A 72,089-nucleotide genomic window follows, 5' to 3' on the forward strand; every position below is an offset into this window, starting at 1 on the left:
TGCAAATATTTCTATTCAAAGCCCTGATGTATTTCCCGTCAGAGCCAACTATAATATGAGCTATAATTAAGAGACGGGTGCTTCTAAAGGCACCGGGCCAGAAGGCTGTTAGCATCCGGAAATTTTATTGACTCGGGTCAATAGCCATTGACCCGAGTTCTCTATAAGCACCGGTTTTAACGTGGGTGACATTCACCTTCATTTGCTTCTTCCGTCTTCTTCTTCCAAAATAAAAAGAATACCGATTCATTTTTTTTTTCAAAACAAAAATCATGGTTGCTCATCTAGATAGTGTAAGTAAAAAATCTTTCATTTTTTTCTTATTTACTTTCTATTCCTGTTAGTAAATATACAAAATTCAAAAGAATGTTTCCACTCTCTTCTTCCTTCTTCACCAAATTTCATCCACAAAATAAATTCATTTTCTCTCATATTCCTTCTCATGTTCATCTTCATCCCTTCTATATCCCCTCAGTAAATGTGAAAGAAAGATTGAAAGATTCAATACCAAAACCTTCTTCTTCCCAAAAACAAAACCCAAAATCCAATTCAGTAAATTCATCACCATTAAAGAGAATAAAAATTTCAGGAAATCCCAAGAGATCTATATTATCTACTAGATAAGATTCTTCATTTTCGCTTCCAACCACCATCATCAACACATTTGATCACTTCTTAAATAACTTCATTGATCCACCAATCGCTCTTCTGTTGATCACCCCCACTTATTATTATCATTAATTAATCACCCCCAAAATAGAAAATAAAAAGTACACGAGAAAGTAAATAAGGGTTTTTAGAGAGAGAAAGATGAAGAATAAGGGTTTTTAGAGAGAGAAGGATGAAGAATAAGGGTTTTTAGAGAGAGAAAGACGAAGAAAACCTTGCAAGAAGTAGCAGAGGAGCTGGTCATGGTCGAGTTCACGAGAAAGAAAATGAGGATTGGAATGTTTTTTAAGCCCCGGATCAACTGATCCGTTTGGCCCTCTTAGATCTCGGATCAGATGATCCGTTTGGTCCTCTTAGGTCCCAGATCAGCTGATCCGTTTGGTCCTCTTAGGTCCCGGATCAGCTGATCCGTTTGGTCCTCTTAGGTCCCAGACTAGCTGATCCGTTTGGCCCTCTTAAGGCTCGCACTGGTTCAGTCCGTCCGATAGATTTTGTTTTGTTTTGTAATAAACGGATGGGGATGATAGGGTTAAGTTGGCTTTGACTGGTGTCTACATAGTTGTACGATGCTAATAGAGAAAAGAACAGTTGGGCCTGGTGCTAATAGAGATGGATACTAACAGGCTTTTGGCCCATAGCCTTTAGAAGCACCCATAAGAGACTTGTTTAGTAGTTGCATAACGTATCTACAAACTCTTCCACGAAAAAGAAATGTACCTACCAACAAGGTTGTGAGATGTTCATTGGCTAGAAAAACCCTTCTAACCAACTACCTACTTTGGGAAAATGGATTAGGACCTAATAACCAACTACCACTATAGCTTAATCCAAATATACTTTTCAATGTGTTAATTTAAAGAAAAGAATTCGCCTAGCGTGCTAACCTCATTACTTTCGAGTACAATCGTCATGATAGACAAACCACCGGCCTCTTCGGCTGTCGTTGTTAGAAAGATATTATTGCGATATAATGTAAGAAGTTAGCGATATCCTTCTTTTGGGGAAAAAGTCCAAAAGCATTGTGCCGGTAGTTATGGAAGTTAAATTTCAACTGCAGAAGAAAAATAGATAACATTAACTAATCTAGGTCACCATCAACCGACGAAGATTATTACAGGTGTAAAAAAAACCAACAGGGGCAAGCAACCTTGTCTAATTGACTGATTCGAATTTTGCTGACCCACCAGTAACTTGTTTGAAAAGAAATGGTACTAATATTTTACCTACTTCTCAACTCCGCCAAGAGCGAAGTAATACTAAATTACAATTCGAGAACGTTTCAAAGTCCGATATAAAATTTCTCTTTTCTTTTTCAATTTTCTAATTCAACTTCATCCGAATTTACCTCATCTTTCACTTTCATCACATCATCAAAATCACCGTCCTCCTTGTTTCCTATTTGAGACTTTGAGGAGAGTTCTTCCTTCAACCTTTTGATCTCGTAATCTTTCTCTTCTAATTTGTCCTGTAAAATTAATACCTGAAACAATATTTAACATTTACAATATCTAATTAGCTTGTTAATAACATAAATACGATCTCTAAATGCTCTATAACAAACAAGGTTAACAACACACACCAACTCCGTATTTGGATTAACCAAGCCCAAGAATAAGGGGTGCTTCTTCTTATGGTTCGAATCTGATCATCTGACTCAAATGGACCCAAAATTGGCCCAAATCAGACACTCAGACAAGTTAGACATCGCGACTTAGACAAAAACAAACATTCTAGGATCTGAATCGAGTCGACTCAAACCTCAACTCAGACCTCAAGTCAGAAACCAGGTCTGACTTGGGGAAAACAAGCACCACCTCAGATTAGTGGGCATAGGATGCTCGCCATTTACTAAATAAAAATAACGGAAAATCCGGTAATGGGCCGTATGACTCGTGACAATCACTGATACCTAGAAGAGTCCATGCAGCTAATCACAAAGGCAGTCACAAGGTTTTGTAGAAACTGAAACAAAGCCTTTTCTTGATGTGATAATCCGTTTTTTCGTTTACTAAAACTAAAACAAGTGACTGTAGTAGGTAGTTACCATTTCATTTGATTTTTCTACATCATCAGTCAGCCCCTGCATCTGCTTATATAATCCTGCATGACCCGAAAAAAAGAACATCAAAATACATGATGAAACTATATGTTAAAATTTGTTTTCGGTATTCATTTGCCACGCCAAATACTCAGATATTGTGAGTCAGACACTGGTTATTCTAGTTGGATGCTCGGTCAGTTCAGTAGGTGGAATAATTTGAGGTTTGTATCTACATGTGGTGGGTAATTCAACAAATTTGTGTTAGAACCAAAAATGCAACTCCAAGATACGTCTTCCGCGTACGACGTTACAACGGTGATTCAAGAGTAAAAAATCAAAAACCTAGGTGACGAAGATAAATATTTCTACAACTGTGTATTAGGTCTCGCGAACATTGACAAGATATAAGATAAAGAAGCAGTGAATGTGGAAATTCGAAAACGGAAAGGAGAGCATGAGTAGAGATGACTAATCATCTCAACCTCTTCAGCAGGCGAAGTGTTAAGCGTTATATGTTTTTTGTCGTTGCTTAAATACTCATCGTGCTTGTCTTGAATATGGAAACAACATCAACCCAAATCAGCAATCCAGACAAAAAAACATTCTGCATTCTGACTCAGGTCAATTCTGAATTTCACATCTGACTTGGAGAAAAACAAACACTAGCTAACATGAGTCACATTGTAAGCGCATTTTTAAGAAACTGCAATTATCTCTACGTGGGGAGGATGAATCTACTAGTAAGGCAGATGAGCTACGGCACTATTCACTTTCCTTTTTACTAGATATTAGCATTAAAAAGAATTCCACAAAATCGCATAAAGCTTTATCCACTGTACTAAATCTGAAAGTCCAACTGCTATGAGTCTCACCTTCATATTGATTTCTCAGTTCTAAATTTTGAGATTTGTGCAAAGCAAGCTTCATCGATATCTCATGAATCTGCAAATTAAGGAATAAAGGCATTAGCAGCAATCATGATTCCAAACATTATGCTTCAAATGATATGCATTTGAGAAAAAATACACCCCGAAGCTTCAATAATGAAGTAACTTAAATGCATAAAAAAGAAATTTTTTTGTTGAGATTGCAGATAACTCAAACATGTGATACCTCTGTTCATAAATATGAAGTTCAATCATAAATAATAGTGATGGAATACGGATGAAAGAAGCCGTGCAATTCTGGTTTCTAGGGCAGCAAAGGAAAATATAAGCGCATAGAACAGGACACGTATTTTCCATTACCTTTCCTTCTGCAGCTAGCGCTGCAACCTCTTCATTTTCCGTCTGTAAAGTCCTGCATTTGGCCATTATTAACCTTCCCATCTTGCTTGATGGGGTAAAAGTGATGGCAGAGATGTTCTCCTCCAACTCTTTCACTTTCTTCTCCTTCTCTTCGACCAGATTCTGGTAATAGTTATAAAACCAAGTATTAGCGCCCGTTTACATTTGTAATGAAGAAGAAAACATCATAAAAAATCTGAAGGGTCAACATTTGGCTCCAACTCAGAAAATTTATAATCAAACTAATCCCCAAGAAATGTTTCAGGCAAGGTACAATTCTTATTCTAGCAAACATCGGGCAACTCTCTACTGCAAAGATCATGGATGAAAGATCTTGAAGATCAGTCAATCCCAATATCCAAGAAAACAGTGTAAATTCCTAGCTAGTGGCCCAACCCCTTGCCACAATGTTCTCTAGAGATCAAACTAGAATATCAACTAATTTCTTGCCCTGACCCACAGAGTTAGAGATGTATTTTGGAGAGCTTCCTAGCCCTGTTCGGTCTCTTGGTTTCTGATAATAAACCTGAATTACATCACAATGGCTCTCAAACAACCTACAGTAGTTGAATGACAAGTGAAAGACTGGTATACCTTTAACCGCGTAAACTCCTCGTGTATAGCCGGATCAAGTAATAACCTCCTTGCCTGTTCATAAGATCAGTTTAGCCACCTTCTCAGATAAACATTGCGGCAACTAGCACAAATGTCGATTAAATAAGATTATTGGAAAACGAAGATATGAACAACTACTAGCAGAGTAGACTAAATATGGTCTCCAGTAACACCATAAAAGTAGGTCATATTTATACTAGCCAGCAGGAACAAAAAAGATGCTCAATGACAAGTAATAACAATGTAAAAGGAGGGCCGAGGCGCCGAGCAACGTAAAAACAGCACAAAATCAAATTATGTAGAGCATAAGTGGAACAAAGACAGGGTTTTTTTCTTATTCAACCAGTGGGCTTTAGAAAAGAAAGCTTAAGTGACAACAGCGGGGTAGTCTTATGTTTTTATCGGTGACTGTCAGGTGTGACTTCCGCAGACAAAGTTACACCAGTATATATCATATCAAAAATCTTCTCCGATTAAAGAAGTTCAAACATAGAAACATACTATGTTTATGAAACTAATTAAGTAAGGACACTTTGAACAACAACACATATGATACCCCTATCCAGTAGACCCAATGTCTAAGTACCTGCATTGATGGTGGCTTCAGTTGCATTTTGAGATCCCGAACAGCAGACTAGAAATGTATAATATTTAGTGTTAGAAACTAAAACGCATAAAAATTCAATAATGTAGCCATCCAATACCAGAGATTCAGAAATCAATCTAACCTTCAGTTCTGCTATCTCCTGTTCTCGTTTTGCAAATGTTACAATAAAGGCAGCTTCCTTTTTCTTTGCTTTCTCAAGCTGATAACAGGTGATAATAAACCTTAGAATGTATAAAGTTATCTTGGCAGAAAAAGTGAAACACAAGAAACCAACCTGTTCTTTCAAAGATTCCTCGGACGATTTCAAGGTTTGAAGATAACTAACCACTAACCCTGGTTCTGCGAAAATAGGAAGAGTATATAATTGTGATGGGCATGACCATGAAAACGTATAAAGGAAATGGATAGTGACACCATACATAACGAGAAAACCCTTTCAAATTATCGACCATTTTGATCCTCTTTTCAATTGGGCTGAGTTCTCAAGGTGTAATTTTTTTTTAAAAACAACAGAAGTTTAAGTGCTAACCTGGAGATGACCCAGCTGGTATAGCAGCATCATTCTGAAATGCAGAATGCCATTTCTGTATCTCTGATTTTGCTGCTTCAAGCTCCGTCTGAAAGGAGAATCAGCTTTTATAATTTTTTAGTGAGTGCTGCTAACAACTTGGTTAGGCGATCTCTCTTTGCAAGAATGTAATGGATCAAAAGAGTAAAAGACAACCTCAACTTAAAGATAATTAGAGGGGAAATAACAGAACAAAAAAAAAAAGGAAACATAACGAAGCACGACAAGTAATCTAGATAGTAGATATATACCTGGCCAGATGCAAGGGCATCCTTACAATTCTGAAGACTGCAAGAGTAAGATAACAATAAACAAGTGGCCCTAGTCGTTTAGGAGAAAATTCAAGACAAATAGACATAAGAAAGTTCAAATACTTGAACTTCAAGATGAAAGCTTAATGATACCTCTCACGAAGAGACAAAATCATTCCTGTAGCCGCTCCAGGTGCAGTTTCTTCTGCTTTGGTGTTTCCCTGCATCAAGCAAAATATACACATGATTAATCCATCGCGTTTCAGCACAAGAAGTCTCAAGTTGTATCTTACAGAAAAAAAAACACATTGTTAAAGAAGCATAAAATAAGAATTCACATATGCAGACACAGGAAATCTAGCCACAAAGTGCGTTGACAAGTTTTAAGGCACTATAGCAAAACAAATGAAACACTAATGTTTTAAGGACTAAACGAGTTGTAGAATTGTAGATTATGACAGAACACCAGGTTCCTGGAGACCTATTTCTGAACAGCTACACTGAATTCCTCAACTGTCTAGGAATGTCCCGAATCATGAAACCATGAGGAACCACTGACTGAATAGTGAATAGATCACGGTGAAGATTATTCCAATGAAACTGAACTATACCAAGAACCTCAAACTCTTAATTTGATTAAATTCAAAATATAAGATGACGAGCTGCATCTATTTTGACTCTTCGAGCTTCGAATCTCCATGCCTACATACTATGACACTATGTTACATCTATGGCTGCCTGGGTACTAATATCCTATAGGCACAGGCTAAGAAACAAATACTTCCATGCCTTAGTTATTAGTTCCTCTATGTTTTCGAAAGGGTAGGTCCTTTATTACAATTGGATTTATGGCCCTGACATGATTATGTGGAGTAAATAGTATGTACACACGATAATAAAAGATATAGTACATACAAAACGAAATCCTATAAGGGGCTCGCGACATAGTAATGAAGGGGCAACTACGTCGTGTTATTATCGCTACATTTTGGTTAGCACAAAAGGAACCCCCCCCCCCCTTTAACCCGGACTTGATTACTGCATAGGGCGCCAATTTCGCTAGTTGCTTGTGAACCAGTTTAATTTCACTAGTTGCTTGTGATCCAGTTGAGTTTCACTACTTCTGTCCTATGAACCAGTTACATATCCTGTTGTAGCACCATATCCCATGAAGATGCAGGGGTCCAACAATAGTACTTGATCAGTTGATCCAAGTGCCCGGCAGGAGTACTCAATACAAGTGTCCTGATATCCGACATAAGAAAAAGTACTAAAAGGAAGTGTACATGTAATTGGCCTGAAGTTCACCACCCATGGTTCAAAACCTCTGTCCACTATTCTAAGTCTTTTAAGCTCCATTTTCTAATCCAAAGCATGGATCAGAGGATTACTTACGTAGACAAAGTATAAATTTCTCATGTCAAGTTACAAATTTAGACCCAAGAACCAGGAAAATATATACCAACCTAAGGTATAACTGATTAATGTTGCCAACAAGTTGTCCAACTTCAACATTGCCCAAAACTCGGTTTTTCAATCAAACACTAGTCAATTATCTCAAGAATCCACACTGGATCCCTGTAGTAGTGACTCTAACAAGTAACAATTTTACATACATCCTTCATTACTTTACTCGTACATTTTAGGACAGATCGACAAACCACATAAGATTGGAATTTTTTTTAATGGCTCTATCAAACTGTTTGATATTTTTATCTAAAAAAGAATTGTACTAACTAACAGAATTGGAATAAATATCCTACAAATCTAACGACCCAAGCAGTGTTGTAAGATCGTAAATCTTCATTCCTAACGTTGAATATAAGCTTTTAATAGTTTTCCTTTTATTTTTCTTAAAACTTGCTTTATTCGAATAAAGGATGAAAGTGACCAGCCCGAGAAACCTTTCCATTGTACAAAACGTTATATCTTACGATTCACTTTGAACCCCCATTCACGATTTAAAGTACGATTCAACTTATGAATCTTACAATTCAGACTCAAAACCCATTTTAATTAAAATTTGGATTGAAACTAGTACAATCCAATTTGTAAATAGTACGATTTTAACATCATTGAACCCCAAGCACGGTCATCTTTTAAAAAATTCAAACCTGGGTCATCTAGAAACCGACGTGCCAATGCTCGTTGATGTATAAATACAACAAACACAATGTCCAAAACAGGAACTACAAACACAAAATAGAACTAATTGACAGTACTCAGTGAATCCAAATCCTAATTTGTGTGTAACAATAACGAAAAGCTCCTATAACTCCATCATTAATGGAAGAAAAAAAATCCAATGAATTTCTGAACCCATGAAACTCAAAATGAACTACAAAGCATAAATCAAAGCAAACTACAAATCCAAAGGAACTTCAGTTTTACAATCAAAATCTTTCTAACTATCAAAATATACATAATGTGACTTTTAATCATAACCCATGAAAAATACCTTCTTAGAACCAAAGAAATCATCTTCATCATCATCCATGTCCCTAAAACTTCTCTTGTTACCTTAAATAATGAAACCAGATGAACCAAAATTAGAATTATGCAATACTAAAGATGCAAACTTTCACTCATTATAGATCAATACCTGCCCTTCTGTTACTTGTTCCAGGATAATCACCACCAAAATCATCTTCCTACAAAAAAAAACGACCAACAAACCCTAATTTGACAAAAAATGGAAACTACAGAGAGAGAGAGATGTTGAAAATATGAAGTAAGGGGGAAAGTAAAATCAGAGAATCTTACATCGTCGATATGAGAAGCCATGAAAATGCAGAAAGAAGAGTTCTGGCGGTTTTGTGCTTAAATTTGAGGAAGATGGAGAAAAAATATTAGCGCCAAATAGAAACGAAGAGGTAAATAAAGATTGTATATAGAAAAAATTCAGCTGTTGGATTTAACGTAAGACTGAATAACAACCATGGGCTTAGGCAAACCCTTTTGTTGGCCCAACGGGCTTATATTAATTTACAATGGGCCTTGTTAGTTCCGATCCCTATAAGGAAAGGATTCGTTTATAACTATCGGAAATGTTAATAGGTTATATACGATTATCGTTTTTACCGTTTACCCGATACATTTAATTCACACTCAGACCTATTTTTAACCTAACAAATTCACTTCTCCAATATATTTCTGTCAGTAAGATGAAACTGATGCTATACCCAAACTGTCGGATTGACATGTACAACGAAACCTAGGTATAGTGTTTCTTTCTCTATGTTGACTATTGGTACTAGTAGAGCAGGATTGACATGTGATACGGAACCTATGGGTATAACCTTTCGCTCAATACTAGAGTCGAAAGTCGAAGCGTCTGAGGTTGCATCGACAGGGGATACACAACGTCACGACGGAAATAAATTGTTTTATTTCTAAACTTCGCCTTGTTGTTAGTGACGAGTCGGAGGTGCATAGACAATGTTACAGACACAACTTTTATTATTCACACATGGTTCTTCACACACCTCACGCAGTTTTCGTCATTCACACTCTTGGGCGCCTATAGAGAAACATATGATCTTGCCGGAAATTTCATTCATCGTCGGACGTCACCGAAAATTGTGATTCTACTTCTTAATGTGTCGGCCTACCAATACCCCACCGATAGCATCTTTCGGGTGGTAAAATTTCCTAAGACGGGCACTTATTTTAAGTGTTATGGGCATACAGGATTTTATACTTGGCCCATCGACCCATGGGTAATTGCACACGTTCTGAATTCAGACTTTTACAAGCTCATGCAATGATGCACATTACTACTATACAAAAAAAGATAGAAAAGAAACCATCTCCTCATCTTCATCTTTTTTACCACCACAGTCACCACCAACTCTCTTCGCTCTCTCTCATCTCTTTCTACCTCATTTCTTCTATCTCTCCTTACCTTCATTGAGGGAATGAGGGCTCTAAACCCCTCAATGAGGTTTCATGCGACACTCAATCTAGGGTTGGCATGAGTCATTCGTTGTCGACAATGAATAGATATGAGAGAGAGAGAGAGAGAGAGATTGAGGCGATTGTCGAAGATTGTGGTGGTGAAGATGAGAAAATTGGTCGGCGGCACTTTAGCCACCACTTGAGGTTCAACATCTTTTTATTTTAGTTTACTCCACTTTTTAGTGGGTTCGTTAACCAATTGATTTAGTCGAAGCCAAAAGACCAAGTCAGGTACGGTGTGTGTAGGCGTGGAAAAAACTGTGTGCCTCTGACTACTTTTATTTAATTTTCAAGGAAGGTCTAGACACACCCTCAATTTGACCTAGGGAAAGAAAAAGAGAAAAAGAAAGATCTGGAGGAGAGAGATGGCGGTGGTGAGAGAAGGAGGTGGTGGTGGGCGGAGAGAAAGAAGATTTGCAGCAGTTCGTCGACTACCCATTTCCAACATGAAAAACAGAAGTGGTGAAGTATTGGCAATTTGTGACTATAAAATTTTCCACCCAAAAAAATTGAAAGTTGGGAAAATTTTATATATAAATAAATGTAGTTTTTCTGAGTCATGTTGATTTGTTTTGACGGGATATCTAGGGTAATTTTCCATGGCCCAATTAGAGTTGTTTCCATGATCGTGTTTGAAAGAGGGCGACCCATATTAGGGTCGTGGATGGGAGTGCGGCCGTGCGTCCGCACAGACCCCCAACCACAAAAGGCTCATTTTTATTGAAGTCGGAGTTTTGCACATTTAAGAGTTAAAAGATATCTAGCGTATCATTATAAGTCAATCAGCTCAGTTAGTAGGGTCGTGGGTGTCCAGGCGATAGACGTTATTTCAAGTGACGTGGTGTTCGTTTTTTTTCCCTGGTTTTATGAGGTTGAGCTTGAGGGTACAATTAGACCTATCTATATTTCTCCCTTGCACTTTTTTTTAGCTATTTTGTTAGTTTATGTGCATTCTTTCTCATCTTTTGAAGCGTTTTAGGAAATAAAAATCTAAGATGTTTGCAAAATTCCGAAAATATGCATATATATATGAAAATTAGGATACGTAAGATATAGTATAAAAAATCGCTTAATTTCTAATCTATATGTTGTACAAAGAAATTATTTTCTTTTTATCTTGTTAGCTAGCCAAACTCAATAAAAGTCTTCTTTCTCCCCTGATCATGTTTGATAAGTTGGAAACTGAATATTCAATATGCCCAAGCCTTTCCCCTCCCCCCGCCTATTACTTAAAGTGAATGGGGGCAGTAGTTCCCCACGGCTGACAAATAGGAGTTTAGGCCGTAAAAGAAAGGCACCGGCCCCCCACTGGGATTTTGCTTTCCTTATCTACGTGTGCACTGCGTCAGCACTGACGAAAAAGAGGTCGGCTTTACTGAAGAAGAAAGGGCAGGCGGGGTGCTTGTGGGCCCCCTCTGCAGCAAGAATTTTATATTAAGATCCAAACATTCTCATACTCAAGTATAACATTTTTAGCCCATGTAGGCGATTTATTTAAGCATCTTTTGTAGTACGAAAGGCTCAGAATCGGAATTTTGTACCCCCCCCCCCCCCCCAAATTGTGAACCACGGTCCTGATCCATATTTCAAATTTCCAACCATGCACAACAGTTTCATGATAAATTATTACTTATTTTTTATTTATTTATATGATCAATCAGGATTTTATTTTAAATGCAAAGTATAATATAACAAATCTTTAAGATACGTAACAATATATATGTACACACACATATCCATAATCCAATTCATCTTTGAATCAATTGTAGTTTTTTTTTTTGGAATAGTCTCCAATTTAGAAATCACAGCCTCTTCTTCATCATTTGGGAAGTATTGAGATTGAACCATAAGAAACATGAAGGTAATCAGTTTCTCTCTCTGAAGAAGACAATAGCACCTTGATCCATAAATATATGGAGGTAATCTGTTTCTCTCTCTGAAGAAGACAATAGCACCTTGATCCACAACCTTCTTGCTGCAGGTAATCGAAGGTAAGGGATCCCTGACCCAATGGCAGGGAATAGTAACTGGTATCCACACTCTTCATGTTTGTTTTAAATCTCTCAGTTCCCCAGTGACTCCATACAATCAAAATTTAATTTATATTTCGTTATTGCTCTTGTTTTTTTTAAAACCTGCTCTCTAATTTCCGACTAAGTTCATTTCAGGTGGGTGCTTGCTCCGGCGGTAGTAGAAGATGATGAATCCCAGTGACAAGTGTTGCAACATTCTCATCCAACAGGACAGACAAGTGGCACCTTTTTCTAATTCTGGCTCGATGACGTCAGAAATTGCATGCTTATGGGGGGTGGGAATTCATCATAACCTGATCTCACAAAATCTCAGAAACAACTTTTCGGGTAATCGAATACAGGGGTTTTCAAAAGAGAATTTTTGGAAACAACAATTTTAGCACAAAAGTTCCTTCTAAAAAAAGACTCAAGTCTCGAGGAACACCACGTAGCGATAATATTGTGGTTTGCATGCAAATCGAATTTAACCTCTCAACGACCTAATTACTTCACACGCTAACTCACTCATGGCTGCTAACTCTTCATCTTTTCTACCATCTGCAAATAACTCTCCCACTACTATCCAAAGCACGGAAGATAAAAATCCTTCCAGTGAGGTCACTCAACTAGTTACCAATATGGAAAAACAACTCAACATCCCACCAAGCAATGAAACAGTCGTCTATCTTCCCAAAAAGCTTACCCAAACAATGGATTCCATCAATCTCCAAAAGAAGCTCATAGGGAGACTCTGTAGTCACCATTTCATTCCTCTGTACAAAGTCCAGAATCAACTAAAGCGAAAATGGGAGGTCTCATTTCCATACACAGTTGAACCTATTCCCAACAGGCTAAATTACTTCATCTTCACCTTTCAAGTTGCAAAAGACAGAGATCGCATCCTAATCAACAAGCCCTATGTTATCCTTGACTATCTGCTCATTCTTCATGCCATTGACGTGGATACAAATCCTGAAACTATACCACTGAAACATGATATTTTTACAGTCCAACTCTCCCCTATACCACCATGTCTACAGTTTGAGTCAGACATAAAAAATATATCTAGCCCCCTTGGACATGTCCTCAGATTCTCCCCCTCTCAATGGGATTCTCTTCCTGGTAACAAGATCAAAGTCGACATTGTATGGGATGTCTCCAAACCTTGTTCTACAGGAACTTCAGTTCAACTAGATGGAGACAAAATCAGAAATGATTATCGCTTCTTTCCCTTCCCTAAGACTACATGCCTCTATTGTCGTATCATTGACCATTCTCCATACCCTTGCCAAGACCCTATTGACCAACCTATGTCATCACTCATCTCTTCATACCCTGGTCGATCAGCGCGTTTACCAACAACCTGGAATCTATGATACATTCGAACTCATCTCTTATTACCACCATCATACCCACACCTAACATCACTCTAATAGAGAAAAGTTCTGTTAGCACAGTTATGGAAACCCCACCAATTATACATACCATTAGAAGCCAACCAACCTCAACTCAAATTTCTCCAGCACGGACTAAGCCTTTTCTTAGAACTACCACCAATTCTCCCGACATAGTGAAAAAAAGCCCAGGCATTCGCATCCAAGAACCAAACCCTCGTCAAAGTCAATCACTCTCCAACCCCATCACGCCTTTGGGTAAAGGCAAAGAACCAATGTATTATCCTGATTACTCTGCGTTTGACAGTAGGGAAAAGAGAAAGCTGTTGAGTGATGGAAGCTTGGTGAAAGCCACCATTTTTGAAGATACAGACTCCTTTCTGGTGGGTCTAGAACAGTTATGGAAGAAGCATAAAGACAACTCCTCAGTTAATCACTTGCAATCTCCATGGATCTCGGAGATTAACACTTGTCCTATCACCTCTATAGGGATTGATCGCCCTTTTTCATGTGCTCCTTTCTCTTCTAAAGACCTCCCACAAATCCCTACTTCTTTTCCAGACATCAACTTTGAACAGATCTATGGGGTGTCTAAAGAAGCTGACAATTCAAAACTTCAGGTCAAGCCCAAAAGGTACAGGAACTACAAGCCCAAAATGTCGTTGAGATTAAGCAACACCACCAACCCCTCCATGAAGAAATCTCCTAACTCGACTCAAAATACCCTGAACATCATGAATATTGCACCCCAAGGTCAAGAAATCACTGTGATTCAAAGTCAGACTACTACCAATAGATCAACAGGCAACCCACCAACATCCACTGAACAGGTACAAATTAAATATACTACTCATACTCTAAACTCTGTTTTTATTCATAGGTCCTTAAATCTATTGTGGATAGTAGTTTTTTATATCACTACTATAGATATGCTTTTCAATTACCCTCTTTCTATATTAAGCTGAAACTGTCAAGGGTTAGGAGGAAAAATCACCAAGCATCATCTAAAAAATATGGTTCGACTTCATAACCCTGACTTCCCCTTATTCAGTAGATCAATATGTCTCAACCATTATGTCTAACTTCTATTATGATGGCCACATTGTTCAATCTCCTATTGGTTTCAGTGGTGGTCTTCTGCTGGCATACAAGAATACCTTTAAAATCCAAATCATGCATCAAAATAACCACTGGATTCACATTACAGCCATCACTCTCCAGGACATATCCTTATCAATCATCTTTATGTATTGGGAACCAAACAATGCTTACAAAATGGCTTTCTAGGACCAATTCAATACTTATGTGCAAAACTCCACACATATAAATCCTCCTCAACTTATCATAGGTGAAATCAACATCATCTTTCATCAAACTGAAAAGGCAGGAAGAAATTATCTCTCCAGTTCCCAGATTAATTCTATTACATCTCACATGATGGACTTGGGTTTTGTTGAGACACCACATGTTGGATCAGCCTTCACTTGGTTTAACAATCACTTAGGAAATACCCTTGTTCAACAACTTTTAGACAGAACTCTAGCAACTCAGGATTGGCTAACCATATATCCTCATACCTTGGTTACTCATCTTCAGAGATTGGAGTCAGATCACAATCATATTTTGTTAAACACAACCAACAGTACCCCTCATGGAAATAAACCTTTCAGATACAATCCAATTTGGTTTAATGACAATGAATTCTCATCCCTCATCACAAACCATTGGAAAATAGATACCAACTCTCACCCATCAATTAAAGTACACAACAAACTGATCCAGCTCCAACCTATTCTTCAACAATGGAATAAATATCATTATAACAATCTTTTATCCCAAATTACTCAAAGCGCAGCTAGGTTGGAAAAATGTGAGGACAAAACTAAATACTCTGAGCTGCTTCAACACCTCAATTGCCTATTAGACAAACAGGGGAGATTTTGGAAACTGAAGTCTAGAGATAACATTATCTCTGTGAGAGATAAAAATACAAAAAATTCCATGCTATGGCATCTTCTAGAGCCAGAAACAACAGAATTAAGGGCCTTAGAAATGAATCAGGAGACTGGGTGGTAGACAATCAGGGTATGGAATCCATTCTCAGACAACCCTTTGCCTCTATCCTCCCCACCTCGAATGCACCCACTACTCCACTCATTGAGGATTTGTTTCAGCCTATCATCACAAGTGAGATAAACCACTCCCTAACATCAATTCTCTCAGTGGAAGAAATTGAACACATTGTTCATCAGCTTAAAGCTGACAAATCCCCTGGCCCTGATGGTTATTCACCTTCTTTCTTCCACCAAAATTGGGAAGTTGTCTCCTCTGATACCATCCGAATGGTCTAAAATTTCTTCACAAACAAGATAATTGCACCTGAAATAAGTCACACTCATATAGCCCTCATTCCTAAAACAACTAACCCAACCACCCCCTCAGACTTTAGACCTATTAGTTTGTGCAACACTACTTACAAAATCATCTTCAAGCTTATTGCTAACAGCCTAAAACCACATCTAGACTCTTTCATCAAACCTCTTTAAAGTGTCTTTGTTCTTTGTAGACATGGATCTGATAACATCCTCCTAGCTACAGAGATAGCTCACTCCATGAAATCCCTTAAAGGAAAAAAAAAATATCTTGGGCTGAAGCTAGATATGAGCAAGGCCTTTGATAGAGTAGAATGGTCTTTTCTTCTGAGCATCCTCACTAACTTAGGATTCTCTAACTCATTCTGCACTCTTATCTCCCAATGTATTAGCACCCCAACCACCTATGTGCTACTCAAGGAAATTCCAGGTCCATCCTTCACTCCATCTAGAGGTCTTAGGCAAGGAGACCCACTATTTCCTTATCTCTTCATCATCTGCATGGAATTCCTTAGCATAATACTTCAAAAAGCTCAGTCTAGTGGACACATCCAGGGGTTCAAGCAGTCCCACGCCTCTCCAATCATCTCTCATTTATTTTTTGCAGATGATTGCCTCCTCTTCCTCAAGATGGACATCCCCTCAGTTCATCATCTACTAGACCTACTTCATAATTTGGATCTTCCTCAGGTCAAATTATAAATTTAGCAAGAGTGTTAGCTCCAATGCTCACAACAAGCACTGCAAAATTGTTTCTAGAATTCTTAAGGTTAGGAAAATCAATCAGGAAGACCCTTATCTAGGAACTAATATCTTTATTGGTAAGTCCAAGATCACCCTTTTTCTTCCTATCTTGGATAAGATGACCAAAAAACTTTCCACTTGGAAAAAAACATCTTATCTCAGGCAGGCAGAGGAAAACTAATCAAATCTCTTTGTCAACTGCCCCTAGATACTAGATGGCCATTTTCAACCTTCTTTGCAAGATTAAAAATGCCATAACATCTCTGCAGAGAGATTTCTGGTGGGGAAAACAACCCAACTCAAACACACTTTATCTGAAAAACTGGAATTCCATATGCAAGCCAAAAAATCTGGGAGGATTAGGCCTTCGAAATATCAACTTAGATAATATCTCTCTTAGAAGCAAACTGAATTGGGAAATTAAAACCCAAGGGTCAAATTCTTAGAAGGCAAATACCATTTCAATTCCAAAGCTCAACTCAATTGCCCAGCAAATACTTCCTGGGTCTAGAAGAATATATGTAAAAACCAAAGTCTTATGGACATCATATTACATGGGATGTGGGAAATGGTCACTCGATTAACATATGGTCAGACTCCTGGATTCCTGGAGAACAACCTTTAGGAAGGCCTACAATTGACAGGGGTTGCTCAAAAGTCTCACAACTCATCTCCCCTGACAATACTTGGGATCAAATTCTCCTTAATCTCCTATTTCCACCAGATCTTATCAACAAAATCCTAAGCATACCTCTCACATCAAATCTAGACACACAAAAAAGGAACCTATCACAATCAGGAACTTTCTCTGTCTCATCTCTATAGAAACATCAGATCCATACTCCTACTGTGTTTGTTTGTCCTGACTCAACCTTGTAGAAATTAATGTGGAAACTAAGAGTTCATCCCAGAACTCATCTATTCTTGTGGAAGTTAGCTCACGATATACTCCCACTCAACTTACTTCTAAGTACCTACATAGACATCATCCTACCTATCTGTCCCATGTGCAAAGAATTTGAGGAAACCTCCTTACACTTCATTCAAGAGTGTAAAATTACCAAAGAACTCCTGCACAAATTTGCTCTAACCCAGAACTTTCAAAGAGAACCCACAAACTTAGTCGAATGGTGTAATGCATATCATAACCTAGATATCTCAAATGAGCAATCTAACTCCCTAACGAAGCTTGAAACTATCTCAACTACTATTTGGTACCTTTGGAAGCATAGATGTGACATAATATTCAGATGTAAAGATCCTAACATAGAACACCTTATCCCTACTATAAATAATTATCTTTGCATTCAAACCATGTCCTTAAAGAATTACTCCCATGGAAACACTCATGCAACTGCACAATGGTGTACACCCCCACACGGATATATGAAAATTAAATATGATGCCTCTTGGGATAGAATATCAGTTGTCACTTATGTAGCTATTGTAATTTCTGACTCCACAGGGAAGCAACTTGCAAAAGAATCCTCCCTCTACTCAAGCAGATCAGTAGATGAGGGAGAGAGTAAAGCCCGTCTGCATGGAATTAGATGGGTAAAAGATCATGAAATTAAGCAAGTCATCTTAGAAGGAGATTCAAGCAATGTGAACAACTTTTTGAACAGTCGCAAACACTCAACTCACTGGACCTCCAAACATGTTTTGAATGAAGCTAGGAGCTTGGCTTCATCTTTTGATAAAATCACTTTTATTTATGTAAATAGAAAGTTTAACAGCTTATCTCATACTCTAGCTGTAAACTCTAGGAAAGACAAAACTTGTGTTTCTCATTGCTTTCCTAACTGCTGTTTATCTCGGTGTAACATCACTAACAATGGTTTAAATGAATAGATGTTATTCTGATAAAAAAAAATATTGTAGTTTTTTTTGTTGAAAGGAATCGATTCTAGTTTGACCCAAACATTTGTAAACCAAATCGACATATATGCATATATAATTCGTGTCCAATTAAGCTCGGGCGCCAAGACATTATGTTTCTAAACCACTCAAACCTAAAGGAGTAAACCTCAAGGATTGGTCACCAAGAAAAGGAAACCAAAATTAAAGATGGTCAAACAAAAAATAAATAATCATTACAAAAGTATAAACTTATTCATGAAGATTAAAGTAAAATAATAAAGAGTTTGATCATGCATGAAATAATAAAGAAAGAAGAGATTGAACGTCTTTAATCACAAAATAGTTGTTATGTACTAAAAAGCTAAAATATCTTTAATGCCGAAAGAGAAGAAAAGCTAATTAAAATTAGGTCACTAACCATCTAAATAAACTAGAAATAATATGGTGTCTACAGGGTATATTTTGTTTTATTTGCTAGTTTTGATTAATCAAACCAAATCAAAGATTAGCAAAGTCTTCATTCAAAAGCAAAAAAGGACAATGATAATAACGAAGAGAGAAACAAAGCCAATGAGGCAAAGAATCAACCTTTTCTTTGTTGTTTTAATATAATTACATAATCGTAATAAGTTGGACCAATTTAGGTATCTAAATTAGTCTAGAGGTCCCAGAGTCAAAATAGTTTGATCGGATATATGTGACCATGAGATTATACATGCATGTATTCAAGGAATCAAGTTAAATTAAGATTCTAGTATTTTACGTCATAAAGACAAATAAATAGTCAAAACACGTATGGTATGAACCCTGCAAAATTAAGTTATCAATTTTGATAATAGAAATACACATGGACTGGAGTGATCTGTTGCCTATGATATGAACCCCGCAAAATTAGCTTAAGGTCAAAATTTAAATTCTCAAGTCACTAAATGCACCTTTTTTTTGCCCTCTTGTTTTGGATTAACACTTTAATTAGCTTTAATTCAATGATTGTTGAAAAGGAGGCAATTGATCGAACTTTTTCTTTTTCTTTTGAGTTAATAAAGTATTTTTAAATCCATGGTCTTTCATCTTTGGCTAAAAAAAGTAAATTAGGATCTCCATTCTTCAAAACTGTTCTAAATTACGTACATTAATAATTGGTTGCGACTTTGGAGCATCCAAAATATTATTTAGGCAATAAAGTTTTCGATCAATTAGATTTGACCTACACTCAATTTTGTTTTGAGTCAATAAGTTAATTCCGTTTTAGCGTTCAAGGGTAGTTCCGGAAGAAGCTGAAGTGTTTTTAGCTTTTGGGGGCTAAATTGAACTGCCGGACACTTATGAAGATTAAAACGGTGAGTTGGTGAGCTAAAATAGAATTAACTCAAAAATTTATTTGTGTGATTTTAATTCCTAATCTTCATCTTCAAACTATACTTTTGACCACCAATTCCGACCACTGCTACTACCTATGTTTATACGATAGAGTGAGAAAGAGAAATATAGTGGTCGGAGGAAAAAGATGAAGATGAAAGACTAATATAAGTTACTTTTTTGTTTATTTAAGTAAAAAGGTTAGTTTGGTAAAAAAAAAAAAATTTGACTTCACTTAAGTTAAATTTTGACTATCTTTTAAAGTTCTTACTTTTAGCTTTTGACTTTAAAGTTACGGGAGTGCTACATGTACAAAGTCCTTGACAAAATTCTTTAACATAAACACGAATTTTATTACCAATTTTTTTTCTTTTTTTATTTCCGCTCCACCACCACAAATAAACTTCTACCGCACCATAGTACCACCACTATACACCTCCACCACCACCACACCTTAAACTTCCACCATCGTTGTATCTCAGCCACCACCTAAAATTTATTCATAATAAACCACAAGTGGATATTTGTTTGTTTTTCCTCCCAACTTTTGAGCCGATTTGGGATGTGATTTCAAATTAAATGTTGTTAACATAAGTCCCATAAATAAAACCACTTCGATTGTTTCTGTGTTTACTTCTGACTCAGGTCATTAATTAAACAAATGAACCCAAAAAAAAGTACTACTTTACTACAAAAACAAAAGAAAGATTGAAAGAACAATCATCAAACACATAGTTCCAGCAGTGGAGTTGAAATATAAGTTAGCCAGACTTCAGAGAGAGATGAGATTAATTTAGGGAGAGAGGGAGAGTGTGTGTCTGTATGTTGAGTCCCAACATTTTTAATGTCTCACTGTGTCAGTATGAATAGTGACCAGATAACATGTGTAATGTAGATTTTAATTATAAGTTAGGCCATTCCTTATACTACTGTGAAATTGTTGAATGCATTACCTAGATGGATATATATATATATATATATATTAAAGATGGGATATGGTAGAGTGTCCAGTTCGGGTGCCCACTAAAATGTCCAGTTGACGTGGATTCACAAAAAGACAAGGTTTTTCCAAAGTTTGATTACGATGGGGACTGCTTTTATTTTTAAATGAAGAAATTTGGATATTTTAGTGGGCGTTCTAGCTGGACACTCTATCATTTCATGAATATGGATTTGTAGATACAAAAATAAATTCTCCACTTTCAAAAATTTAAATAAGAAAGTTTGTTTTTTTCTCTCAAAATCCTCACCATCCCTTTTTCTCTTTACCTTGTGCTCTATCCTTCAAAGAAAAAGATTTCTCTCTTTTTTCTTCCTCTCCAACACTCCTAACTACCACTACCACCACAATCCCTCTCCCTCTCCCTCTCCCTCTTTCTTGATCAAGTGAAGCTTTAGAGAGAGAAGGAGAATTAAAGGGATGGTGGTGGTTGGATGACGGGAGGAACAAAGACGGAGCCAGGATTTGAACTTATACAGGACTAGACTAAATCTTTTTCAAACCAAATTTCTTTTTACGGTAAATATATAATCGTAAAAACTACCATGTAAAGACAATTTTCGGTGTCGAATTGTAGAACCATTAGAAAGAGACAACCCAAGAACTCTGACTCTTCAATTTATATAACCATTAGAAAGAGACAATAATGTTAGGGAAGCCGAGAAGGAGAAATTGATGAAGTTATGAAGACCTCTCGATTAGATTCACGGTTTGATCTCTCTATCTTTCTCTCGGATTGAAATCACCCACGGCTCTTTCTCTCTCTAGTTCTTCCTTATTCAGCCGAGATAGGTAAAAAAAAAAAAAAAGTCTGCTTATGCATCCGCCCTTGGGGAGGAAGAAGAAGATCTAGTTTTTTTAAGGGTAGTTGGCTATGATAGTCTAATGGTGGGCATGTCTGTTAAAAAGAAGATAACTGGTGGGGGTTTAGGATGAGACAAATCTATTATAATAAAATCGTTTGGTCGGTTGTCGAAGGGATAAGTCTGACCGTCCATTTTTTATTGAGAGATTAATAAAAATCTAATCTAATTGTCGAGAAGTTCTAAAAAAAATACAGTTTCAACATCTTTAAGCAATTTTGAAAACAACCAAAGGGCGTCTCAGTCATTTTTTAGAGGTAATCTGATGTCTGGTTTATTTCCCTATACACGTGTGTAATATAACACTTCTCATTCGTGATCTTTAGGATCTTTTCATTTTGTGACCTTTAGGGTCTTTTCATTTAGTTATTGTAATCTTGTACTCATTTTCCTTCATGTTGTAATTTACTTTTGTAAGTTTCGTGTTGTAATTTACCTCTGTAAATCTCATGTTGTACTCAAAGAAGTCAAAAACCTCAAAACCATGTAATGTTTTGGATTGAATTCCTCATATGAATGAAAATTCTGGTTTAACTTAAAAAAAAATAACACTCCTCGAAGGCTCGAACTGCTACCGTAGCAATTTGACTTCTCGGACCAATCTCTTGATCTGCCACAGGGGGTAGGGTGGGGTTTCTCTAGGTTTGTGAGTCTAGAAACAGTAAGCAAGGAACCTGTTGCTATCCCGTGATCTGCCATATTTCAACGCCAAGTGGAGCCCTAATCGAACTCTATGCATTTCATGAGTTATTACTGACTCTCTCATTGTAATGGTCGCAACTGCGACAATCATATCTCCATTACTATCTTGCAATATAGTACCAAACTCTCCATATGAAGAATCAAAAGCGTCATTTGTATTTACAAGAATCTGGCGGAGTTCAGGACCCTTTCATTTACATGTAGTTGCCATTTTCGTGGTAAGTAGGAGCCATTGATTCCACCGATCCATGATTAGTTGTGCCTCGCTCGTTTGGGTTGATTTTCCGTTTTCATGATATCACTTTAATTTTGACTTCACTTATCACTTCCCTTAATATCTCCTTCTTCGACCTTGCCTCACCTCTAAACACTGTGTTATTTCGTTTCTTCCATATATTATAAATATATGATGTAAACACCAATCCTCCCATTCGGCAAAGGAGTGAGTTACCATGAAATGTATCTACACACACTCAATTTCCTTTACCCAATTACCAGAGTGATTGCAGTGTATACCCATCATAAGCAGCAGTTCTGTCCACACAGTGATCAAAAAGGTACATTAGAAAATAAGGTGTTCATCCGTCTCTATTTCCGAATGACAAAGTGGGCAGTGCTCGTCCATCTCTAAATGCAATCCCTGCAATTTTGTTCTTGTTTTCAGACCTCGCTTAAGTGTGATCCCAAGCGATAAATGAGTGTTTGGGAACTCCCTCTTTTACACCAAACTAATTTGGATCACGGTTGTCGGTTTCCCATTCGTCTAATAGAGTTGTAAGTGTATTCACCTGAAAATCTAACCTTTCATACTACCTGATCATGCTTAAACCCCCACAACTATATTATACAGTTCATTAAACACCTCACCGAAAGCACGACTGGCTCGGTCAGGAACCACCCTGTAGAGTTTTGTATGTATCTAATACACATAATCATCTAACTAATGTTGTAAGCGAAATCTCAATCATCATATGATTAACACTAACTAACCAAGATCATATGCATGAACTAATAATGAACTAGAAACTGTAAGAAGAATACCTGGATTCGCTTTCCCGAATAAGATTCCAATGACTTTATCCCGAAGAAGATGAGAGCTCTAATTGTCGCTCCTCTACTTGAGACACCCGAGTATATAACTTGATCTCTCTTCCTTGTTGTCTGCTAGAACTCCATTGAAGGTTGAGAAGAAGAACCGTTCTTCTTTTGACTCCATATATAGATTGGGAGTTTTTTTTTCTCTAAAACCTCCTCTCTCTACTTAGTTGTATATTGTGAGAGAGATGAAGTTTTCTCCTGCGAAAAATTCAACCCTTTTTCTGAACTCTAATGACCCTTATATAGAGAAACCCTAACAGGAGTCTCACTCTAATTAGGTTTCAATAATAGTCCCAGAAAAGGTAAACTGTCATAACCTTTCTGACCCGAAACCCTAATGGGTTTCCTTAAGTGCCTTGGCCGGCCATATCAACCCCTTTATGGGCTTGATATTTCTGGCCCATTGGTCCCACACGGGCGACCCTGGGTTGTTCCTAACCGGGTGTGATCCGGGCACCCACCCAGTAGGTTTTGCACTTTTTCGGGTTCCTTTTCCGTGCCCGATTCTATCTATCTTTTTGACACTATCAGACGGGGTCATATCCATCTATAGACAAGCTCCCATGAGTTAACTCTCTCCGATCAAGCTACCACTCTTTGGTGTAACCCGTTGTAGGATCCGGTCTATGTTAGCCGCAGATTACCGAAGTGATCCGACGATCGTAAGTGGTTTGTAGCTAAGCATTACAACCCCAAATTGGACCAGACTAGATGATCTTCTGGACAAAGTCATCGTCATCCTAACTGACAAATTGTACGCATTTCCATCTTGGTCGAATGACACTCCTTCGGAAGGACATCTCCTTCAGACCGAAGGACTATATCCTTCACACCCAACTGCGATTAATAAGAAAATTAGACACTCGGGCATCTTCTCTTAGTTGGGATGCAAATCGCTGATTCCTTTTAAAATACTCGGCCAACGACCCTAACGGGTGTCAAATATCTCTTCAAAAGTAAGTATTGCAACCATTATAAATAAGGTATTAAACCTCCACTGCCCAAAATACGTCGCCTCCACCAGGAGCAACTAGGTATAGAAGTTCTTTCCCTTGATCAAATATTTCTTCACCCAACGAACCCAAATAATATTCCTCCCATTGATGATATCCCACACATGTCGGAGATTCATTGTCCGGTTCATTGTTTCAATATCACGCAATCCCATTCCGCCCTCTTCCGTCGGCAAGCAAATCTGAAGCTATTTTACGGTTGGTCTATTAATGCCCTCCTCCAAGCCCTTCTAAAGAAACATATTAAATATCTGATTAATTTTTTAAGAAACTCGCTTTGGAAGTTCAAACATTGACGACCAAATAATAAGCATGATGCTTAGAACAGACTTAAGCAATACAAGTCCTCCTGCATAAGAGAGAAAGCGAGCCTTCCATGATTTCACTCTCATCTGAATCTGCTTTAATAATGGAATGCAATCCTTATACGATAAACTAGAAGCGAGTAATGGGAGTCTGAGGTATTTAATGGGTAGTTCACCTAGTTGGAAATCGATCACAACTTGTGTAATCCTCTTTTTAGCATGTCTACACAAAAAAAATAAAACTTTTTCCTTCTTTCACCGCGAGACTTGTGCATTTAAATAATTTGTTAAGATATCCTGTAAAGCTCTGGCTGAGCCTACATCTCCTCGCATGAAAATCATGAGGTCGTCTGCAAAGCAAAGGTGAGTGACTATAGGATTTTGCACCGTGGATGGAGTTAAAAATTGTCCTTCTGTTGTTCTATCCGAATAAGTGAAGAAAATAGTTCCATAACCATGACAAAGAGACAGGGAGAGAGGGGGCAGTCCTGCTTTAACCCTTTCTTGCCCTCGAAGTAATCATGAGCACCGCTATTTACCATCACCGAGAATCGTGGTGTGGAAACACATTCCTTTATCCAACCAATAAATCTATAAGGGAGCCCAAACTTCTTCAATATTCTAAACAAAGAAGACCATTAGACTGTATTATATGCCTTTCGAAGATCTATCTTTAATCGTTGAAAAAACCTATAATTGATAATATTTATACTCTTTCCATTTGACACTATTCTCATATAAAAAGGTTGATACAATTTTCATTTTCCTTTTGCACTTAGGAAACTCGAATTTAAAAGACAAAATTTGTGATTTAAAAATGTAATTGTATAGAATGATCATGATACATTGATACAGTCATGTTTGTTAAATTGTTAAATTTTTACTAATAATTTTAAATAAAAGTCAAGCAGAGAGTTGTCGAGTTTAATTAATAATTTTATCCAATTAAGATTTACTAACAAAAAAAAAAGTATTATGATGGTAGTACATGGAAATCAAATAAAATATGCACGTACCAAATAAAATAGATACTATTTCTTTTAGCTAATAATTGCAGTTTAAACCTAAGAAGCCTACCAACCCCTTATTTCCCTCACAAAAAAAATATTATTATTAGCACTTATAAATCAACAAGCACTTTATAGTTAAAGAGAAATTTTGTGTGGAAATAATTTAAGAACAATTTATAAAAACGACATAACATCACACATGGATGTTGAGGGTTAGGGATTTGCCAAACTTCAATGACCACACTCAACTTGAAGGATCACCCCATTGAAAATGTGTATACTAAATTATTGAATTGTGTTTTTTCTACCAACCATATACATATTTTATAGCTTGATGACAACACCATACATCAAACTAAACAGAAAAAACTATTTGTCAATATTTATAATCATTCTTATGTACTAAAACACGTATTTTGGAGAGGAACCTCAATTATTTTAGTGTATGTTTATTATTGACACATATTATGGATTTTAAATCTTCTAATTATGGTCAATCTACTTGAAAGAAATAAATTGTGTGGTCTAATAGGCTATTAATCAAGATGGGTAGAAACGATACTGTGTTTTATTATTGATACATATTATGGTCACTAGATATTATCAGAAGAAAAATAGTGTGTTTTACGTTTTGTTAGAAAGTTAGTTGAGTAGTTATTGAAACGATCGTAATGTTATCCACTACTCTGATATGTTAATATTTGAAACTTTGTATTTCCCACGTACAGAAGAGACATATATTACCACATCAAAGTAGAGTTAGTACTTCCATTTTAAAAATAAAGTCATAAATTTTTTTAATGTGGTTAATTAAGCTTAAAAAGTTGTAGAGTGGGGAAAGAGTGTTGCTTATAATGAGGTGGAAAAGGACACACTAATTTAGACTTTTTTTTTTTTTTTGTTGAAGTCACTAATTTAGACTTGAATGGTGATTTGGGAGGAAGGTAAGAAGAGTAGTTTTTGTGTGGGTGGGCACTTCACTTCATTTGCTTCTTTTGATGTGGTTTCTAGCTTCTATATCCCTTCTTCTTCTTCTTGCCTTCAGACAAAAGTTTTCATCCTTATTTGGATGGTTTTGGTCTAATGGTTTTGGCCCCCTCTCCCTTCTCTCTCTAGATCTCTCTCTCTCACTCACTCACTCACTCACTCACTCACTCACTCACTCACTCTTCACTCTGCAATTGCATGTGCCACCCTCTCCTCACGTGACAAGATTCTTACTTTCACTACACTACTCTCCCTCTCTCTATCCATCTTTCTCTCTCTAAAACTTAATTTCAAACTGTCAACTAGACACATAAAATAATAAGTTTTAAGTGCTTAAGTGCTCACACTATGCTCCACGATTGCCAGCTGCTTATGACATTTTCCTTATTTATATGAAGAACACTAGACTTTCTTCATACCTCATACTCACACCCTCCCTCTCTCACGTGATATCTTGATTGATATAACTAGCTCTTTCCTTTTCTCTTTCATCATTCTTCTTATTCTTATAGTATTTATTTACCTACCCATTTGTTTAGTAGAATCCTAGATCGACTTTTTTTTTTTTTTTTTGATGAAAGATCCTAGATCGACTTGACTTGTAGTTATCATAATATTTCTAATATTAGTAGAGATTTTAGATGGAATTTAGTCTAAATTTCGAATTGATACTGAATCTAAAAATATGAATTGGATAAAATTATGCAATACTTCATACAATAGTTTAAATTTTAAACAAGACGTTGACACGTTCGTTAAACTCACTAAAATCATCGATTGAGTCTTACCATGCATTTTTAGAGACTACAAGGAGCTTGATTTGCATAATTTTTAACATATAAGTATATGTGAACCTTAATTTGTGTCAAAATGGATAAATAATGGTGATTGAACTAAATCTAACAATCAAAGATAAAATTGAGATTTTAGATATAGATTGAGACAATATGATAAGGAGATGATAAAGTTTTTTATATAAAAAAAAAAGGAAATACAAACAAACAACTCTACCCTATCTCTCTTTTTCATTTATTTAAAAAAAACTCTCTACCTCTTCTCCCCCATAAACAAATCATAAAACACAAACCCATCTAAAATTCTCTCTCTCTCTCTCTCTCTCTCAAACTCTTTATCTCTCTCTCTTCCTCTGAGCATAGAACATGGCCTAGCTGTTCTTGGATCCGGAGATTCTGGGTCTTTGAGCTTCATATTTATAATCTACATACCCTACAAGATATGTCTTGGTTTCCCATCCTTCTTCTACTACTACTACTACTTCTCTTCATTACCCCAAAATCCTCTGTTTTTCCTTCTTTCTCTCACTAACTTCAACTTAAAGAAAGAAACAGAGTAGTACTATACTATACTACTAGTAGTCCTCCTTCCTAGTAGTAGTAGTAATGCCTGTAAATCCATGTCCCCACTTCTTCTTTCTTCTCTTTCTCTCTCTACCATTTTTAGCTTTCTCTTTAAATGATCAAGGTGAAACTCTATTATCATGGAAAAATACTTTGAAAGCTCAAGTTGAGGTCTTAAACAATTGGGACCCAAATGATGAAAACCCATGTTCTTGGTTTGGTATTTCTTGCAATTTAAACAAACAAGTTATTGAATTCAATTTGAGGTATGTTGATTTATTTGGTTCTGTTCCATTCAATTTCACCTCTTTGAATTCATTAAACAAACTTGTATTAACTGGAACAAATCTCACTGGTTCAATACCTAAAGAAATTGGTTTTCTCAATCAACTTAATTACTTAGATTTAAGTGATAATGGATTAACTGGTGAAATCCCAAGTGAGATTTGCAACTTGGGTAAGCTTCAAACTCTTCATTTGAACTCGAATCGACTCGAAGGATCATTACCAGTTCGAATCGGAAACCTTTCGAATTTGAAATGGTTAATGTTATATGATAATCAATTGAGTGGTGAAATTCCTAATTCAATTGGGGATTTGAAAAAATTGGAAGTGATTAGAGCTGGTGGAAATAAGAATCTTCAAGGTTCATTACCTAAAGAGATTGGAAATTGTAGTGAGTTGATAATGTTAGGGTTAGCTGAAACAAGTATCTCTGGTTTTCTACCATCAAGTTTAGGGCAACTGAAGAAACTTCAAACCCTAGCTATCTATACTTCTCTACTGTCAGGTCAAATTCCATCTGAACTTGGTGATTGTACTGAACTACAAAGTATTTATCTTTATGAGAATTCTCTTACTGGTTCAATCCCAAGTAAATTAGGGCAACTTCAAAATCTTCAAAATTTACTTCTTTGGCAGAACAATTTAGTTGGAGTAATTCCTCCTGAGATTGGAAACTGTATTGAATTAATGGTGATTGATGTTTCTATGAATTCAATTACTGGAAGTATTCCTTCAACATTTGGGAATTTGATTAATTTATTAGAACTTCAATTAAGTGTGAATCAAATTTCTGGTAGAATCCCATCTGAACTTTCAAATTGTCAATCTCTTACTCATATTGAGCTTGATAATAATCAAATCACTGGTAATATCCCTTCTGAATTAGGGTTTCTTGGAAATCTCTCATTATTGTTCTTATGGCATAATAAGCTTGAAGGATTTATTCCTTCAAATCTCTCACTCTGTAAAACCCTAGAAGCCATTGATTTTTCTCAGAACAGTTTAGTTGGGTCAATCCCAAAAGGGATTTTCAATTTGAAGAATCTCAACAAGTTATTATTACTATCAAATAATCTTTCCGGTGTGATTCCACCTGAAATTGGAAATTGTTCTTCTTTGATCCGATTTAGGGCAAATGATAACAAAATCACTGGATCTATTCCACCGGAAATTGGTAACTTGAAGAATTTGAATTTCTTGGATCTTGGATCAAACAGATTAACTGGTAATATTCCATCAGAAATTTCTGGTTGCCGGAATCTTACATTTCTTGATTTACACTCAAATGGACTCACCGGAACCCTACCGGATAATTTGAACCAGCTTTCTTCCCTCCAACTCGTTGACGTATCTGATAACTCAATCGGTGGTACGTTAAACCCAAGTCTCGGATCGTTGAGTTCACTCACTAAACTCATTCTCAGTAAAAACAAGTTTAACGGTTCGATTCCATCTGAAATCGGTTCTTGCTCAAAACTTCAGTTACTAGATTTAAGTGGAAACGACCTTTCCGGCGAAATCCCGCCTACTGTGGGTAAGATTCCGGCCCTTGAGATTTTATTAAACTTGAGTTCAAACTCACTATCCGGCAAGATTCCGGAGGCTTTTTCGAATCTGGGTAAGCTCGGAATTCTTGATCTCTCTCATAATCGTCTCTCCGGTGACCTGCAATTTCTCGCCGGACTTCAGTATCTCGTGGTACTCAATATCTCATTTAACAATTTCTCCGGAAGAATACCAGATACTCCTTTCTTCACGAAGCTTCTAGAAAGTAATCTCGCCGGAAACCCATCTCTCTGTTATTCTGGAAACAAATGCGCCTCCGACACGGGCGGTGTCCCCGTGAGACACGGTGTCGGAGCTAGGGTTGCGATGGTGGTGCTATTATGCGCCGCCGCGGGTTTACTCATGGCAGCCATTTACATCATCGTAAAAGAGAAAAAGCTCCGCAACAGTAGTAACTTCAATGGGTCCCACGAAGACTTCGATGCTGACGGTGATGATAACGTGGAAATGGGCCCACCATGGGAAGTCACACTGTACCAAAAACTCGACTTGTCAATATCTGATGTGGCAAACTGTTTGACAGCTGGCAATATAATAGGAAAAGGACGGTCAGGAATCGTTTATAAAGCGGACATTCCGTCAGGATTAACCATAGCAGTTAAGAAATTTCGTTTATCTGAGAAGTTTTCCACGTCAGCATTTTCATCAGAGATTTCCACGTTGGCAAGAATCAGGCACAGGAATATCGTACGGTTATTAGGTTGGGGTGCAAATAAGAAATCCAAGTTGCTTTTTTACGATTATTTGCCAAACAGGACCTTAGGGGATTTACTACATGAAGAGTGCGTAGGTTTAGTAGTAGAGTGGGAAACTCGGTTTAAGATAGCACTTGGTGTAGCTGAAGGACTATCTTACTTGCATCATGACTGTGTTCCTGCTATCTTGCACCGGGATGTGAAAGCGCATAATATACTTTTAGGGGAAAGATATGAGGCTTGTTTGGCTGATTTTGGACTTGCTAGGCTGGTTGAAGATGACAATAGCTCTTTTTCTACTCACCCACAATTTGCTGGATCTTATGGCTATTTTGCCCCTGGTTAGTTCTTCCTCTTTTTTTTTTCTATCAATTTCTTGATTTTGATTTGATTATTATATGGTTCTAGATTGTGTTCAAAACTATGATTTAACCAAGCCAGATGTGGACCCAAAAATAAAAATGTGATATAGGACTTGAGGGGTGTCTAGTGCGAAAAAGACCTTCGAGGTCGGCTTGAATAGTAATTTAAATACAGTTTTAGAAGGGTAATTAAATTACTTTACGAAAATAATTTTAGACGGTATTTATAAGTTTGGACTTTTGGCGAGTCTATGACAATTGGCCGAGTTAATCGGTAGTGACTGTATGCTTTTTATTTTTTTAAGTTCAACCAGTATTTCTCAACAAGAAAAAAAGCATTTCTTTAGGAGATTTATAATCTAAAAATTCTAGATTATTGTTTTTTTTGTTGTTGAAATAAATGGTATATTATTGTTGTTTGGACCTTCTTATTTGTGGAATTGATGGGACATGAAATGATTTATCTCTTTTTGTTACTAAAATTTAGAAAACTTTTAGTATCACCCCCAAAAATCCATTTTCGAAAATGACCTAACCAAACATGTCTTATTCAAGATGTTCTGTATTTGGATACAATAGTGAGATACTTTATTACAATTCAAGGAACAGAGAAAAGCCTAAAGTAGTGTTTGTTTCTTTGTTCTTTTTATCCAGAATCAGAAATGAAATCTAACTTAGCATTTGAATGGTTGATTTGAGTTGGATTTTTGTCTATTTGAGTCAGATGAGTCAGCAAACATTTACTTCTATAATCATTCGTCTGATTAAGTTAACTTTGGTGTTATTTCGGCTTTATCTTGCAGAATACGGAACCATGTTAAAGATAACAGAGAAAAGTGACGTCTACAGTTACGGAGTAGTCTTGTTAGAAATCATAACCGGGAAAAAACCAGTTGACCCATCATTCGGCGAAGGTCAACACATTGTTCAATGGGTACGAGATCATCTAAAGAGTAAAAAAGACCCGATTAAAATTCTCGACCCGAAACTTCAAGGTCGACCAGACACCCAAATACAAGAAATGCTTCAAGCATTAGGTATTTCACTTCTCTGCGCCAGCAATAGAGCAGAAGATAGACCAACAATGAAAGATGTGGCAGCGTTATTGAGAGAGATCCGACACGAACCCGTTACAGGATCCGAAACATCAAAAACGGGTTCTTGTTGGAAAAAGCAATCAACCGTTGAAGAATCTTCATCTGTCAATCAAACGGCGTTATTATTACTTCAAGATTCTTCTCAACCTTCTTCAATTGGTTACTCTTCTTCGTCTGGTTTTCCAAAAATACCCATATAATTAGAAATTATTTACTTTATTATTTTAGTTAGGAAGAAAGACTAGTAAGGGTAGTTTGGTCAATGTAATGATATGAATGGGTCTCTATTTTTTATTTTTGACCTATGGAATTATGTATAGCAAATTTATGTTATTAATTGTTTTTATATTGTCTTTTTGTTTTTTCATTTTTTTAAAGATAACATATTCATTTTTATATAAATACTTGCCAAGGAAAAAACAATCACAGGAAGCCTAAACTCATATGAAGCAATTGTTTAACCGTTTGAGACGGAGAGAGAAATAAGTTTTTTGATTCTTGTTATGTTAAATTCACGATTATATAATAATCGGGGAAATACATTTAAAGTAAAGACACGATAATTTAACGTGGTTCGGTCGAATACTCAAGACCTACATCCACGGAGAAATAACTCTTTATTATAATTCACCACAAATAATTGTATGTGGGTGTTGATCGGTTACATTGGTCAGACATAACTCGATGAGTTTTATTCCTACAACCCCCTCCTATTTATAGATGACTTAGGGTTTAGGGTTTCCTAGTTTCTGATTACTAAACTAGGAAATAATACAAAATCTATCTAATATTACCATTAGATAGTAACAAGAGATATTCTGAATATAAGAAACTAAATCTTCACATATCTTCAATATATCTTCAAATATCTTCAATATTCTGAATTCTTCTTGATCGTCGGATCTCGTCTTCTCGATCCGTCACGTACATACACGTATATTATTTCTGCAACTTATCTTGACCGCCGGATCTCCTATTTTCGATCCTCCTTATGTAACATATCCTATTATGTTAAACAATTAGGTTGTTGTTTTTTTCATATGTCTCGAGCTGTTCTGCAAAATGATGAAAAAACATTAGTTATCGATAAAAGAGAAAATATATTAGTGGAGCGAAAGTACTACAAGAGTGTCCAAAACACACCAAACAATAATACAAAATTCGTGGTTACTTTTTCATATCTTTGTGTTTTTTTAATTATTAAAGAACTCAACAAGAATCTACGGTTGAGTGCTTGAAGTACTTGTTAAAAATGACGAAAACTTAAACAAAAATGATTTATTTAATGTTTTGAATATTGTCATAACTTTGAGATAGAGGATGATTTAGAGACATAGGAAAAAGAGACACAAAGTGGTAGAAAGTAGGGACAAAAGGATAGTATTTCATGGGTTTTGTGGGGAATTGTGTGAGAGAATGATCATTTAATGTCATCCTACCTAGACTGAGTATAGTTGGCACTCTTCTTAATAGAGACTTCTCTGCTGATAATGTGTTATAGGATTGACTTCTCTATTGATAATGTGTTATAGGATTGTGTGATTGTTTTGATCATTCTTCTGAGTTATTAAAACCATTGTTTTGATCATTCTTCCCAGGTGTCTGAACTATTTCTACATTGTAGATTTCGATCGGATATGGTCTCTGTACATGGAGAATACTGGCGGGATACCCCGGAATCATCCTATGATTCCATCTTGCAGACACCCACGTTTCTTCCGGAAATGTTGGGTGTATGCTTAATCCATCTTAAGTGTTACATGAAGTTAGACTCGAGCTTCATCTTAATAGATACCATACGGACTTTCAAGTTTAAATATTGTACCTTACTCAAGAAGAGCTGTCAGCCTTGCAAATTACAGAATGAAGACTACTCTACAAACAGAAGTTATAATTTGCACTTCTTCAGTTCTGATATTTTGTTGTATTTCTTTAATTATGGTATTTATGTTTTTCTTCTTAGTTTATTGTAAAGACTTCTTAATATTAATGTATTCCCTTTCAACAAAAAAAAAGAAGAAAACAATGCTCAAATTTCTGTAAGGGTCCATACGTCCTCTACTACTAATGTACCATGTATTTGACATTGGGTATAACTTGTATAATTCTATCGATATTCACCGTTGTCACCTTCTTAATGCAATTTACTCATCAAAAGTATTTGTTCAAAAAATTATCTGACAGATATCGAGTAGAGATTGAAATTAATCAGTCGGGATAGTCCTGTTAATGTAATTTCTAGTGGGACCTACCATGTGCAAGGAGGAAGATGAAGAGAAATTTTTTAGGTCAAAACTTAATAGTAATTAAATTCAAATTTTGAGTTAATTAATGAGAAGTTTGGGAAACAAGAGATGGGTTAAATTATACTTTTCTAATGAAATTTCAGAGATGTGAAGAGAAGGTAAACAGTGGAGGTAATCTAGTGGTCACGTGACCCACATGCTTGATCTGAGCTTTTGTGTTTAGATCCAATCTCATGAGATCTAAACTTCTATTGGTTAAAGATTAATAAGTAAATTAGTCTGCAATTTCAGATTTCTTTTAGGATTAATTCTAATTTGATCCCCCAATTTGTGACCAATTGAAATGTTTGGCCCACATATTTATTCAGTATCCAAAATAGCCACTAAGATTTATTTACGGTCAGTACACTTAAACTCTTCAATTTTCGGTTTCCTTTTCTCTTACCTTTTATTCCAGTATATGTACTTTCCACTCATTCCTCGTTTGGAAACGAACGATGGCAAATGATCAACAACTTGCCTGCGATCTTCATCATAATAGAAAAAAAATTACCAACAAAAAACATAAGGTTTTTTCATGATGAAGATCGTCGGCATGTGATCAACCATCTGCCGGCGATCGTTTGCAGACAAATAAGAAATAACATAAAATAAAAAAATTGAATGTGAAGGATAAGCAAGAAAAAAAATGAAGAGTTAAAGTTAACAAATGGAAAATAGGTCAGGGGACATTTTGAAACATTAGACAAACGTGGGGCTAAATTTTCCAGTGTATCATGAATCGGGGGCCGAATTGGAATTAACCCTTTCTTTTATGATTAAGGTAGTGTTTATTTTTTTCTAAGTCGGATAAGAAAATTGACTCTTAAGTTTTGAACTGACTCGAGTTAGACGTCGGAATGATTGTTTCTGTTTTGATTCATGAAAACTAACTCTTCATGGTTGATTCTGGGTACATTTAAGTTTAGAGTAAGAAAAAGTTAGATTCGAACTGTAAGAAAAATAACAAACATTAGGGTCCGTTTGTTATGTGAGAATGTCTGAGTAAGAAAATTCAATTTTTTCTAATGGGTAAGAAAGTCAATTCATTCACATGTGAAATCCAACTTTCAAGTGTTTGGTAAGGTTGTAAGAAAATCTGAGAAAGTGGTTGGGTGCCTTTAAAAAGTCATGCACTCTCCTATTATATACCAATTAATTAACTGAGCGTGCTTCCAGAAAGTTCATCATCATCTTCTTCCTGGTGTAGTAGATGCATAAACTTTCCCAAAAATGGATGCAATGGTTACATATGATGTTGATGATTTCATCTAAAAATTCGTCATCATCTTCTTCCTGTGATGAAGCAAGAAAATTGAAATCTGCAGGGCCAGTCATCTTCTTTAATTTGATCTTCTCCTACTTTCACCAAATAAACCATGAAACCAAATAAACCAATCTCTATATCATACTCGATCACTCCTACTTTCACCAAATAAACCAATCCCTATTTAATTTGATCTTCTCTTTGATTATTTTTTGTGAAATTCCCTGTAAATGAAAGAATCATGTGTAGAATCAGAGGCTATTTCTTCGTTGAATCAGATCCTCTGGTATGATTTGGGCGTTTTTCATTTTCTAGGTCTATAGTGATTTTGTTTCTGTAAATTGGCTTTCTTACATCTTCAAACATATGATCAAAAACAGGAAAACCATGATCTTCCATCATTTGAATCTCTTAAAAACCCTAAGTTCAGAAATCTCACGTTATCATGTCTTTTAATGATGATAAGGCCTGTGATGTATTTCAAAATCGAATTGAGAACACATAAATTGGATCCAGATGTATTAATGATAGAGAAGCCAGATGTTTTAGATGACAGAGAGAGGAAGTGGGAGAAGGAGATATTCCCCGGATGAATGCCAAAAATCATTGGCATCATATCTTGACTTGAAGAATATATTGATGATGAATGTCTTTTAGTTCGAATTTTCCTCTGTGATTGTCTAGCTGCATCTGATTCAAAATCGATATCTAAGATTAGGGTGAAGAACTATAGAGAAGTAATGATAGAGAGAAACAATGAGAGGTGTTATGGGAGAAAGAACTAGTTGCGTGCGGGTCCAGCAGAAGACAGGAGAGAGAGCGTGTTTTCACGAGGGAGAGGATGAGAAAAGGGTTTGACCACGTTTTTTGTGAGAAAATAAAACATCCCTTTTTCCTACTTTTTTTTCCAATGAGAAAGCTATTTTCTTACTTACTGGGTCCATCAAACAGTAGAAAACCGATTTTCTTGTGAAAATGACTTTCTTACTCACATTTTCTCACGTATCAAACGGACCCTTAAGATGAAATAATATTCTCTCACAAATTACTGGTTCAATTTTCACATAAGTGAAAATTTATAGAGGGATGAGAAGCGTTAGAACAAATCATTTAACTGGGTGATTTATACCCTAAGCGTTTGAAAATACCAAAATCCTGAGACTATTCCATCATTTGAAAAATCCAAAATCTCGAGACTAATCCATAATTTAACTACTGAATCAGATCAATGTCAACTGAATTTTGCTTTGACGTGACAACGTCTTTGACATCTCGTCGTGTTTGAGAGAAGATATTGAGCTCAACGATATACTAGTTCACCTGCGTATTAATCTTGTTTATAGGCGGATATGATAATATTATGTTTTTGAGAGTGAAGTCCACCCATATTAGAGGAGTAGAAAGGAAAGAGGGGAAATGATAATCTGTTGATAATAATATCTTAGGGTTCCCTTACTTAGTTGGTTGTTCTCTTTTTTGTTAATTTATGGTTGAGTTCCTGTTCGTAATTGCTATAGTAGTAGACATTGGTAGTATTTTCTGGTTTTGTTCTTGCTCTTAATTGCTTAGTGATACCCTACTTGTATATTCTTTATTTAGTTAATGTAAGTGTTTTGTGATCTTGATTTCATGTCTGGTTATAATGGTATTAGTAGTTTTTCTGTTGTAAGCTGGTATTAGTAGTTTAATTAGATAGTTATTTTGTTCTTCTTTTCTGTTATACTTTGCATACTAGTTCTTTTTTTTCCTTGGTAGTCCGTCTAAGTTCCCTTGTCGTACTTTTTTCTTAGATTTAAGTAGTGTAGAGTTTTTTAGATTTCGCTTTTTATTTCCTTGGTTCTTTTGGGATGAATTGGATTTAGAGGTGATTTTGCTCTTATCTCCCCTGCTTGTTTATCTCTTTCTCTTTCGGTGCGGGGTAGTTTGTTCCTGGGAGTGCCTTTAGTGTGTGAGGCCCTTTAGATACACGAGGGGTGCCTTTATTCTTTTTCTCTATGGACAACCCTTCTATACTTAGCTGGAATGTCAGAGGCGCCTCCTCTTTCCGCACTAAGAAGTATTTACTCAACCTCATTTTGAAGCACCAACCTGACATCATATTCTTGTCGGAGACAAAGAACAAAACTATCACTATGAACAAGATTATCCCCATCCAAAAGAATTATGCTGGTTATTTTGTTGAGCCCATTAATAAAGCGGGAGGCCTGGCTTTTTACTGGAAACATCACTTGGACGTCAAGATTACACAAGCGGATAACAACAATATTCAGGCGGTGTTGCAGGACAACACTAATCATAAACACATCAATATTACGGGTTTTTATGGATCCCCATATAACAAGAACAAGCTCAAAGTTTGGAAGAACCTCAGACAAATTAATCATGACAAAGATACCCCTTGGATCCTGATAGGTGACCTGAATTGCATTCTGGACCCAACAGAGAAAAACGGAGGCAACAATGGTTCCAGCTCCCTCACTGCTAGGATTAATGAGATCATTAGTGATCATGGTCTTCTGGATATAGGATACCAGGGTAACCCATACACCTGGAGTAACAAGCAGTTCGGAGAGAACCTTATTCAAGAGAGATTAGATCGAGCCCTCGCGAATCTCCCTTGGCTTCATCAATTCCAATCATATGGAGTCACCCATCTAGAAGCAGTAGGATCTGACCACTCACCTATCCTCCTAGATAATAAAGAAGGTAGTCATAGTAGTCCTAAACCTTTCAAATTTATTAGAACTTGGATGACGCACCCGGATTGCTACAAATTTATAGCAGATAATTGGAAGGGCATTAAGAACTCTCAAGATCAGAACAATATACAGACTGATCTTAAAAAGCTTAGTAAGAGACTTACTAACTGGAATAAGAAGGTTTTTGGTAACATAGAGAACAAAATAAACCAAATCATCAAGAAGCTTCAGATCACTAAGTCTAAGGAAGATCACAACAAACTTAATCTAGATTTAAATGAGCTTTATAATCAGCAGGAGAGTCTTTGGAAGGAAAAATCGAGAAATAATTTCCTTACTTTAGGAGATAAAAACACTAAATTCTTCCACTCCCAAGCCATTCAACGCAACAGAAATAACAAGATTAACGCGATCAAGAACAATGAAGGAGAATGGAAAGAAGACTTTAAAGATATTCAAGATACCTTCACCTCGCACCTGCTGAGTATAAACACCACTAGCAACCCTAGAGAGGATCCCAATTCTCATAGTCTATTCACTCCTTCTATCTCCTCAGACCAGAATAATGCTCTCTTAGCCACTCCTAGTACAGAAGAAATCGATAGGGCTATACAGAGTCTCAAAAAAGAGGCAGTCCCGGGGCCGGATGGCTACCCGCCATTCTTCTTTCAATCCAACTGGGATACTATTCGAGAGGATATTTATGACTTGGTCAAAAATTTCTTTCATTCCACGTATCTCCCCCCTAGTATAAACCATACGCATATTTGCCTCATTCCCAAAACATCCTCCCCCCAAACTCCAACAGACTATCGACCTATCAGCCTTTTAAATACCACCTATAAGGTCATCACCAAGTTGTTGGCGGATAAATTTAAAGCTACGTTAAATCCCATCATCTCTCCCTTCCAAGCTGCTTACGTCCCGGGGAGACAGATAACGGATAATATCATTATGGGTCAGGAGATAATCCACTCATTTAAGAAAATGAAAGGAGCTAACGGTTACTTTGGCCTTAAGTTGGATATGTCTAAAGCGTTCGACAGAATTGAGTGGAAATTTCTTTCTGATACCATGGAAAGTTTAGGCTATGATGAACATTGGATTAGGATGATACATACTTGTATCTCTACCTCCTCCATGTCAGTGCTTATCAATGGTCGTCCAGGGCAGACTTTCTATCCCACTAGGGGAATTAGACAAGGTGACCCTTTATCTCCTTTCCTCTTCACGATTTCTATGGAAGGCCTCAGTAGAAGATTAACGTCGAAGAATGGACATAAGAGGTTCCAGGGGTTCCCGACGTATCACTCTGATCTAGAGATTTCTCACCTCCTCTTCGCAGATGATTGTATTATATTTGGTAAGAACACTATTGACAATATTCACAATCTGAAGGATATCCTGCAAGATTTCTGTGAAACCTCAGGGCAAATGATTAACTATGCCAAGTCTAATATCTTCTACTCGAAGAACACGCACCCAAAGTTTAAACGTCTCATTATGCGTGCTCTTAAAGTTAGACAGGCTTCCGCTTCAGAGAAATATCTGGGAGCACAGTTATTTATAGGAGCTCAGAAGACGAAGGTGTTCAAGGATATTCTTGAACAGATCAAGAATAAACTGAGTAGATGGAATCATACGTTTCTATCTCAAGCAGGTCGCACGGTGGTCATCTCGACCATAGCTGCGGCTGTACCCCGATATCAGATGCAATGCTTTGCTATTCCTAAAGGAATAAGTAAAAGCATCAAGTCCGTCCAACGGAATTTCTGGTGGGGTAAGTCTAAAGGTATATGCACCAAAGCCTGGTCATATATTTGCCTTCCTAAAAGCCATGGAGGGTTGGGTATTCACTTACCAGAGTTGGATAACACAGCCTTAATTTCTAAAATGGCTTGGCGTCTCAAAACTGAACCAGAAGCGATTTGGGCCAAACTTCTCAAAGCTAAATACTTCCCCAAATCCGATACTCCGGGGGCAGCGAAAAACCACCACTCGTGGAACTGGAAAACTATAAGAAAACACTACAACCTCATAGAGGAGCTCTCCACGTGGGAGGTGAAGTCTGGAAACGACATCAACATTTGGATCGACAATTGGATCCCAGAAGTGAATGGTATAGTTCCCAATAGCAACAACTCCACTCTTACCACAGTAGCTCAACTGATCACTAACTCCAACTGGAACGAAGACGCCCTCCGGTCGAATTTCGACTCCCATACCCAAGAACTCATAAAAGCGATCCCGCTTAACAGTGACGGTAAAGACCAACTAAAATGGAAGCTTACCAAGACGGGCAAATTCACGGTCGCCTCTATGTATCAACATTTAAGCACTAGAAATATCAGTTGTAATCCTAGCACTAAGAACTGGAAATTTATATGGTCTCTTCCAACCATCCCCAGAATCAAGAATTTTATATGGAAAATCTGCAACAAAGCTCTACCAGTTAGAGAGAGAATTGGTAAGTACATAAACAACAACATTTATTGCCCGAACTGCAATATCATCGAATCTATAGAACATGCGCTGCTGCACTGTGCACTGGCTAAAAACATTTGGTTCCATTTTAACATCATTTCTGAGAATATTTCGTCCATCTCGGACTGGATTTTCTCATGGGAACTTAATACTCATCTTTGCTACACCGCGGAAAATATTCACTTCTCTACGATTCTGTGGATTTTATGGAAAGTTAGATGTGATCACTACTTTCAGCATGAAATCAATGATCTGCATAAGATCATCAATATGATTGCAAATTATCCAAGAATCCCCAATAAATCAGGAAAAATCACTTCCAGGACTAACCTCCCCAATATATATGAAAAATGGCAACCCCCTCAAAATAATTTTATTAAGATCAATGTAGATGCATCTTTTATGAATATAATATCCAATATGGGAATTAGCATAATTGCTCATAATGCAGAATCGAAGTTTATCGGCGCACAGGTAAAATCTTCTAGAGCTAGGAACAGTGAAGAGAGTGAAGCTAAGGCAATCTTACTTGGTATTGAATGGGCTAAAGTAATGAACCATACTTTCATCATCATAGAAAGTGACAACATCAACCTTATCAAACACCTGAACGACACACGCCATGCAATACAATGGCAATCTATCTATCACATAAAGAAAATACAGGAATGCAGGAAAGAATTTCAGATGATCAAATTCACTTACACCAGGAGAGAACTTAATACAAATGCAGACAAGCTAGCAAAATGGGCGAGGAAGAAGAATATTAGTAAAGTGTGGAAGAATGTACCTTGTATCTTAGCTGGCAAATATTGTAATAACGTTTTGATTTAAATGAAAGTTAGTTCAACAAAAAAAAAAAAAAAAATCCACCCATATCTTCTACTTCCAAGAAAAATATATAAAATTGGGGTTCATAAAAACATGATATAGTTTAAGAGCCTTCCCACCACTAACCATGTTGTAGTTTTTCTGCTCTAAAACTTAAAAGTGGGTAGAAAAGTTTGACTTTGAGAACTAAATCACTTCTTTCTAAGTAAGCCAATATGTGGGTGATTTATATAAGTAAGAAAATGCAAAATTTCTAAATCTAAAGTGGTGATAAAGCAATTTGCATTAAAAAGCTGCAATAATTTTCATCTTTTTGGGAAAGCAAAAAATAATATGCTCTTTTATAATACTGAAAAAAAAAGAATTTTTTTTTTCTAATTCAAGTAGTCATAGAATTCATAATTCATCTTTATTTGTTTAAAATAATGTTTTTTCCAATATCAATTTTCAATTAAATCTTTTTCTTTCTGGTTGTTTAGAGTGAACCTTTCAATTAGATGCTACAAATACAATGATCTTAAGTTTAGCCGAAGTAGCCAACTACAGGTTGGAATACCAAATGAAACGAACATAATGACTCTCTACCCAATTTTTCCTCCTCTCACTGCCTCGAGGTACCTAAGGACCTCTAAGGCTTGGCTTACAAAATTTAGGGTCATTCTGAAGTTCTTGCTAACACTAATGCAACACCAAGCTAACCCTAATTCAATTTTTGTGGATCTGAAATGTAACTCAAAGTTTGAATTCACTCGAGTCAAATCTCATGATATATGATACTGTATTTGTCTTTATTTAAGGCCGCTAAGGCCGCAGATTTTGAGGAATAAAGAAAAATCTCTGGGAAACACATATTTCTTTGTAAATTCTTCAAAGATTACTTTTTTTATGGGGAATACAAAAATAATTTACAATCTACAAAATTAATTTCAAGTAATTTTATTTATTTATTTTATTTTAAGTCTTTTCTCCCTCCCCTCTCTTCTTCTTTTTATTTGTCCTTCTGGTCAGACGAGTCAAATTCATTTAATGAGTGTTAAGTTTGTGGTCATCCAACTCAAAACCAATTGGCAATGAGTGGAGAGGACCTAGACATTATATTCTCACACGCCCCCTCACGTGTGGCATAGTTAGCCTAACATGTTTTTTTTTCGGGTGACGTGGAGCATGTGTGGCTTTTCAACCTATCACGTGTGACCCTGACTTTGGTACCATGTTAAGTTTGTGGTCATCCAACTTAAAGCCAATTGGTAGAGAGGACCTAAACATTATATTCTTGGTTGCTAGATGACCCTTCTCCCATGAAGTAATAGTCTTTGAAGGATGACCCAACCTATTAAGCCAAACTGAAGATGATAATGCAGTTTGAGCAAACAAATCTTGTTGAGAACCTTCTTCTTCAACGTGAAAAGTAATAGGATATAGATTATTTACTGTTGGCCTCCTTTATTTAGGACTTCATTTGTCCATAGGCAGAGACGGATCCATAGTGGTGCGCGCACCCCCTGGATCCTCCCGAGAAAAAGAATTAATACTAGTAATTATATATGTATGAATAGGTGTATATAATGTATATTCTGATGTATGAATTTAACAAAAAAAAAGTCCTTGGCTGAGCGAGAAAAGTGCGGGTTAGAGTGTGGTTGTGATTATGAGGTCCGAGTCCTACAACAAGCATTTTATGTATTTCTTTTATATTTATGTACCTATACCTATATATATCTGATCGTGTGTATAATTGACATCAATTGAAGCTTTGCATAGCGACCACAACATCGCGTTGAGGGTGCATGAGAGCTTGGATTGTTTCGAATCTGAGTCCTGCTACAAGTAATTTTGATTATTTTAATTTTTATATACTGAAATTATTCAATTAATATATCTTAAATTCCTATAAAATTCAATTTAATTATCCTACACCCTATAAAATTCACGAAATTTATTAAACTACTAAGATGCTCGAAATTGTCCAAAAATTGATGCAGTTACATTTGATAATGCTATTGTAAATTTAAAATTGGTTGCTCTTCATATTCAAAGAGGTATTGCTTACTCATGTGCATATGAAACTACTAGGTGGATTATTACTGATCTGGGTGATGCCCCCTTCTCTATTTTCATTTAGTTTATTTGCTTATCACTTTAGCACAAACTTCGCCGATTGCAAATGCCTTCGTGGAAAGATTTTTCCAGCTATAAAGTTAAAACACGCTTAAGAACACAAGATGAGTGATTGAATGATAGGGTAGTAGTCTTTATTGAAAAGGAAGTTTTTCATGAAATTGACAATGAGTTGATCATACGAACATTTCAAAATATGAATTCTCGTAGAGGTCAATTGCGTTTGTAATCGTTGATGTATTAATATAGTTGATGAATATAAGTATTTTGTTAATTACTGTGTTTGAAAAAAAAAATTATTTAAGTGTATTAATTCGCACCCCCTAAGTAGAAATCCTGGATCTGTCCCTGTCCGTGTCCATAGGTCTCTTATTTCATAGCCAAAAGGAGAAAACTGCACAGTGCAGTGATTGTCTCTTCAAGTGTGGGACTAAAACACATTTTCAAGTTTAAAATTGTGTGTGTTACTATTGAGATTAGAAGTACCTTCAACAAAAAAAAAAAAAAAAAAAGAGATTAGAAGTACCTGTGCTTATGATAGGAATAAAAGTCCCACTTCCCACCATTATTGAAGAGGCACCTTCATATTCCTTTGCATTTATGATAAAATCACCATCATGAGTCATATGTCTTGATGCTCCCATATCAACAATTCATAATAATATTGAATTTTGTGTTTCTGTAATGACATTTGCCTCCTGAACTTGTCCTTCAACCTCAAAGGCTACATGAGCTACTTCATACTCATAGTCCTCAGATGTATTAAGAGGAAAATCATAACCATCTTCATCTTGCTGAAACACTTTAGATTTTGAAGCTTTTGAAGAATCAATTACTGTTGGAAGGTCCACTCCACTCGGCCAAACCGAGTGGATTTGGTCCCATAAGAATCCTATTACAACTAGGATTCCTTAAGAATTAGGATTGTATTTTAGATAACTATCATGGAGTTTTAATCTCTCCCTTGTAAACCTATATATATACATAGCCATACACATTGTAAAACTAAGTTATTGTGAATAATCAAAGAAGGTATTTACCGAGTATTCATCCCTATCACTATTAGTTTCTCTCTACCATACTCGGTTCAGCCGAACCTCTCTCTCTCGGTATACCCGAGATAGTCATCTTCTCTTCCTCCCACTCGTCATCTCCGAGTGTGTTCATCTCTACTCGGTTATAACCGAGAGTTCATTGATCTCTCTCTCGGCTTCATCCGAGAGTGACAATCATCAAGGTTTTTATATTTTCACAATTACCTATTCTTCTTCTTCTTCATATAAATGAAGTCTGGCAAAATTATGTCTATTTTGTAATCCTTGAGCTCCTAAGAAATTGTTCTTTCTTTAAACATTGTTATTGTTTCCTTGTTCTTTGTAAAAATTGTTATTCTCATCATATTGAGAATCAGGGGCGGCCCAGGCCCAAAGCAGCCAAAGCGGCTGCTTTGGGCCTCACTGTTAGAAGGGCCCCAAAATGCTGGTTGGTAAAGGCACCTCAAGAAACGAAGAAGGAAAGATTAAAAAGTCCAACCAAGCGCCCAAACCCAGTTGAACTACGGCCCAAAAGTTACACGCATTTGCAGCTAGGTACGGTACTTTCTTTGGAAAAGGTGACAACCCATTAAAGCTTGGGACCCACAAAAACAATTAAATATTACATATTCACAAGCTTTAAAACTTTAGTTTACATTTTTCCTCTCTCTCTAAACTAATGTAAATTACTAAAAATACTAAATATTTGTTTTTCTCTATGTCCATAAACTTTTTTTCACATTTTCTCTAGTTGGTTGTGCTAAATATTTCAACCAAAAAAAAGAATATCAAATCTAAACCATTAACAATTATCTCTCTAAACTCCACAAAAGAGTAATGGTTCTTTTATTTAGAGATATCCTCTATTCCTTATAAGATATGAGTTTAAATTTATTTATGTGAATTTTTATTTCTTCAATACAAGAAATATTCATAGTCATAATTTAGTAGTTTGTGGTAATTGTTATACTCGATTTTTAACTACGCACCTTTCTGTTACATAAGTAATTTTTAGAATTGTACTATTCAATTAGGTTATAAGTGTTCGATTTGAATTTTCTATTTTAGCCTAAATTCTCGTATAATACTTCAATTATTCAATTGAAAAGAGTGTGAAAATGAAATGTACGCATCAATCAGTACATGCTAAAAGATAAAAGAAAAAAGAAATAAAGGAATTAGCAAAATCTAAAAATGATTCCTTAAATAATTACTTTACAAAACAATAGTGTCAGGAAATTCTAAAAACGGGCCGTTCTAGTTCTAGTGTGAACTTACTAATGTAATTGAAGAATCGACTAAGAGAAATGTTGTTGAATAAATAGATAATGAAAATTTTGAAGATGAAATAGAAAGTAAGGGCGTGAAAAAATTATTGTTGAAGAACATGAAAGAGAATATGTTAGTGAAGAATTTATCATATTAGTTTATCTGGCACAACAAAAAATTAACTTTTTCTGTAGCTAGTTTAAAAAGGGCCCCAAATTTTTCTCCGCTTTAGGCCCCATAACTACTTGGGCCGCCCCTGTTGAGAATACCTGAATCTACATTTGTTTGCTATATGTCCCCATTTATGACAGATTCCACATAGAATACTAGAGAAATCGAAACCAACAGCTTTCTCCCCTAAAGGATTTGACGGTCTCTGATTACTTAGCTGACCACTATTATACTGTGTCATTGGTTTTGAGTTTCCATTCTGATAGTTCTTCATTTGCTTTGACTGATTTCCATGAAATTGTTGTCTAAAAGCCGGATTATAGGAATTGTTATACCTTTGAGGTACTTTCTTAACAACAAAAGCTGAATTCAATTCTTCACGCTCTTCTTGTCCTTTAGTCCATTCCTCATGGTGAATTAGCCTTGTTCCAAGTTCAGAGAATGAAAGACTAGTTTCTCGATGATGAATTGCTACTGATCTTTACCTAATCCTTTTAGGATAATTCTTACCCAACTTCTTATCGCTAATTCTATCATTAACAGCAATAAGTGAATCTGAAAGATGTTTAATCTTTCTAAGATATTCAGAGATCGAAAGAGTACCTTTCTTAATATGTTGAATTTGTTATCTTAGAGCGGTGATCTTAACTTCATTTTCTTCTATGCAGATGTTGGAATCGAAACTCCCGCAGGAGCGTTTTTTGCCTTTTTGATGAGGTTTCCATTGTCGAAACAACTCAAATAACATACCGTTGTGTTCGTCTCGTCGAGGGCTTGGATTTCAAGCTTTGTTTTACTCAAAACCGATTCCGTATGAATAAGATATTAATTTTCGAAGTATTGGATGAGTGGGGCGCTTTAGAGGCGCCCGCGTACACACTTTGCCTCCTTTTTTTCAAGAGGGTTGTGACTGTTCCCTCCAAATGTGACTATTTGTTAAACATGGCGAATTATTGTTTTCCTATTCTCTACCTCTTTTCTTATTTTATTATTAATAATACGATTCTTGTTTGGAATTAAAAAAAAACAGAGTAAGAACAATTGTTTTATATAAAGAATTTTATTTCTATCTATCTCTGAATTGGTTTCAGAATGGAATTATCGTTGTTTAAAATAGGACGATAAACTAGTATACAAGTTGAACAACAGTAGATTGGTTCCAAATACTTCCAGATTTCTCTAGCAGTAGAGAGTCCTAAAACATCTGAAGATATCTAATGATGACTGAAGGTTGATTTCAGAATTGATCTTACTAAACTATCAAGTTTCCTCCAAATTGCATAGTCTGGATTCATCATTTCTTTATCTTCAATTATAATAATTTTGATTGGAGCTAGCTGTTATTCATCCATCCAAGTGTCCTATTAGATCATTACTTATTCTTCCAGATGAGATCATTACTTCGTAAGACATTTAGACAAACAAGTTCTAGACTTAAGTTTTAGGCAGCAAATACATACAAGACCACAAAGATGAGTTCAAAAGCTCAACCTCTACACACAAGAACTTAAAACATATTTTTTTTCCATCTCACATGAAAAACTAGCTCACACAACTAATCTTTAGCTCATATAAACAACTACATTTCAGTCATGAGGTGAGACTTAAAAGTGAGTAATTCAGCTATAGAGATCATCTTCACCAGCATCGGCTGTAGTAGTCGAAAATGGATCTGATGCTCCAGTGTCTGCCGTGTTCTCGGGTCGATCAGGGAATCGAAATTCAGACCCAAATCCACGAGACTGTTGCAGTGTCTGCGCGAAGAGTTGGTATTTCCGAATGTCTGCATCACTCACACTACGACGAGCAAACTTCATTGATTCCTCAAAGTGAGCTGCTTTTATTTCAGGGACATCGTCAACTTCATCTTCTTCCATTGCTTCTGGATTTTCATTTTTCTTCTTCTCCCTCTCAATATCCTTTAGCAATGGTCAAAATCGAAAGTGAATTAGTGTCCTTAGAGGCATAGCCAATAGAGGTGTATATTAATTGATGAACAACAAAAGATTTCAATGTCTCCGCATTTACGAGAATTATAAAGAAATGGAAGGATAATATCATAATACATACTCATGCGTCTTACCTTTTCAATATTTTCTCGGATTGCATATTTGCAGGCACGCTGGCAAATTTCCGTGATATCAGCACCACTAAAACCCTGAGTGTATCGTGCTAGAGCTGAAATATCGACATCTCTAGCGACGGGTGATTTTCGTAAACAAGCTTTAAAAATTTGATGTCGAGAAGCTTCATCTGGCAGAGGAATGTAAATCAACTGGTCCAGACGACCAGGCCTGAGCAATGCTGGATCGATAATGTCTGGCCTATTTGTTGCCCCAATAATGAATACTGTTTTCTTTGCAGTCATTCCATCCATTTCTGTCAATAGTTGGTTCAAAACCCTATCGGCAGCACCACCAGCATCTCCTACTGAACCCCCACGCTAAAACGACAAAAGAAAAGGTATTACAAGTTGACACATGATTGGATAGCCGTCTGGGCGTTTAGTTTCTCCATCAAAATCAAACATTTAAGCCTATCCTTATTGATGTTACGATATCATGTACGCCACAAAAATCTTGGAGTTAAAATATAGTAGTACCTGAGTTGCAATAGAGTCGAGCTCATCGAAAAAAAGTACACATGGAGCTGATTGTCGTGCTTTGTCAAATATTTCACGTACATTTGCCTCACTCTCTCCAAACCACATTGTCAAAAGTTCAGGACCTTTAACACTAATGAAGTTGGCCTGACATTCATTTGCAATTGCTTTCGCTAGCAGTGTTTTACCACAGCCAGGAGGACCATAGAAAAGGACACCCTTAGATGGAGACATGCCAAATTTTTCGAACTTCTCAGGATGTTCCACTGGGTATTGGACAGTCTGTCGATTACAATCATCAACTTGTTTAAGTGAAACCACAAACTCATACTAGTATAAAATAGTTAACCGAAAGATGGGAAAAACTAATCAAGATGTCAAGCACTCAGTTTTAGAGTAATTTCGTAAAGATGGAGTGAATAGGTACCTCTTGAAGCTCTCTCTTAACATTGTCCAACCCACCAATATCCTGCCATGAGACATTAGGCACTTCCACAACCTGTACGGGAAGAGTATTAGTATACATCTCTCGTGTTCCAATTACTGTATATGAACCTTGAAAGATCTAACTAGGTGAACTACGGAATAAGGATTAATAAAGAGAATAGCCAATGACATACTGTTTCACGTAATGCTGATGGATTTGACGTTCCAGACGCAGTTTGGAAGTGCTCATTGGTTACGGCCATGGAATTGAGAATTTCAGCATCGATAGTCTCATCTTCTAAATCAATCACATCCATTTTCTCCCTGATGCACTGTAGAGCTGCTTCAGTGCAAAGGGCAGCGAGGTCTGCACCAACATAACCGTGCGTATCTTTTGCAACTCTTTCAAGATCGACCTGCGGAACACAGAGAGGGAAAGGGAGAAACATATCACATGAAGTTTTTTGTCGAATAAGATCCAAAGTAATTAATGCTAAACTAGAGAGAGAAAATCTTACATCTTCGGCAAGCTTCATGTTCTTTGTATGGATACGGAGAACTTCCAACCTGCCAACCTCATCTGGAACACCGATATCAATTTCTCGATCAAACCTTCCAAATCTTCTTAGTGCAGGGTCAATGCTATTAGGTCTATTAGTGGCTCCCATTACAATCACATGTGCTCGAGATTTAAGACCATCCATCAAAGTCAATAGCTGAGAAACTATTCGTCTCTCCACTTCACCGTGAGTCTTTTCTCTCTTCGGGGCAATGCTGTCTAATTCATCGATAAAGATGATTGATGGAGCATTCTTCTCAGCTTCTTCAAAAGCTTTTCTCAAGTTTGATTCACTTTCTCCAGCCAACTTTGACATGATTTCAGGCCCGTTTATCAAAAAGAAAAAAGCACCCGTTTCATTTGCCACAGCTCTTGCAATCAAGGTCTTCCCCGAGCCAGGGGGGCCATAGAGCAATATACCTTTCGGAGGCTTCACGCCTATGGACTTAAAAAGTTGAGGATGTCTTAGGGGAAGTTCAACAAGCTCACGAATTTGAGCCATCTGCTTCCTGACACCCCCAACATCATCATAACCAACTTCATTTAGCCTCTCCTCATCCTCACGTTTGATAGGTTCTCCTTCACAGAATATCTCTGTATCTGGTGCAACTACACAGTATTCACCAGGTTCTGTTTCGATCACTTTAAATTCCACACTTCTCATGCCCCCCCTTACAAGGAAATAGTCCCCTTTTCTAACCGGTCGATAGGATTCCAGGAAATATGCTGCGATCCAAATAAATAGTTCGAAAAAGTTTAATGAGTTAAATACAGATATGAAGGAGAAGAGAAACCACGAAACTTACGCTTCAAATATGCATCGAATAAGTTGCCTGTCACACCCTCAATTGTATCATCTATAGGAAGGATATGAACACGCTTTCCGTACTTAACATCAGGACATTGATGGACAGAGACGACATCTCCCAGGCGCACCCTAAGATTAGCACGGACAACCTTATTCATTCTGATCTTGGGTTCTTCACATTGTTCATCAACAAGAACAATACAAACTGTGTCCTTACGTTTCTTCCCCTGTATCACAAAGAAATGTGAGATAACAGAGAAGTCGGCACTCTATAATACAACAGGATTTTAACTTACTTTAATCAGAATCGTATCTCCACGGAAAAATTGGAGTTTATCCATTGTTGCAGGGTTCATTGCGACAACAGAATTATCATCGTTGATTGCCTCGTCAACAACCAGACGATTTGGAGACTTCTTACGTTCCAAAATTGCAGTCGAAAAATCCTTTTTATTACTTTTCCTGTTTAAAAAGCTTATATATATCAGTACAACATGAAACAGAGATTCGTAAAACAATGAACAGCAAGCCAGAAAATAACACATCCAACAACGCCTATTCCTAGAAATTCTACGAGAACAGTAAATAACACGAAATGCCACTAACTGAGGTTCTTAAGCTAGAAACATCAAAATTGATGGTCAAGTAAGACCTTTTGCTTTACTTAATTTTACTCTGATGATGGTTAAGGGTTACGTAATGCTCCGAGCCTCAGCAAGTTATCGATATTGTCCTCGCTTTTTACACTCAGGTAGTCAGGTCCAAGCCCAACAAGTATGGGGCTTTGTTTCTGGATGGCTACATGACCCCATCCAAAAGGTGGACAGCTCACGAGCCCAGCCAAAGGTGGACGGGCCCACCCGGAGTGGAAGAAGGCTCCAAAGCCCACCCAGAAGGTGGAAGAAGGCTCCAGAGCCCACCCGGAAGGTGGAAGAAGGCTCCACGAGCCCACTCAAAAGGTGGAAGGATCTACGAGCTCACCCAAAAGGTGGAAGACACTTATAAATTTGAGCACAGACCTGTAGCCCAGGCTCGGGAAGCTCCCGGAAGCGATGTGGGACTATCACATGTTTCCAAGTACTAATTATTAAATGCTCTAATGGGTTTCCTTGGGGAACTTTTTTTTTTCAAATTTCAACTTCAGTAGGAAGTTCTTAAGCTAGAAACATCACAATAATTGCATGTATGAAAATTAAAACTTTCCAACTTTCATATCAAAATCCTTACTAGCCTTGGGATAAAATGGGTCCTCAAGAGACAATAATATCCCTATGTTATGATTATCATATTTCAATTCACATGCAAAAGAAAAAACAATTTCCAAACCCTAAAAAGTTCACCAGGAAATGAAACAAAACTAAATTACAGAAAACCTAAAGGAATTAAACTTAGACAGAAACGACACTTACGTATCAGAAGATGGCGAAGAGGAAGAAGATGGCTTGTTGATATGATCTGTAGCAGACGAAGTCGGATCAGCCATGACTAGACGACTGTAGTTTTCTAGGGTTTGGAACTGATGTTAAGCAGAAATTCTCAAATTTGAGTTCTTTCTACAGTTCAATGGATACCAAAAACCAGAACAGATTAAGAAATTAGTTACGTTCACCTTCTTACGGAAGTAGGTGAACTATATGGAGTTTGTAATTGGCCCGCTTTTTAAATGTTCGTTACGTGAAACTTAACTTTGGTAACGATCGCCGTTTAAGATCACTCGATTAACGAAGGTGTGTACCACCCGCTAATAAAGGTGAACAAAGTAACTGACTGGAGTGAGAATGAGTAGGATTTAGGAGATGGAGACACCGAAACTCATTTGAGTCGGTGGTAGTTTTCGATGATGTCGTGCAACATCTTCCTAACTTGATGTCGTACACAAAGGTAGCTACACCCCTTTTAAACACCCCAAGCCCTAAAATTATTCATCTCCATGTAGAAATATACTCTCACGTCGGTAGTGGCGTGTATTGCTTCTGTTATGAGGCTAAGCACCCCTTTCTAGCTAGTCAATTTAAATCGACGAGATTCAGAAATGCTAAAACGGACGGTATCACTAGCAGACTAATCGACAAAAACTTACATATCAAAAGATGAGACCCTGAATTTTCTGAAATCTAAAAAAATATAGTAGTTATTGAATGAGAGAAGGAAATGGGTGGGGGGATAGCTGATGCGGGGGTGAGAAGACGGAGAAGAATGGGACCTAGAGAGGAGAGAGAGGCGCAGGATAAAGATTGTGCTAATGGTGGTATTGGAAAAAACCAAGATGATTTTCTCGATCTGGGTGTTGAACTAGATGCGCTTTTAAATGCCCTAAAGTGATCTTGAGGTCTCTATATGACATTTATGGTTCAAAATGTATTTGATGCTTATAGTTGTCGGACATATAAAATTCATGTATTTGTTTGATGCATCCCTCCCGTATTAAGTATAATTTTTTGGATTATAGTCCAATACACAACACCTAAACCTACATTTAGTCCACTTTAATATTAATATAGGTTTTCAAACCAAAATAGAAATTATAATGGAAATCTAGTCCAAATGGATCAATCTCCATAGAAAACACAAATCGCTATGATGCATATTTTTTCATAATACTCTTTATATATATAAGATAAAACACAATTTTGAAAACCAATCCAAAAAATACTCTTTTTTTTCTCTGATTTTCTCTCTCCAATATTCTCTCCCATAACCGAACCCCTCTTATTTTCCATCTCTAAAACTAAAAACCCTCTTCCATCTCTAATTTCCCGTTTCAACGTTTTTCTTCCTCATCGTCTTTCTTCATCATCTTATTCCATAACCGAGTAGAGGAGACGACTTGAATCATCTTCATCGTGTTTCTTCGTCATCTTCACTAGAAACGGAGAACTTTTCATGTTTCTCTCTCTTAAACGAAATCTCATCTCTAAAACCAATCCCAACTGAGTATAGAAGTCTGAGAATCATCTTCATCGTTTTTCTTCAGCATCTTCATCAAGTATCTTTATTCTTTCATCGTTTACCTTCATCAGGTAAGTTTTTATTAGTCGTATTATCTATCTCTAAAATGCATCCTCGATTTCTAAACTATTTTCATCATCTTCTCACTTTTGATTAGGATTTTATGATTCAAATCTTAAATAAATCTACATCATCGTTTTACATCTCTATTTAGATTTTTTTATAACTATTGATGTCAGACCTACAAACAGATTACACTTCTTAACAAATGTGTCATACACAACATATTTTATATAAAACAAAACTCATTTTGTTTCATAAAAAACAACTTATTTATTCTCCAATATCATTTCTGACTAACATTTTAATGTATTAACGCATTTTGCATTAACAATGTTGTATCTTCCGTATTCATAAACATTATGATATAGGCAAGTAACATAATTCATTTTGTTTAGCAGAAAACAATTTGTGTACCATAAACATTGGAAAATTCATACAACATTTTTCATATTGTATGATACATAACTCATTTTGTATTAATCATACTATTTTTTTCTTACCATAATAATTCATCTTTATATTGGCAGTTATAATAGTGCTCGTGGATTATCCCACACAATCATCAAACTTAGTAAAGAAGACGACTTTCAAATCTGAGGGTTGCAATAAACTTTTCACTCACGTTGGTCAACTATTCTCTGAGGGTGCGAAAGCATTTGAGTTCGTCCTTCGTCAATAAAGTATAAACATGGGTCACAATTTCAAGTTTGTGAAGAATGATTTAAAGTGTGTCACTACAGTTTACCCTATAGAAGATTGCAATTGGCAAGTTCATGGTTGGGCCCCTTCAACCAAAAAAAAAAAAAAAAGTTCATGGTTGGGCACCTTTGCAATGAAAATCCATGGTTGGACACCACTAAAATACAAAAGAATTTTTATTATTATTATATAGTACAAGTTAATTCATTTTAGAGGTTCAAGTTAAGTGTTGCATTGGAGATGAATTTTGAAAAGAAACTCTAAAAAATCCTATGTTGCACTTTAAGATTTAGAGTTTGAGTCTTGCATTGGAGATGCTCTTAGTTTTAAACCAAAATATAGGGTTTTTGGAGTTTCTCTTGAGTGTTGCATTGGAGAAGGTGTTGCAATAGAGTGTCTCTAAATGGCCAAATAGGAAAGAGACCATTTAGAGATCCATTTTTCACACTTGACATATAGGATTTTTTTAGTTTTTTTTCAGTTTTGCATTGGAGATGCTCTTAGTTTGGAAAATTCTAAGTGTCATTGAAGACCTTCTAGAGTTTGAACTCTGCCTAACAGACTCATGTTTACCCCACACCCACACTCTCCGACAAGTTCTCTAATTAGAGTTGAGTTCAGGTGGCACAGCTACGCCCTGATGCTTCCGTTGAGGGCTTGCTCGTTGTACATGTGAGCGTCGACATGTGCATTTCAAGTAAGCTTGTTCACTTCTTAACTGGTCAAAGTGGACCAATGTTTGACACAACTCTAGTAGACTTGAATTCGTTTTTTGATGGATTCCGATACAAGTGATGGTTGATTTTGGACTTCTCTCACTCCAAAAAACTAGCTCAAACGGTAAGCTTTTTTGTGTATTTGATATCTCCTATTTCCATGAAAATAAATTTTTTTCCATGGAAAAAGGTATTTCCACCGTTTGATACGAAGTATAATTTCATGGCTTTAATTCCCTAAGGAATCTATTTCCATGAAATAGTCCACTTTTAATTCCTCCCTCCTCCCCCCCCCCCCCCCCCCCTCCTTCGGAATTAATTTCCATGGAAAGTCAAAAATCAAAATCAAAATATTTTAATATATTCGGATACTTGAAACCTAATATTTATTTCAATAAATGTTCAAAATGACATTTTTACCCAAAAAATTCAGCAAAATAAACTTTTACGTATACATTGAGCAAATGACATTTTTGTCATTCTTACCAAATGACATGTTTACAAAGTTGTCAAAATAACATTTTGGCTTTATATAGTCAAAATGTTATCATTTTATAATATCAAATTGACATTTTACCCTTATGTTGTCAAACTAACATTTTTACCCTTGATAATATCAAAATGACATTTTTTACCTTATATGGTCTGAATGACATTCTTGCCTTTATCTTGTAAAAATGGCATGTCCACACTTTTACATTGAAATGACAATTTTACTCTTTTATATAAGTAAAATCTATTTTTTTATCCATACGTTGTCATTTTGAAAACATAAGGGTAAAAGTGTAATTTCGACAACATAAAGATGAAAATGTAATTTTGGCAACATAAAAGTAAAAATGTCATTTTGACTACATAAAGGGTGAATAAAAATTCTTAATTGAATATTATATTCGTAGAAGTTAGTTGTCAACCCAATAACAAAGTTCGTAATTTCGCAAAATAATAAATGACTACCAAACGAAAAAACTCTTATTTCCATGGAATAAATTACGTGGAAGACTTTCCATGGAACTCTTTTCTTTCCATGGAATTATTTCCCTGATATCAAACACAACCGCGTAATTTTGTGAAGGTTTGGTCGTGCTTTCCTCCAATAACTTAGTGTAATTTTGTGAAGGATCATTGAAAGATGTAGCATTAGTGTAGTTTGTGAAGGATCATAGAAAGATATAGCAATACACTTCATCATTTTTATTGATAAAATGAATAACTAATTTATCAAGAACTCAAAACTTATTCAATTGATTGTGTACTTATACTTCTTCCTTATTCTTCAATGAAAGGATTTTGGAGAAGGCTAACATTTAGATTCACATGTTTTCTGGTCCGAGAAACATATTTTATGGTTGAACCTACAACACCAGCAAACATTTTGCCCCTCATCACATATTAGTTGGGCGCATGGGTATATGTATATTTTACGATCTATGAAATTGGCACTCTCTGCATCCACTTCTCTCGGTAAGTTAGTACCTATAAAAAATAGAGTAACCAATTAAAACAAATTGACTATAACACAAGAATACTTTAATTAACTTGTGTAGGGCTATTTACGATTAAGACATCGTGAAATTAGTCCCACTGACCAGAAAAAATACATACTACTACATTACTAAATAGAACATGGTATCTAGTTTTTCTAGTTATGGCCAATTTAGCTTGAGTTGGTAGTCCCAAAACTTAAACATAGTATCAGATATCTAGAGGGGTGACTATAGGGTTTAGCCCGCAGGGTTACCGACTCGCCCCGCTCCTATTGATAATTTGTAAATAAGTAATACCTAGTAAAATACAAGACGGTAGCACCTAAATTAAAATCACTCAGTCTTACATAACTAGTTACTTGAATTTTTTCATTGAAATTTTAATTACTTGGATAATTATGTATAATAATGAAGTATTTAGTTATAATCTGAAGTAAATAAGCATAATTAGTGAGTCTTTTTTGTTGAACTAGCATAATTAGTGAGTTTGGTTGATATAAAGAATCAATTTGGAAACACCTGTTTATAAATGGTAGACATCTAGGAATTAAAATTCTATCCCGATAAATTAACCGGGACGACCCGCCCACGGTTTGGTTGTTAATAAGACCGACACAATTGGGAAGGGGCCACTAGTCCAACCTGCCCCATTGATATGTCGAGCTAAAATGTTCTATGTATCCAAGAAGGCTTATGTAAGGCTCAAAGTACATGACGCGTGAAAGAGGATGTAAGAATAGTCTCACATGAGAAAAAATAAGTCGACGTTTTGAAAAAACATAAAAAAAGTTGAAATACAAAATTTTATAGAAAATTTTGAATTGTGTCAAATTTTCTGGGATATAAAATTTTAAATGGAAACATAACATCTTCAACCACCATCGGCCACCACAACCGCCAATCTTCTCCTTTTCTTCTTCATCTCCAACCACCATCGGCCACCACAACCACCAATCTTCTCCTTTTCTTATCATCTCCTTCCACAAGCAGAACACCTCCATTTATCTTTCTTCTCTCTCTCTCTCTCTCTCTCTCTCTCTCTCTCTCTCTCTCTCATCCTCCCTCTATCCTTTTTTTTCCTCCTCATCCCTCACTTTCAATCTATTCTGGTGCAGGGCAGGATTCCCTTCACCAGAAAACGATCTTGAGGAGGGGAGAGAGAGAAAGGGAGGATGAGACAGGGAGAGGAAGGAGACGAGATAAATAATGGTGGTGGTATGAGGTGGTAGTCAAACAAACGTGGTGGACGAAGGAGAAGAGCAAAAGATTCGAAAAAAAAAATATTATAGGTTGTCGACAATAGTTGCTTTCCCGCAACCAATACATGAGTAGAAAAAGAATGGTGGTCAGAATTAGGGGAAACAAAAAAAAAAGCCAAAATAATATCACTCAAAAATTCCAGAAAAGTTTTCTTATTTCTCAAAACAACAATATAAGAAAACGATAGCATCATAATATATATCTTTCAACCAATTCCCAATTGGTTTTACGTTAAATAACCACAACTTAATAGACTTGATCTTGTATTTGGCTAGACAAAATGTAATAAAAATATAAAGGCCGCGACTTTGGAGAATAAAAAATAATCTCCGAAAGTAAATTCTCTAGGAAATTCATGTTTTTCTTGTATATTTTTTTGGGGGAATATTTTATTTTAGTCCAAAAACTCACTTGTCAAACATTGCCCCGTAATCTTCATCCTCTTTTATCACCTTCACCACAACAACTTCCCACCACCACCATTCTGACCACCATTGTCACATCTTCTCTTTCCTTTCTTGTCATCTCTAACTCATTGTTACCCTCTCTCTGTCTCACTGACTATCTCTCTGCCGTTCTCACTTTAGATCTCCCCCTCTCTCTCTTTCATTTTATATCACTCATTATTTCTCTCGTTGTAGACATATCTCTCTCACTATCTATACCTCTCTCGTAGTCTTTATTTATCTTTCTCGTAGTGTCTCTCTCCCTCTCTCGATCTGTATAGATCTCTCTGTGGAAATCACAGAGTTTGTGGCCACGAAACGTTTCGTGGTCACAAAATCCTCGAGGAGAGTTTCACTAGAAACCCTCCCCGATGTCAGATTTCGACGAAGGGAACACTTCCCTTGCCGAAGTGGTGTCAGTGCGAGAGAGTGAGAGAAACAATGAGAAATCAATTGAGAAACAATGAGAGTTTGAGAGACAAACAGTGAGAGATCGAGAGACATAAATAGTGAGAGCAATAGAGAAAGATAGTAAGAGCTAGACAATGGAAAATCGAGAGAGAGACTAAGAGAAGAAGAGGGAAAGAATACGAGAACAAAAGAAGAATGGTGCGAGACAGTGGGAGAAAGAGCAATAGTAGGAGAGAGAGAGAGAGAGAGAGAGAGAGAGAGAGAGAGAGAGAGAGAGAGAGAGAGAAGATGAAGACTACGGGCCAATGTTTGATCAAGTCTATTTTTGGATTAAACAAAAAATATGCCCGTGAATTAATATTTGTTGACTAAAATTTTTACTCCCCGGAGAATTTTTTTATTCCCCAAAACCGCCAATATAATACTTTTCTTGTTCAAAGATAAAAGTAATATTGTTTTCAACAAAAAAAAAAAAAAAGTAATATTGCACCCAAAGCTGTGTAGCAATGAATAGTTAGCAAATATTAAGAATAACCATGTCTGAAATGTAGACTCATGTAATATAACAGTATAGTTCAATAAAAGAAAAATTAATATAACAGTGGAAAAGAAAAAGAATCAATAACCTTGATGAAGGGCAAAGAGAGTTGTGAGGAGGAAGAAGATGAGAACTAGGGGAGAAAGATGAGCCATGATTCTTAGAGCAGTAAATTGTGAATGCATTATACATCCTTATATAAATATTTTTAGATATTTGGTAGGAAATCTAACAGATGTGAAAATAAGTAAGAGCATTTCTTACACCAATGCAACTTGGCCTAAAATGGAGAAAAAGACGTCAGCAATATTGCCTTTTTGGGATTGTCATGCCAAGTATTATTTGATTAGATTGTCTACATTTGTGTTAATTAAGAGCAAAATATCTTATAATTCTTGGGTTTTTGTTCTATAAATTTACACATAAACTCACATTTAGTCCACTCTAATATTAAGAGATAATAACTAGAAAGGTCAAAATAATATTGAAAATGAGTAGAAAAGCACTAAAGATTTAAAAATTATTATTCAGGTCAAAAAATATATAAAGACTAAATTATCCTTTTTTGTCTTTTTGTGTAACTAAATTCTTTTATTTTTTTTAAAACTTTGAATCGATATAACTTTTGTTTGAGATGTCGGAATTCAATAAAATTTATATATTTAGAAATGATTTTTCATTAGCTTTTTAACAAGATCCACTTTCAATATTTTTTTTTCAAAAAAAAAAATCCCAGAAAAAACGGTGTTTTTTCCCTTAAGTTTTTTCTACAAACACGTGTTCTGCAAACAACTGCTTGCAAACAAGTTCTGCAAACAAACGTTTGCAAACAAGTTCTGCAAACAAACGTTTGCAAACAAGTTCTGCAAACATGTGTTTGCATTTGCGATATTGCAAACATGTGTTTGCATTTGCGATATTGCAAACATGTGTTTGCATTTGCGATATTGCAAACATGTGTTTGCATTTGCGATATTGTAAACTGAGTTTTTTGCAAACTGCGTTTGCATGTGCGACAATGCAAACTGAGTTTGCATTTGCGGCATTTTACATCTTCACAAATTAATTAAAGCCAACTTTTGGTATCCAACCAAGAACTTTCTTTGCTTTACTAGTATTGATCTCTCCCCACATACGAAAATTTTCATTGTATTCATTAAATAAATAGTTTACATTTACAATAAATAGAATTGTATTCATTAAATAAATAGTTTACATTTACAATAAATAGATACTCAAGAATTGATCATATTCATTCATTCTTTCATTAATAAATAATCACATTCATTCATCATAAGAGTGAATAGCTACAAAGGTTTCATATTTCAAGTGAAAAGCTACAAAGGTTTCATATCTAAAAGTAAGTGCTTGGATATGCATATATGGAAGCAATCTTACATGGATTCAATGTCAGCCATGCCAAAGTTGTTTCAAGCAAGAAGGTTCATTCTTTGACCCCAATCAACTCTTCATCTAACAAAGCCTTGGACTGTCAATCCAAGTTTAAAATCATCATCTTCCAAATGTGGCAAGTCTAAGGAAGTTGTTGCTGCTCCTTGTGAATATAATGTCGTTTACACGGATGGTTCTACTTCTGTCGGGTCCCTCATAACGGATAGGTTTGAATTCAACTTAGCAAGTGGTAGGGGGAACATTAGCCTTCAAGACAGCTTTTGGTTGCAGCCACAAGAGCACCACTGACTGTTCCTACCTTGTCCAATGAATTGTAGGTCTAGGGGGTTGTGATGTTTCTCTAGTGTCACAACTGAGAGACCACATTCATGGGGAATTCTCATACTGCTTCACTCCATATTATGATGACAAAAACAATAGTATAAGCGACAAGCAACTATTCCTTCGGGATAGAAAGAAGGTTACGACTCAATTGTATCAAAGTAACTTATACCCCACTTTTTACTTCTTAACACTAGATGGCATCAGTGTTGGTGGTAAGAGAACTATACCTACGACCAAGAGAGTGAATGGTTCAAGAAAGGAACCTGTGAACACCATTATAGATTCTGGCACGAGCTTCACATTGGTACATATGTAATGTGAATAGCAGATGTTAGTTTGACAAATCAATTATAAGGCAACGATGCAGTCAGAAAGGGGATGAATTTAAAACAACAAGTTATCGGAACATTATAAACTATAAACTGCATTGAAACTAGAAAACTCATGATGAATCAAGAAAAAATCAAACCAGTTGATCTCACAATAAAACCAGGAACCCATGCATATAAATTGTAGTCACCAGCATGAACATTCTTGAATGTGAATGAACCATCTGTTCATGTTCTTGTCTAGAATTAATACCCCTGCCATAATTATACTTTAGCAGAGAATCTATCTATTTGTATGTTCATCTGTTTGTATAGATAGATTAGTTAAGAGAATTTAAGACTCTACTGTGTTTTGTTAGGGCACCAAAAAATGAAGAGATAGAATCAAATTTGAACCGGTTTTTCTGCATCATCAAGAGTGCACCTTCTTTAGTAGGTGATCCAGTATTAAGATACATAAAAACATGAACATATACTTTCTTGGACTTCCTCTTTGATGAACAAGACTGTAGTTTTGGGCGTCCTCTTTGGCGTGGAGAGATCGAACTTGAAGAAGATCGATAAGGAGAAGAAGATCTAGGGCTGAAAGTGGAGACGATTCTTCAAATCTTGTGCAAAAACGAATTCCCTTACATCTATCTATTCAAAATCTTGTGCAAAATAGAGAAAAAGATCTAGATGAAACATTATTGATCTCCAAAGAAGGAGGATCAGAGAACAAGAGGGGTTGGAGAAAGAAGAGAAAAAACCCTAAAGCTTCTTAAGAGAAAAAATAGTTTTTAATATGAAAGGGTATTTTGGGAAGCAAAAGATTAGAAAATGACCTGATTATTAATTATTCAAATTATTTTAAACTTGATGTATCATTAGCCATAATATTTTGATAACTTTTAGTTAATTGAAAAAGATGATGGCTTTTTTAGTTATTATGATATTTTTCTCAACTCAAATAGCTATTTTCTCTAATATTAATAAAGGATTTTAAATAAATATAATATTTATAATGGAAATCTAGTCCAAATCTACCCATCTCCATAGAAAACACAAATCTCTACGATTCCTAATATTTCATAATACCCTTTAAACCTTGTATATAAGAAATTACCCACTTTTAAAAAACAATCCCCAAGATTCTCTTTTCTTTTTTTCCTCTGATTTTTCTATCTCCAATCTTCTCTCTTCCATAACCGAAACCCTCTTTTTTTCTCTCTCTATAACTTAAAATCATCTTCCACAATTGATTCGTTTCTTCATCATCTTCAAATCCGAAAACCATTATTGTTTCTGCATAACTGTTTGTCCATCACCGAAAACAACCATCATTCGACCACCGAAAAACCATCATCGTTTCTCCATCTCTGTATCTCTATCATCATTTTCTGTTTAAGAAGCAAAATCGAGAAGCTCTCCGTCGTCGTTTATTCCATTTATCTATCTGAAACCGAAATCCATTCTCATAGTGATCTCCAGCTGATTAGAGAAGTCGTCTCTGTTTCATCTTCATCGTTTTTGTTCATCATCTTCATCAAATAGAGACATTCCTTCATCAGATTGTAATCAGATAAGTTATTTATTGTTTTTAGTTTCTCTCTTTCTAAAAAGCATCATCTTTTTCATCTTCGAATCTGTTTCATCATCTTCCGTATTTTTGTTTGTTTTTTTTTTTTTTTATTAAAATCTGTGTATTTATCATCCATTTTCTTCGTCTTCTTCATCATCTGTATATTGTCTCCAAAATTTTTAATTCTGTGTCGATTTGTCCTAACAGATTTTGAAATACAACATTTTTACAGAACATAACCTGTTTTTTATAGAAAAAAACACATATTTGTTTCCTGATTATTATGTTGTTACAGTACACAATTTGTTTCCTGATTCTTGTTTTACTTCGTAAAAAACGCGTTATTTATTGGTGAAGTTTAATATTTCATTACATAACAAAACCGACCTTTTATTATCTAAACATTTTATTTACTAAAAACATTACAAAATTTACTAAACATTATACAAATTGTACTATAGTTTTTGTGTTTTCCTATATGGATTATGCATTTTGTTGACTATATAATTCATTTTTGTCTTTGTAGTTTAAGATTTAGTTACGGAATTTTCAACAGAATCATCCAACGTAGTAGAGAAGACCATTCTCAAATCCGATGGTTGGGATAAAATCTTCACTCAAGTTGGTTAGTTGTTTCTAGATGGTGCTAAAGCATTTCGATTCGCCCTTCGTCAATATAGTATAAGCACTGGTCACGATTTCGATTTGACAATTACCCAAATGATAGAGATGAGTGACTCAAAAGTTGTCAATTTCTTTCAATCCCTAGACCCAACATCATGGGCAGACTCATTCTTTCCCGGTCAAAGATAATCAAATCTCAACAATTTTCATATTTCAGCATATAATTATCGTTCTTACATTTACAAAACAAAACATGTTTTCCAATTACAGAGAATTGTTCATAAACTATACATTATTTATGAATAAGAAAACATTATTTCTATACATATAGAACTAGGGTTTCCATATAGATAGGATTTTGTTGGTTTTAGCTAGGGTTTTATAAGTTCTTTTTTATTTGTGAAGTTTAAACTCAGGCAACAATGAAAAAATTGTTTGAGGAATACGGTATTTTTCAACAGATCTGTAGTGTTGAAGATGAGATTTTTCAGCATATATTTCCAAAAATCAATAGTTTTTTGGTTGATGTATAATTTTCATTTTTTTTTGTTTTTTGTGGCAGATTTTTTAACAAATTTCAAGCAACTTCTTGTGTTTTTTAACATGTAATAAATGCATGTAAGCCTTTGTAGGTTATTTCAATATACGAGTTGTAAGAGCTTAAAATTCTTTTCTAGAACTTAAAATGTAATTGTGCAAAATTAGAAAATGGGGGCTTTCACTGGATTTTTGTGAAAAATGATAATATCGATCGAAATATTTTAGATAAAGATGTAGGTAAAAAACTTCATCGCTAAAACCATCAACAGGCCAAAATTTTAGGTCGCTGACAATAATGATAAAATTGATTTTATCTTAAAATTTGAGTTTTCTTTAGAAGAATCACTGTGGATTTTTTTATCTTACCTGTAAAGACATGTTTTCAGTCAAAACATTATTACTATAAGTCTAATGATTCTTGAGAGCTCATGGTTGTTACACTCCTCCAATAGTAACTATCCTTGAACTTTATCTCCCTCCCATAATGAAGCCTCGTGAAATGTTTAACTTCTCCAATAATGAAGCTTTATAAAGTCAATTTCTTTCACTTGTAGCATTTGTGGTGGATGATTGTGGGGATGGTTGGTGCTGATTGTAGGAGATAGTGGTAGGATTTGAAGATAAAAGAAGACATAAAAACAAGAATGAATTTTAATTTAGTTTGGTCATTGAAGAAATTTCAATTTAACCTTTATTTGATCTATATAAATATTAAAAGTATATTTGGAGAGAAATATAATAAAGTAAAACCTTTTGCACTCTGAAAAGAGCCTCTCATGCTTTGTAAATACCACAAATCACCCAAGGAATGTTTTTTTTGTGGAAATTTAATGAAGTGTATTTCAAATAGGAGCTGGATCATTTCTTATTCAGCTCCTTCTCATAGAATCATGAAGACTTAAGAGTAGTTAGTCTGTTAGTGCTGGACAAAACCATTGTCCACCCTCGATGTATCATAACTTAAGCTTGTTAGTTTGTTGAGAATCGGTTGGGTTAGTTAGAGTGAGAAAGCACAATTCTGTTAGGGTTGTTATCAAGTTTGTTAGGATTTATCTTTATATACTTGTAAACATCTCAAATTCATTTCTTAATGAGAATCGTTTTCACTATGGTATCAGAGCTATATGCGCTTTCTCTCTGAAATTCTCATTTCTACTTTCTCTCTCTAAAAACCAAACTTCAATCTTCATCTTCTTCGAACTTCATAATCTCAAATCTTCATCTTCTTCGAACTTCAATCTTCATCTTCTACTTCTAAGCTTTCTCTTCTCTTCAAAATACTTCTACGAATCTTCTAATTCTCGGTTTCAAACTCAAAATCATCTCAAACTCAATGGATCATCCGAAAATCACTTCTCTTTCTATCAATTCTATGGGAAATGTTATCCCAATCAAGTTTCAAAGCGACAATTATCTTGCTTGGCGATCATTATTCTTACCAATACTTAAGAAATATAAAGTTCTTGATCTAATAGATGGCTCTCGTCCACAACCAGATCAGTTTCTAGATGATGAAAAGAAGGAAATAAATCCTGATTATCTTGATTGGCTAGAAGAAGACCAAACTTTACTAATTTGGATCAATTCGACACTTTCAGATTCAGTAATTCCTTATGTCATTGGTAATACTACTTCTCAAGAACTGTGGCGAAATCTTGAGGACTCTTTTGCTGCAGCTTCTACCTCTCATATCTTTCAATTACAGGAGAATCTTCGTGATTTAAAGAAAGATACTGATAAAATGCCTGAATTTCTTGCAAAAGTAAAGAAAATCTCTAATTCACTTGCTGCTGTTGGTAGTCCAGCTTCAAGTGTCGAGTTAGTTGAGAGTATTTTGCGTGCTCTTCCTCCTGAATATGACTCTTTTTCAGCAGCAATTCGATTGAGGAAACCTCCTGTCTCTGTACCTGAACATCAGAATCTTCTCATTAGTGAGGAAATAACTATATCAGAAAGACAAAAAAGGTCTATGCTTAATGTGAATCATGCTTTTTTCACTAATCCTCATTCATCTCAATCATCTTCCTTTAATCGATTCAATCAGCCAAGGTCAGGTACTGGAAATTCCTCTAATCAGTCCAATAATCGATTCAGAGGTTCAAGGCAATTCAATAATCATTCTTCTCAAGGCAAAAATTATACTTCTCAAGGCAATTCTCAAGGTAATTCTCAAGGCAAAAATTATGGTTCAAGACATTCTAATGGAGATAAACCTACTTGTCAAATTTGCCACAAAGTGGGACACACGGCTGCTGAATGTTACCATCGTATGAATTTTGCTTATCAAGGTTGCAATCCACCAAATAACATAGCAGCTATGCTTGCTACTGCTAATATTTTTGGAGAGAATCCCTGGTTTGCTGATACTGGTGCTTCACACCATATCACCCCAGATGCCTCAAACATAGCTTCTTCCTCTTCTTCTTCCTATAAAGGAAAGGAATTAATCTCCACAGCTAATGGCCAAGGTATGAAAACTACACACTTTGGTGATTCTAATTTTTGTCATAATAACCATTCTTTCTCTCTCAAGAATGTACTTGTTGTCCCTCAAGCCACACATAATCTGTTGTCTGTTAATAAGTTCACAAGGGATAACCATTGCTCTTTAACATTTGATCCTATTAAATATTATGTGAAGGATCTCACTTCGAACCAGACTCTTTTCCAAGGGCCAGCTGAAGGAGGCTTATATCCAATCAAGCTTGAGAGTGCTTCTTCAATCAAACCCAAAATAACAACTTTCCTTGCTAGGTCTACTTTTCCTGCTCTTTGGCATAAGAGATTATGTCATCCCTCTTTTCAATCAATGCAGAAATTGAAGCATCTGTTCACTTCTGCACCTCTCAAACCTATTTTTTGCTCAGACTGTCAGCTAGGCAGAAGCAAGAAGCTTTCCTTTCATCCTTCTTATAATGTAGCTTCTTTTCCTTTAGAATTGTTGCATATAGACCTATGGGGTCCTGCACCTACTGTATCTGTTAGTGGCTTCAAATACTATGCTAATGTGATAGATGATTTCTCTAAGTTTTGTTGGATCCTTCCTTTATCTTCTAAGTCTGATTTCACTTCTGCCTTTATCTCTTTTGTAAACACTATTGAAAACCAGTTGGGCAAGAATGTTAAAATGATTAGGACAGATGGAGGTGGAGAGTTTATTGCTACCTCTCTTCGATTATTCCTTCAAACCAAAGGGATTAGTCATCAGCTAACATGTCCTCACACCCCAGAACAAAATGGGGTTGCTGAGTCTAAGCATAGACATCTACTTGATATTACTAGAACCCTTCTTATTTAAGCCTCTCTTTCTTCTTCCTATTGGCTTGAAGCTCTTAATGCAGCTAACTATGTCATTAACAGATTACCTTTAGCTCATTTAGATAACATTTCTCCTTTAGAAAAACTCTTTTATTGTTCTCCTGATTATGACTTTCTTAGAGTTTTCGGATGTGCTTGTTATCCATGGTTAAAACCCTATACTTCCAACAAGCTTGATCCTAGGAGCAAAGAATGTGTTTTTATAGGTTATGCTACTAATCAAAAAGGTTATAAATGTTTAGATGTCTCTACTGGAAGAGTATATATATCTAGACATGTGGTGTTCAATGAAGAATACTTCCCATTACACTCTTTGAGAAATTCTTCATTGACCTCTTCTTCTCCAAATTCAGGCTCTTATCCCATTTCTCTTACCCCAATTCAGGCAGCTTCTTATCTTCCCCCAGTCACTCATATTTCAGACTTAGATCAGCAGCTACCATCATCACCTATGGTACCCAACTCTCTCTCCCCTCATGAATCACACCCAATTCTTATTACATTACCCAACTCAAGTGATTCTTCTATTCCTACTGAACCACACCAAAATCCTATTACCTTACCTACTGAATCATCATCAATTCCTATTACCTTACCTACTGAAACACCTGGTTCTACTACCTCACCTAGTTCTATTATCTTACCAACCACTACTCAATCTATACATCCTATGCAAACAAGGGCCAAGTCTGTTATTCACAAACCCAAAATTTTTTTAGCCTCCACTAAACATCCTCTTAATTCATCACTCCAAATTGATTCTTTACCACCCACACCCACATGTTTTACTCAGGCTAATAAGGATCCTAACTGGAGAGAAACAATGGCTACTGAGTTTAAGGCTTTAGAAGATTTAAACACTTGGTCTCTTGTTCCTCCTTCTCCTAATCAGAATCTAGTTGGTTGCAAATGGGTATTCAAATTGAAACAAAAGTCAGATGGTACCATTGAGAGGTACAAGGCTCGTTTAGTAGCAAAAGGTTTTCATCAAAGAGAAGGAATTGATTACTCAGAAACCTTTAGTCCTGTAGCAAAGCCAACCACCATTAGAGTTCTTCTCTCTTTAGCCACTCAAAATGACTGGATGATCAAGCAGCTGGATGTCAGCAATGTTTTCCTCCATGGTCATCTCAAAGAAGAGGTTTACATGACTCAGCCTCCAGGTTTTCAGGACAAATCAAGTCTTAACTATGTATGTAAATTGCACAAATCACTCTATGGCTTAAAACAAGCTCCTAGAGCTTGGTATGAGGAGTTAGTTGACTCTTTGTTGGCTTTTGGTTTTCAGAAATCCTTCTCAGACACTTCTTTATTTGTTTACTCAGATAATGGGGTTCTTCTATATGTGCTAGTCTATGTTGATGACATATTGGTCACAGGTAATTCCTCATCAGCTTGTGCCTCTCTCATAGCTACACTTAGCTCTCAATTTGCTATGAAGGACTTGGGTCCTCTCCATTATTTTTTGGGTATGGAAGTTAAAAGAGATGAGTCTGGCCTTTATCTTACTCAAGCTAAGTACACTTTAGATCTTCTAAAAAAGGCACAAATGGCTGATGCCAAACCTTGTTCTACTCCATTACCTCATAGGACAAAACTTAGTCCAACTGAGGGTGACCTTCTTGATGATCCAACCCATTATAGAAGCTTGGTGGGGGCTTTACAATATCTAACCTGGTCCAGACCAGATATCAACTATTCAGTTAATCTTGTTTGTCAATTCATGAGTCAACCTAGGACTTCTCATCTCTTGGCTGTAAAGAGGATTCTAAGATATCTTAAGGGTACTGTCAATTATGGTCTTCACTTCACAAAATCAAATTCTTTGGATTTACAAGCCTATGTTGATGCAGATTGGGCTGGTAGTGCTTGTGACAGTCGCTCTACTTCTGGTTTCATCATCTACTTAGGGGGAATCCCATCTCTTGGTCAGCAAAGAAGCAGCCAACAATATCTAGATCTTCTACTGAAGCAGAGTATAGATCTCTTGCTCAATCTGCAGCTGAGGTTCTATGGATTTGTTCTCTTCTACAAGATCTTCATGTTTTTATCTCCACTCCACCAATGCTTTAGTGTGATAATGTCTCGGCCTTAGCCTTAGCTTCTAATCCTGTTTTTCATTCCAAAATAAAGCATCTTGCTTTGGATTTCCATTTCATTCGTGAATTGGTATTTAACAAAAGGATTAAGCTATCTTATGTGTCCACTTCCTCTCAGCCAGCAGATGTTCTGACCAAAGCACTACCTGGTCCTCAATTTTCTCTTTTTCGAAACAAGCTTAAGCTCTTACCCATCGCTTAGCTTGAGGGAGGGTAATGAAGTGTATTTCAAATAGGAGCTGGATCATTTCTTATTCAGCTCCTTCTCATAGAATCATGAAGACTCAAGAGTAGTTAGTATGTTAGTGCTGGACAAAACCATTGTCCACCCTCGATGTATCATAACTTAAGCTTGTTAGTTTGTTGAGAATCGGTTGGGTTAGTTAGAGTGAGAAAGCACAATTATGTTAGGGTTGTTATCAAGTTTGTTAGGATTTATCTTTATATACTTGTAAACATCTCAAATTCATTTCTTAATGAGAATCGTTTTCACTAAAATTGACTACGATAATCATTACAAAGGCATTGATACATCAATCGGATGTGATAAGAAAGATAACCGCCTAATTTAAACCTTGGAAGAAACAGGCCTAAATCTAACTAAATTATTGCTCTAAAGCCCAACTTAACTAATTGCCTGAAGCCCACATCTAACTATTATTTATACCTTTAATACATAAGTTCAATAAACCGTGGATTTCACTTCCGTTGGGAATCAAACCTGAGACCTCCTGGGTATAGGAAAGCATGCACTACTAACTAAGCTATCAATTGTTGGCCACCAAGGGAAGGTACTCCTTCTTTGCACCACTCTCACAAAAATTGCCTTGAGAGAGTTGCCTGTAACATTTTCATGGGCGTCTATGGAACTTGCCTCAGATTACTGGAGAAAGAAGGTAGGATTTTAATTTAACAGGTCGACCACCTGTGGTGGTAGCTGACACTTTCAACTTCTCAACATTGGCCCGTAATATCTCAGAACTCCACCACCTTTTACGCACTCAAAACGCTCTTCTTGGCCTTCGTCCTCATGTCCGACCCACTTGTTGGGTCGTCTTAGCTCTTAGGCTCCTTTCACTCTAATAGCTAGTTCTAAGAAGTGACGTTTTTGCACTTGACGTATGATCTGACCAGTTCTCTTCAACTAGTCATGTGAGATTAGTCAGACAATCTTACACTCACGCATCGGTTCTTTCACTTTGATAGATTAGTGTGCTAGGAATTGTTGTTTCTGGGTTTTGATATCAGTATTGGCGAACTAGTCTTGGACCTGTCTCGCGGTAAATTGTTTCTTCTAGGAGATCCTTTTACATGTCCATATAACATCTCATTTATGATTGTCTGGACACTTTGTTCCTATACACCATGTTGCAATCAATCACCCCAGCCGGCCTTACCATCTCTTTTCCTTTCCTATTCTCACTTATTAGGTTAGAATTCGAAAATGTGATGTCAGTCGGCAAGAGAGAAGTATTTGTGGTGGCGCTGGCCAGCAAGTGGTCGTGTTGTGGGTTGTGGCGGAAAATGGAAAGAAAAAGTAAAAAACATCCAACTATAAGTGTGAAAAAGAACTATATATTGATATTTACATGGTTTTTATTGTTTAGAAACAATAAAATTTGAACTTTGGTTTCTCCAGTGAACGAGCGTATTTGTAACCACTCAGCCAAGTTGAGCTCGAGAATATTAGTTTCACACTTAATTTTACTATAAAATAAATTATTTTTGTTTTCTCTTTGTTTTATCCATGGAAAAGTTATAATGAATGATGGATTTTTTGGTTGCCAAACTATAAACTTAAATCTTATGCAATAGTTAATGTATCCAAGGAAGTTGGTGAAGATAGTATGGTTATTTATGATCTGACCATAATTGGTTAGCCCTAACCAATTATACCTAATTAATGGTCTGACCTTTTCTTTGAATTGTGATGGTGTCTAGGTCGGAATGGTCCTACTCTACGAGACTACCACCCTTGTGGTCCAAGACGATAAGAAATGTCGTGCTTCAGAGAGTCGTTTCAAATTAAAACTAATTCATGCCACCGCCTCTTATTCTTTTATACAATATGGTTCGAAATAGAAAAAAATTGCAGATAAAAAGAAAAAAGAAATTAATTAAAAATAATAATAATTAACAACCCTAATGATATATTCATATATACTTTCTTCTTCCTCCTCTTTCCCAAAATTTACATATAAATACCTAACTGTGGTATAATTAATGGATCCTATTGGGAGAAAAAAGACATTTCTCAAAATAATCCAAACCATCTAAATGAATAACTTAAAACCCCAAGAAAGAAATGAATTTAAAATCTTAGGGACATTTGATATTTCTACCAGGACCTCCGTAATAAAAATAAACACCCCAACCTCGATTATTTCCTTCTTTAATATCATAGCAATTTGGATGATCGGCTAATGCTCGAAAATTAGAAGGTGGAATTAAATTATTATCCCAATCAACAACTTGTAGATTTCGAAAATATGATGCTTTTCCAAATCCTTCTTCTGCAAAATGACCGCTTCCCATCTGAGTTGAAGTATGAAATCCTGAAGATCGAGAATTAACAATTTCTCCTCCAAATTGTACCATACTTCCATGATTTCGTAAATGACTGAATAGAAAGTCTGGCCAATAACCAACTAGATTTGACCCATATTGGAGCCACCAATGACCA

At 36.0% G+C, this 72,089-nt stretch overlaps 4 protein-coding genes and 1 long non-coding RNA gene across 5 annotated transcripts in view; 1 reads left to right on the plus strand and 4 right to left on the minus strand.

The window, feature by feature from the left end:
• Positions 1-1,714: 1,714 nt before the first annotated feature.
• On the minus strand, positions 1,715-8,943 carry LOC147547628 (FKBP12-interacting protein of 37 kDa-like). The gene is made up of 14 exons (XM_086670246.1): positions 8,801-8,943; positions 8,640-8,688; positions 8,496-8,557; positions 6,191-6,258; positions 6,038-6,074; positions 5,748-5,835; positions 5,493-5,557; positions 5,340-5,417; positions 5,198-5,245; positions 4,591-4,644; positions 3,958-4,119; positions 3,583-3,652; positions 2,714-2,769; positions 1,715-2,149 (listed from the first exon to the last, which is right to left on the minus strand). The coding sequence occupies exons 1-14, from the start codon at positions 8,819-8,821 to the stop codon at positions 1,982-1,984; spliced, it is 1,026 nt and encodes a 341-aa protein (XP_086526372.1). The 5' UTR covers positions 8,822-8,943; the 3' UTR covers positions 1,715-1,981.
• An 18,721-nt stretch (positions 8,944-27,664) lies between these two features.
• On the plus strand, positions 27,665-32,429 carry LOC147547629 (uncharacterized). Its single transcript, XM_086668991.1, has 2 exons — positions 27,665-30,958; positions 31,783-32,429. The coding sequence occupies exons 1-2, from the start codon at positions 28,114-28,116 to the stop codon at positions 32,274-32,276; spliced, it is 3,339 nt and encodes a 1,112-aa protein (XP_086525117.1). The 5' UTR covers positions 27,665-28,113; the 3' UTR covers positions 32,277-32,429.
• A 15,217-nt stretch (positions 32,430-47,646) lies between these two features.
• On the minus strand, positions 47,647-52,960 carry LOC147547630 (cell division cycle protein 48 homolog). Its single transcript, XM_086666382.1, has 9 exons — positions 52,039-52,960; positions 50,926-51,091; positions 50,628-50,856; positions 49,781-50,547; positions 49,457-49,678; positions 49,264-49,335; positions 48,837-49,118; positions 48,318-48,677; positions 47,647-48,153 (listed from the first exon to the last, which is right to left on the minus strand). The coding sequence occupies exons 1-9, from the start codon at positions 52,110-52,112 to the stop codon at positions 47,854-47,856; spliced, it is 2,472 nt and encodes an 823-aa protein (XP_086522508.1). The 5' UTR covers positions 52,113-52,960; the 3' UTR covers positions 47,647-47,853.
• Positions 52,961-56,229: 3,269 nt separating this feature from the next.
• On the minus strand, positions 56,230-59,368 carry LOC147547631 (uncharacterized). Its single transcript, XR_015238935.1, has 2 exons — positions 59,287-59,368; positions 56,230-56,532 (listed from the first exon to the last, which is right to left on the minus strand). It is a non-coding gene; the product is annotated as an uncharacterized LOC147547631 (long non-coding RNA).
• A 12,168-nt stretch (positions 59,369-71,536) lies between these two features.
• Positions 71,537-72,089, minus strand: part of LOC147547632 (protein neprosin-like) — a 3,991-nt gene continuing 3,438 nt past the window's right edge. Inside the window, exon 7 of the mRNA XM_086669864.1 lies at positions 71,537-72,089. This exon is cut by the window's right edge and continues 11 nt beyond it. Within this exon, the coding sequence (XP_086525990.1) occupies positions 71,726-72,089 (364 nt within the window). The 3' untranslated portion in view covers positions 71,537-71,725.

The sequence above is a fragment of the Eschscholzia californica genome, unplaced genomic scaffold (genome assembly GCF_041429995.1).
Source record: "Eschscholzia californica isolate CP2 unplaced genomic scaffold, dmEscCali1.0.p SCAF_3, whole genome shotgun sequence".
Classification (NCBI taxonomy): Eukaryota; Viridiplantae; Streptophyta; class Magnoliopsida; order Ranunculales; family Papaveraceae; genus Eschscholzia; species Eschscholzia californica.

Excerpts from the sequence above, each read along its gene's own strand:
- LOC147547628 (XM_086670246.1), bottom strand. The coding sequence starts at position 8,821 with ATGGCTTCTCATATCGACGAT. Across the intron at positions 6,075-6,190 it reads ATTTTGTCTCTTCGTGAGAG|TCTTCAGAATTGTAAGGATG; the intron begins GTATCATTAAGC and ends TTACTCTTGCAG. Across the intron at positions 2,150-2,713 it reads TAGAAAAATCAAATGAAATG|GTATTAATTTTACAGGACAA; the intron begins GTAACTACCTAC and ends ATATTGTTTCAG.
- LOC147547629 (XM_086668991.1), top strand. The coding sequence starts at position 28,114 with ATGCCTGTAAATCCATGTCCCCACTTCTTCTTTCTTCTCTTTCTCTCT. Across the intron at positions 30,959-31,782 it reads TTATGGCTATTTTGCCCCTG|AATACGGAACCATGTTAAAG; the intron begins GTTAGTTCTTCC and ends TTTATCTTGCAG.
- LOC147547630 (XM_086666382.1), bottom strand. The coding sequence starts at position 52,112 with ATGGCTGATCCGACTTCGTCTGCTACAGATCATATCAACAAGCCATCT. Across the intron at positions 51,092-52,038 it reads TCTTCGCCATCTTCTGATAC|GAAAAGTAATAAAAAGGATT; the intron begins GTAAGTGTCGTT and ends CTTTTTAAACAG. Across the intron at positions 50,857-50,925 it reads GAGATACGATTCTGATTAAA|GGGAAGAAACGTAAGGACAC; the intron begins GTAAGTTAAAAT and ends TTTGTGATACAG.